Below are 72089 nucleotides of genomic sequence, written 5' to 3' on the forward strand. Positions count from 1 at the left end.
GCCAGATCTCCCCCCACCACCATGTTCAGTTTTTTTTTTCAATTCTTTAGATGATTTACTTATGTCATCTTCTGCCTGCATGAAATACTTTAACATTAACTAATTAATTAGATCAATGTATTTAACGAATAAAGGGTCGATCGTTCAGTGATTCAACAATAATCGGGAAATAAGAGTTACTAGGATACTGACAGTTATAATGGACCATTAACAGGAATACTTGTTGTAGTGATTTGTATGCTAGACTTACATTCGCACCTGCGGAAGTGTGAAAGTACTAATGCACGAGTTAAAGCGCTTGATACCGACAGTATGTTTCTGCTGAACATTCTTTCGAGTCCGAAGAGCATTGTACGACAGTGATTACACAGGCATTCCCCAGTCTGGAACAAAATGCCCCCCCCCCTTCTCTAAAGTTATGCCACTGTAGTGTAGGAGAAGGCTATTGTGGCATATAACTGCCGTAAGATCACCTGTTAACGTTCTATAATTATTTCGTGGTAACCAATTAATTTTCTCGAGAATTATCTAGCTATCTAGTTAATATTCGCGTTACTTTTTTGGTAAGAAAAATATCATAAGACTAAAAACAGGATTGAAAGTGCCCAGAACTGCTACCTTTTACTTTTTTAGCTGTACAACAGGTTATCTAGTTATGGTTTGCGAATTCCACTTAATAAGTAACATACTAACTGGTTAACGTAATAAGATTCGTGTTACCACTTATCTATAAATATATTTATTCAACTGGTTATCTACTTATGATTTGCGAATTTCACTTAGAAAATGGTAACACGAAACTTATTACGTTAACCAGTTAGTATGTTACTTATACTCGATAGTCACCTTCTATTAGTATTTATGCCAAACATAGACAGGTTGTATGCTATGCTGTTGACCTTAACCGACCTTTGACCCAAAAAGTACGCAATATGTTGACAGTGTTGAATATTTCGTTGCTGTCAATGAAAGTTTCAATAAAACCTAAAATGTTTTTTGTTGTTTTTCAAACCAAAGCGTCCTGTGTGGTTTCGAAAAATCTTCATTCTAATATTTCCAATCACTATAACTGTGGACAAGCCATTACGACTGGTTTATACTTCTTTGAAAAATAAAAATACGGACGATTTGCAGTGTTTTTTATATCAGATACTTAACGGTTTATACCTAAAATATTAATCTTTTTAAACAATCTATTTTCATATAGTTATCTTATTTTAACCTATTAAGGGCAGACAAGTCAAGTGAAGCGATACTCATCCCACCGTACCGAATACAGGTAGTTTCCCTTGAACATAACCATTATGCTTTATGCACGCATTATTGTATTATTGAACTCCCTTGCTTCCTGTTTATATATCGTCTTAGAAGGTACGTGTGATCATTCCTCTTCTCCCTATATTTACCACTTACCTTATGATATCTATTTGTTATTGCAGTTCCTTTGGCATACATTGGAGAAAATTATATACCATTGTGATTTGCCATATCTAATTGTGTTGAAAGCCTGGGAACACTTTCAAAACTAGAGCCTTCATTTATATTATGACTTTATTAAGAATAACGTATACATAGTCATAGCAATCATGGCTATTTTCTTGCAACAATAACATCCCTATACAAGAACAAGGCTTAATTACTCGACTTCTTGTCTTCGTCCGTCTCTATGAGAATAACATAGCCGCAAGACTGACTGAAAAAGCTCAATTGTATCCTTACTTTTTTACTATTCTTTACACCTTGTACATAAATTGCTTGATATCCTAAAAGATGTTACCGTTTTTTTTTTTTGTTTTTTTTTGTTTTCGCGCATTTGACCAAATATTCTCATATACCTGTGCCTGATCCGTTCAAGAATGCGCAACTGGAGATCTGTGTTTATACGAAACCGAACAGAGCGAAACCGGCTCATTTGCCGCCTGTATAACTTCAAATGAGGACACGTATGCACATAATAAGATTTATTCAGAAAAGCATGTATACAGTCTAAAATAACCGTTTGAAAATGGATGAAGTCTAATAGATGTCCCCACTTGAAACTTGAAAGGTTCTATATACATTATCTGTGTCACCAGTATACCCCATTCAAAATCACACACACAATTCAACTTATTTTGATATTTGTACTACACTTGTATTGGATCGCTCTAGCATATTTTAGATGTTCTAAGAAAATGAGAACAATGTACAAATGAACATCCCACATTTACGGTGTATTTTAAATTCACATTAAGTGAAAAAGAAGTTATATTGCATAAAGTATTTACCAGAAATTATTGGCTTCTTTTATTTATATGCATCAATGGGGAATTAAAAACATTTAAAATCCAATTCTCTCAAACAAACCAGGGCCGTATTTTGTATTTCGGATAATATGGAGTTATGTAACCTTATTGAGTGTTCGCAGTAAACAATTTTGCGGCGACATCTAATGCATATTGATGAGTTGTGTATGTGACTCATTGTTAATATTACATTATGATATGAAAATATAAGTTTAAGCAGCTGATGTTCAAAATTAGGGATTTCTCCATTTGATTGTCTTAATTTGACAAAAAGGTTTTAATAAAGAGGTAAGATTTTGTAACAAATTTAGTTTCTAAAATGCCAAGGAAGTCATTGTTGTGTACGTTTATCATATGTTCATTTTAGTATTTTACAATCGTGAACACGTATTCATTTGTCACTGCATATATTGTATTATACTGTCACTTTTTTGTTTATGGCTGTGCTTCTTTCTTGATTCAAATTATGTTCTCCCAAAAGTTCGATTGAACAGTCAAAATTCAATGCAGTATTTGACAAGTAAATGAGCAGCAGTACTTGATATTTCTAGTAAATAAATGCGCCAATCGATGAAAAGAAGTGCCGCCAATATCCTATGCCAAATGTTGCCATGCGCTATGACAATGTCCTAGAGTTTTTCTATAAGCACGTAACTGATTTATGAATATACTGATGGCCACTGTTTCAAAAAAATAAATAATGCTTTACGCCCAATAACTTAAGCCAGGACTTGATGGTTAGTAATGAAAGTTTGTGTATTGTTAGCTTGTTAATGAGTAAGCTTGGAATTGCTTTTAAGGGGGGGGGACGTTTTCCGCCAAAAATAACTTAGTAAAAATCGATTGATAGTGATGAAAGTTGGCGTGTACCCAGCTTAAGTGACCAGCTAGCTTAGGATTGTTTTTGAGGTGGCCGGGGTCACGGTCACTGTTACTTAAAATAGAGCAATGGTTTCACCCAATTGCTTTTTGATACTACTTTTTCCCTAGCTTACTCATACAGTATTGTCATGTTGCCAATATTAAAAACCTAGGATCGGATTGCGGCGTTTCAAGTTCAATACTTACATTTGAATTTAGATAACATACTGGTTGGCGGACTTAATAATACTCCTTGTAACATATCTGGACTTGTTTTTGTTTGTTTGTGGAATACTTTTAGAATTTTGTTTCTTATTTTGAATGTACATTAAGTAACATGATGTACTAAACTTTATGACAGACGCTATGAACTATCTCGGATAGAAAATGATGTTTAGCTTTCCATGATATCATATCCCGGCTTACAATGCTGATTTTTTGATAAAAACACAAATCTCTATGTATGCATGTATGACGAGAAACTTAATGCATGCATGCATATAAATAACAGAGACTTTGAACTAACCCGGAATACGGTGATGATGTTTAGCGATCCATGATGTCATATCCGGGAATACAATGCTGGTTTGTGATAAACATATTTATAGAATTGACGTATGCTTCTTAATGACAGAGGCTTTGATAAGTATCGCTTCAAATGATAATAAGACATTCATAACTTCACAAAATGTTACTCTATTTTCTTAAATATAATTTATTCTATAATGTACATATATGTACTTTTAGTTTACATACCAAAACATAAATTTAATGTTACCTCACTTTTAACTGAAAGTAAGCATATTAGATACTCAACAACACTACTTAACGAAAATCCCTCTTGTCTCCTCAAATTAACCAATACTTACTCTATCTCGGTACCTCTACCAAACCCCAAATGTTACCCCTTGATACCCAAAGTTGATACAGATCTTCGGAAGCAGTCGTGATAGTTTGGTAATCGTTAGACCATATTTGTCGGAGCATATTTACACCAAAAAATCACTGTTATAACATACCATATTTGCAGACAATGATTTATAATTTAACTCACAGTTTGGTTTTACTTTATAATGTACCATATTTCGGGACATTACGCACCGTTAAAAATAATGTTAATAACATTATCAATCATGGTCCGTTAAGTTTCTCAAGATGGTCCGTAATGTCCCTACATATGGTCCGTTATGTCCCAAAATCAGGTCCGTTATGTCTGGTCCGTAATGTCCATGGTCCGTAATGTCTGTAATTCGTCAAGAGCTGACGAGTGAGCTGTATTTAAATTACTTCGCATAATTGATAACAATCCCATTAGCATCTTACGTAATACTGCAATTCTCATACACAATTCTAATGAGTTTTAACACTCTTGCTCAAATCATTTCAAATCCTCCTTAAGTTACACATTGTGTTTAATATTTTATTGTTTCATTAAAACTTTTTAAAATAATGTGTAGTGGGTCAGGTGTCACATGCACAACCTGGCTTGATGCATTCTGTTCGTGAAACCTTTTACATTATCATTAGTAATTTACTTTTTTTGCAAAGTTTTATGAAACTAAGTTATTTTTTAAGATGTTCAAAAACGCAGGTATTGAATGTTAACAGCTATTAGATATAACAGGTTTTTGCAGTTTAACAATTATAAGATATAACAGGTTATTGAAGGTTATAAGCTAAATATGCTTTTATATGGATTATGGATATAATGCTAATATGACTTACTTGATGCTGTCTGGGGCCAATAACATGCTACTCCCAGATGCGATGTGCATCATTTTGCAACTGATCTGTAATAATTTTGTATCTGTGTTGAATATGTTCTTTAAGTTATCAAAGACAGTTAAAAATTACTTCATGTATAACTGTTCCAAATAGCATGACTATAGTTACTGATTCCAGGTTAAAACATTTAAACTGTCATGAAGATACTACATGTATGTATTCCCAAATGATATTATGAACTTTCGATTATTGTCTGATAGCGAATAGAAGGACTTGGTCAGAATTAATTTGATTTAATTAATTTATATAGCTTTTAAGACGCATCTTCCTAATGCCTTATTGCAATTTGCATGGTGCTCAGCAAAAAAGTATTTTTCGAGGTACAAAGTGACACAATTGAATGTGTGTTTTATGTAGTTAAACAGCTTGAGACTGATTGAAACTTATAAATACTATTTACAGATTAGTTAAATGCCATTTCCCTTTGATGACAATAACATTCTTACATGCATCAAAAAGAAATCATTTGTTTTCCATTCAAACCTACCTACCCTACCTGTATTTTTTCTTGACAATATGTAATCCAAACCACACAAATACATATTATTATTATTATTATTATTATTATTATTATTATTATTATTTTTATTTTTATTTTTTATTATTATTTTTTTTTTTTTGCGAGGTGGGGATTGACTTTTAGCCTGCAGTTTTCACTGACTCATTTATTTCAAATTCAATATTAATTTTGTTTCAATTCAGTAAATTACATGGATAATGAAAATAGGAGATATTTGATTACAATGTTACTCTGCTAGTTTATGCCGAAGTCAGAGAATAGGTGGAAAGACCACTAGCAGCATGCCACCGACATGTGTTAACCAAATAAAATCTGATGCCTAATGATGTGGTTACGATAATGTGTTGCGTAATTTTATCCTTTATTCATATCCTTCACAATTTCCGCTAGCTTCGAATTCCACATTCCTATTAGACAAACATTAGGAGATACATGGGTGAAACCTAGTGTTAAATAAGTCGGGCTTAACCCTGGTCCCTAATTACATTCTATTTTTTTGCGATAGTAACCAACAGCATTTAATGGATATATTCCACCGAAAACCTGCACAATCCAATCTACAAACCAAGGTTCAACTCCATGGTCAATAGAGATAAATCCTTGAATAAATTACTAGAATGATTGATCTTGATAGGTTCATCCATAGTTACGACCATCATATGAATAGCAACACAAATCAGAAGCATGCAGCCTAAAGGTTTCCCCCTCAGTAAATTTGTGGGAGCTCTTCTAAATAAAAGTGTTTGATTCTTAGAGATGTTTTTGTGTCCATGAACGAAGTTGGTATTAATAAAAAAGGGATAGCACAAAAAAACTGCGAGGGAGCAATATTTTTGACGTCACCACATATGTTTACGACCGCGGCAATCTCGACACAACATAAGGTATGTGTTTTTTTTTATATTTTCTTTACTAAATTGAATCAAATTAAAACAAGACCTAGCCCATGGTACGCCTCATGAATTCCGCTTTTATGTGGTATACTGTCTATCATTCTTGATGTTGTAGTTTTTGAGAACATTCAAAAACAAATTTGGAATCGGCGATGCAGACAGTAAATATATACCATTTACAATACCTTTTCAAGACGAAATGATGTTTTTGAAAGAAATCGTACAATATTAAAGTATGCGAACGACCACACTCGAGAACTTCAGGCGAACGACAACACTTTTTAATCTACTTTTGACAGGAGTGCGAATAAAGCTTTAAATACTTTATTTGTTAATATGTATGGTATATCGTTTAGATGAAAAGTCGCAGCAGGGCAAACTTGGACACATGTTAGTTTATGCGGAATAGTTTATATTAGAAACCTTAAAGTATCGCTTCGTATATGTCAAATCAGCAAACCCTTTATTGTGTTTGTGAGTATGACCAAACCGTTAGCTCGTCTATTTATCGAATAGGTAAGGCCGAAATGTTTTCAAAACCAAGTTATAGTCGTCGGCTTTGTCGTCGTCTTAACGTCATAACCGTGTCTTTAACTTGATTATATTTTACACAAAGCGTTGTACATGTGTTACCAGTGAAAATAAGCCAATGTATAGCGAGGCTGTTTTTGTTCATAGATAGAAAAAAGAAATCAATGTTGGGTCAACGTTGCTTCGTTTAATGTAAAAAGGTCGACTACTTCAAATGTTCCATTTGTGTTGACACATTCCAGGCAAAGACTAAACTTAGTATATTATATGATAGAATTTTTTTTAATAAAATGATATGCATTTACTTTTCAGATGTCATGTGCATAGCGAGGCTAAGCCCTTTGTTTTCATAAATTGCGAGAAGTCGTTTCCAACCAATGCTGATCTTCGAAAGCATATTCGACGTGGAAAAAGCAGGGTTGTAACTGTCACGAATGTGGGATGTCTTTCTCAGGAAGGCACATATGAATATGCACAATGGAGGGTCAAGCCTTAAATGTCCAGAGTGTGAACTAGTGTTTCGGCACCGGAACAGTCTTTCCAGGCATAATAACATTCATAAAAAACAACATGGATTAATTATAATAATGCTTTATTTGACGTTTGATTTTTGTTCGATTAATCTTAATACTACTTTTCCTGTGATAACATGCTTATTAGAATAACATATTGTATTGTCTAACAATATTTTGTTTTTGAAATGTAATCGCCGTAAGTACATAACCAGGAATGCATTTTCAGAACTGTTTTAATAAATTCTTGGTTTCGTTTGAGGCGATCGGTTTTTAGCTCGACTATTCGAAGACTAAGGGTAGCTATCCCTAGCGTCGGCGTCGGCGTCAACCTTTAAGTCATTATCTCAGCAAATATATGTATGAATGAAACATTAGATATGTGTTCTCAACTATACAGCCTACTTAATGAATCAAGCGAGATTACTCTATCTTGCATAAAATGCAAATTATTGCCTCTTCATTATTAGACATTGAAATGCTGGTTAAGGTTTGCATAGAAGCACAGATAGGTTACGATCGCTGCACTACTTGATATATTGTATTGAGACTTTATTCAACGGTACTCAACGATCAAGCGTGCTTTTATGATTAAGTAAGATAACTGTATTTTGCATATAATGAAAATTATGGTCCTTTAAATTTGATTAAGAAATTTTGTTTAGGTTTTGCATGTAACCACATTTAAGTCAATACATCAGCAAATACTCCATGTATTGCATTGAAACTTAGACAGGTGATTCTAACTTTTCAACCGACTTAATTAATCAAGTTATTTTCATTTTGCATATAATATAAATTATGGCCCTTTATTATTTGACTAAAAGATTCTGATTAAGGTTTTGCATGTATTACTAAAACTGCAGTCTAAATTTAAAAGCGACGGAATAGTTGAACGCGCTGTCTCTGTGACAGCTCTTGTTATAAAAGATCATTGTACTGTGATTAATCTCATTTTTGTGATTGTTTTATTTTCAGAACTTTATAAGTAAATTCTTGCATTTTTATGTTAACGTTTTGCATGTAAACATCTTGATCAGTATTACATGTTATATCAATCTTATAAATGCGTTTGTTTAACAAACAAATGCTGACATTTTTCGTTTTATATTGATGTAATTTATACTCTGTGATTCTTTACTGTGATTCGTTTGTATTTTTAAAATTAACTCAATAAACGTTTTTGAATATCAGTTTTATTTGATTAATCTTAACAATCTTTGCCATATAATAACAATTATTGCCATATAAGTGACGTGTCAATACAGAATAATGGCACAACACATATTTAATCAGAAACAACTTTGTAATTGAGTAATGACTACACATGTCATGCGCCGGCTATAAATGAACTACCCAGTAGCATTAGAAGTTCCATATGATCATATCGATAGTCAACATTGAATATTTAGGAGTCCCATTTTGGATGTAAATAACGTTTTGAATCATTTCTCCTCGCCTTTTCCCATCAGACACCCAGTGCCCCTTTTTGTAAGGAATTTCGATCCAAACATACTGTACCACTCTTCTTCTTTTTCGTCGAACGCCTATCGAACATTTGGTCCCTGAAATTGTGTAGATGAGTTAAATGAAATGTATGTTTTTTCATCTTATAATACAAAAATTGGTGTTTTAACAAGTTGAACGATTGACACAGACTAAGAGATATAGGTATGATGGGATTCGTGCGGACTTTACATAATAATATGAGATTTCTTTACGCATGTAAGATTATATGACAAATACTATTTTTGCGCAGTAGTGCTTTACAAGAGCACATAATAAGTGTAATTTGAAACACACTTTAATGTATTCAAATGTGACCGGCTTTTCTCAGCATGAATAGCTCATATAAACTTGCATGTGATGCTCCATGTTGTCGTGGCCACAATACTCAACCAAAACTTGCCTGGGGTTGTGAACATTCCATCTAAAAGTATTATTCAAAAGCAAAATGTTAATTGATGGTGTCTGTCTAGACTTAAACAAAGTTCGTTAGTTAGTTTTAGATGCAATCGTTCAAAAGGTTCCATTATTTTGATGTTAATATTATCAATAGAAAAAAACATTGACATCACGGAGGCTTTATTCGCAACCCCTTCAAATTTAATTTAAAAAGTGTTGTCGTTCGCCTAAAATTTTCGAGTGTGGTCGTTCGAATTGATTCATATTTTAATATTGCCTTCAAAAACATTAATACGCCTTGCAAAGGTACTCTAAATGGTATATATTTGCTTTAATATGTGTTTTTCGTAAAGAAACAAGTGAAACTAGCCGTTTTATCATTGCTTTTTGCAAGATATACAAAATGTGTGGTCGTTTGCATCGCCGATTCGTTATTGAATGTTTACAAAAACTACGACACATAGAATATCAGATAATATTCCACATGAAATCGGAAATTATGTGGCGTACCGTGGGCTAGATATTGTGTTAATTCGAATCAAGATAAAAAAGAAAACATAAAAAAACATACGTTTTGTTATCTCAATTTCCCCGTGGTCGTTCGCATTTGTGGTCACGTGATTTTTTGCTCCCTCACAGTGAAAAATACTTATCGCTAGAGGTATACTCCTTTCATTTACTATTACTTTATTCAATCGCTAATACCTAGTTTATCAAAAAATTAATTATTTTACTATGTACAGTTAAAAACAGGAAATCACAATGTCTTAAAGTGACCTTCTTACTAAATTATGGAATTTATGGAAAATATTTTTATAAGGTACTGATTATAACCGACGTGTATTTAAAAGCTGAAAACACAAACATATGAAATAATTTGTGAGTGCAAAAAGATTTACAGTAATTTATGTCATCTCATAAGGTAGAAATACCGTGTCTTCTGCACCTTTTTTTCAAATTTAACTTGGTATCCTTCATAAGAACCATTGTTTTTGACATTTAATCATCCTTTTTGGTATATTTAACCATTTGTTTTAATTATGGTCAATCTTATTTCGGAGTAAGAGCGCATATATAATAATTAACAAAATAACAATCATATAATATTGCCTACCACTATTTTGTTTACAAGAGGTATCTGACTTACGTTCAAAAATTATGCTCTAGCTTGTCTGTTCCGGATGATGTGAGATTGTTGGTGTCGTTGCCATAGTGTAAAAGCTTATACCTCATATGTTCGATACGGCCAAAACTCAAGTATTGGTAACGACAGTATTATATAAAACAAATGACTTAAAATACATTACATATTAAGTTATTGAAGTATGTATTAGAGAAATGACCATTTTCTATACTCAGTGCCATGTTCTTTTGCAATTATTTTATCGGTATAAAAGTACATATTGTATTATTCTCTAAACATTAAACCTTTTCAAATATGGGGTCACTAGGCATAACCTTTCACATCATTTTTCAAGTGATATCTTAAGTAAAACAAGGTTTTTCAACATTTAACATGTATGTGGTGAATGACAACGAACAATGATTCTTTATGTATGGCACCAAACACCCAAAATAACAACCTGCTATCATTTTTACTAACTAATTCAAATACCTGTGTGCAACAAATTTATGATTCTTGAAGTCAAACAGCAAACAAACCACACACAATCCATCATAGGGCATTGAGGGAAACAAAGCACAAAACAAACAAGGATTCAGGTTTAAATGTTCAATTGTAAAATACAATAAACTAATAATCATATTGGTGACATTCATCCATGTTCACATGTCTTCAAATGAATGTCTTTAATAGAATATATGGTAAGAGTTGCCATTCTTTAAACAATACAACAGGGTGGGTTTTATGTAGTGGATAATATGACAAGACTTTTTCTGACGTCATTGTATGGAGGACTTTTCTGAAGTCATGATACTTTTCTGACGTAGTGATATGGCAGGACTTCTCTGACATCATAATATGAGAAGACCTTTCTGTTGTCATAATATGACAGGACATTTCTGACGTCATAATATGACGGGACTTTTATGACTTCATAATATGACAGGACTTTTCTGACGTCATAATATGATAGGACTTCTCCGACGACATAATATGACAGGACTTTTCTGACTTCATAATATGACAGGACTTTTCTGATGCCATAATATGACAGGACTTTTCTGAAGTCATAATATGACCGGACTTTTCTGATGTCATAATATGAGAGGATTTTTCTGATGTCATAATATGACAGGACTTTTCTGATGCCATTATATGACAGGACTTTTCTGAAGTCATAATATGACCGGACTTTTCTGATGTCATAATATGACAGAACTTTTCTGATGTCATAATATGACAGGACTTTTCTGATGTCATAATATGACAGGACTTTTCTGATGTCATAATATGACAAAACCGTTCTTACGTCAAAATATGACAGGACTTTTCTGACGTCATAATGTGACAGGACTGACCTGACGTCATAATATGACAGGACTTTTCTGACATTATAATATATTATAACAGAAATATTCATGACCTGTTCTTTATTAATTATTAACTTTAACCCTTTGGGGACATTATGCAAAAAATCAGAATGTTTTACCGTCTCTTTTTTCAAACAAATAAGGGTTTGAAATTCCCAACCACCTATTTCAGCCGAGCCTGCAAGTAATGAATTATTCAAAGAAGCTTATTCATTATTACAAATGTATTCAATAACCTTTTACTGAAAATACAATATTAGAAATAGAATATTAACTTCTGTCAAAAAATGTTAGTTACTTTTATGTAAACATAGACGTAAAACAAGAGCTGTCACAGTATGTGACAAATGCCTCCGAATGTGACATTGACCTATGAACAAGGTCAGTACATGAAAAGTTTAAGATCAAACACTGACCTTTTATGTATGCATGTGGATCTTGCAAACGACACACAATCTTTATATGCCAAACACATGCGCCATGTTTTTGTTGTAAATCTGTCATATACATGACAAAATTACAGCCCGGTTATGACATGTGTATACATACAGCATTTCATAATAATATAAAGCAAGGAATGCTTATGATGTAGGGACACAGGTCTTGCACGCGACACGTCGTCTTGGTATGTCGAACACATGTGGCAAGCCAATTTAAAATCTGTCCATACCAGAAAAAGTTACAGCCCAGACACGACAACCTATACTCTATGTCCTTATGTGCAGCATTCCATTGTGAATAGACACCTAGGTGTGACCTTGACCTTAGAGGTATGGACACAGGTCTTGCACGCGACACGTCGTCTTGGTATGTTGAACACATGTGGCAAGTTATTTTAAAATCTGTCCATACAAGAGAAAGTTACAGCCCAGACACGACAACCTTTTCTGTATGTCCTTATATGCAGCATTCCATTGTGAATAGACACCTATGTGTGACCTTGACCTTAGAGGTAGGGACACAGGTCTTGCACGCGACACGTCGTCTTGGTGTGTTGAACACATGTGGCAAGTCATTTTAAAATCTGTCCATACAAGAGAAAGTTACAGCCCGGACAGAACAACCTATACTATATGTCCTTATATGCAGCATTCCATTGTGAATAAACACTAAGTGTGACCTTGACGTTAGAGATAGGGAAACGGGTCTTGTACGCGACACGTTGTCTTGGTATGTCGGACACATGTGGCAAGGCATTTTAAAATCTGTCCATAAAAGAGAAAGTTACAGCCCGGACACGACAACCTATACTCTATGTCCTTATGTGCAGCATTCCATTGTGAATAGACACCTAGGTGTGACCTTGACCTTAGAGGGAGGGACACAGGTCTTGCACGCGACACGTCGTCTTGGTATGTTGAACACATGTGGCAAGTTATTTTAAAATCTGTCCATACAAGAGAAAGTTACAGCCCAGACACGACAACCTTTTCTGTATGTCCTTATATGCAGCATTCCATTGTGAATAAACACCTATGTGTGACCTTGACCTTAGAGGTAGGGACACAGGTCTTGCACGCGACACGTCGTCTTGGTGTGTTGAACACATGTGGCAAGTCATTTTAAAATCTGTCCATACAAGAGAAAGTTACAGCCCGGACAGAACAACCTATACTATATGTCCTTATATGCAGCATTCCATTGTGAATAAACACTAAGTGTGACCTTGACGTTAGAGATATGGAAACGGGTCTTGTACGCGACACGTTGTCTTGGTATGTCGGACACATGTGGCAAGGCATTTTAAAATCTGTCCATAAAAGAGAAAGTTACAGCCCGGACACGACAACCTATGCTCTATGTCCTTATATATACTGCATTCCATTGTGAATAACACTAAGTGTGACCTTGACCTTAGAGGGAGGGACACGGGTCTTGCATCTGACACGTCGTCTTGATATGTCGAATACATGTGGCAAGTATTTTAAAACATGTCCATACAAGAGAAAGTTACAGCCCAGACACGACAATCTATACTCTATGTCCTTATATGCAGCATTCCATAGTGAATAAACACCTAAGTGTGACCTTGACCTAAGAGGGAGGGACACGGGTCTTGCACGCGACACGTCATCTTGGTATGTCGAACACATGTGGCAAGTTATTTTAAAATCTGTCCATACAAGAGAAAGTTACAGCCCGGACACGAGTTGTTGAGCCGGACACACGGACGGACGGACGGTGCGATTTTAATATGCCCACCTTCGGGGGCATAAAAAGAGAAAACATTATATGTGCTTCTGGATGGATTCGAACCTCTACCTCTACCTTGAAACCCTCACAAGATACACAACAGGCCTAAGCAATACAATTGACAAGTTTTAAGTGCAGGTTTTAGTAGGGATGTGCTACCTTAATCACACACTTCCCATTCAGAAAACTACATATATATTTATCTATAGGTAGACTTTCATGGTCATGTGACAATATATTATGACAATGTGAAGGCTTCTCAAGGCCAAGCATGGGTAATTAAACTTGTATTCGTGTAAAGTAGTTTTGCTAACTTGATGGAAAATGTTATCAGACAGCGTGAAAACTATGTCGGGCAGGCATTTAAAGGATTTTCTTGAATGTCCAGTTTGCAGGGCAAGGTATGCTTAGTATTTTTCTTTGATTTTGTAGAAGATATAACATGCCCTTGATTTTCTGAGACTTCTTAATGCTATATGTACTGTCTGTATCTTGTTAGTTGAGATAGTCCATATAAACAGCCGCTTCAGAGTCTTTGAAGATTTTTGTTATGGCGACTCAAAATGAATATCCAAATTTAAAAAAAAAAAATCGCGCATTTTTGTGGCTAGTATCTTCCCAGCCAGCAAAACATATTGGACCCATATGGGTCCAACATGGGTTACCATATGGGTCCCATGTGGGCCCCACATAGGTTTTGTAACAGGGCTCAATTGGGTTCCATATGGGTTGAATGTGGAACAGGACTCGATTTAGGGCCCATATGACCCCACATGGATTTTTGAACAGGGCTTGATATGGGACCCACATGGTATATGTGGGCTGTATATTGGCCCTCCCTTAGCAATACGTTTGGGGTGAACCATTACTTTTGTTATTACATGTTATTATATATGTTATTATATGTTGTTTCCAATTACCTAAAATATTTGATTTGAGTGTTCATCTATTGCATTACTATCCTTTTATTGGTTATCTAGACCAACAGCTATGTTGTGAAGTACAAATGATATAATGTCAACATAATATTTCATAACACAACAAAGATAGCAATAATCTTATTATAAATACAATACAATATATACACGCAAAATTGTCAACAAAAATACACTGCGCAAAAAAGAAAAGCATGGAAACAAGTGACAAGAGAAACATGGGCAGTGAAAGTAGCGTTAGCAGCGTAGGGGAAATAGAAGATGGGAAAACGCAAAACAACGAAACAGACAAAGAAAAAGGGACGTAAAGAAAACACGCATTTAAGTGCTACAATATCAGAAGAAACTAATATAACAGATTCTGAGGATGAAATTGAAAATACAAAAGTTATCAATTCAGACAATTGCAACATGCATGAAATACAGAAGGCTCTTCTTGAAATAAATTCAAAACTAAACAATGCCGAAAAACAGAAAAATGATTTCTTTAAAAATATCGTTCCAGAAATAATCAAAACAGTCAAAGAGGAAATCACAAATGTTTTTGAAGTAAAAATCGACAAACTCGAATCACGCGTGCTCGAAACAGAAAAAGAAAATGATAATCTTCAACGGATATTAAAAAAACAAACAAGGAAAAATGACATTAGCGAAAGAAGATAATGCAAGACAGGCTGCAGTCGATCTTGAAGCAGTAGTTGTAACACAGGGTGGATATATTAATGATATTGACCAGTATGGAAGGAGGAGTAATGTTATTATATCCAGAATTAAAGAAGAAAGTGGACGAAAATATGAAACGGCAGAAGAAACTGCAGAAATTGTGATAAAAACACTCAATGAAAAGATAAAAGATCTGGACATGACAATAGAAGATATTGATATGAGCCATAGACTTGGCCGCCCCGGTAAAGGAGACAGGGCAGTTATTGTTAGATATGTCTCGAGGATGGACAAAAGTACCTTACTCAGGAGAAGAAAAGAATTAAAAGGAAAAAATATCTTCGTTAACGAAGACCTTACTAATCTTAACAGGCTAGTATTTAACGTTGCAAGGAGACAAATCGTAGAGGGGGAACACGTGTGGACGAGAGAAGGCAAACTCTTCTTCAAATCCAGGGACGGCAAAATCAGCAACATCCCATTCAGGGACTACAGAGACTGGACGGGAATGTCGTGGCCCCAATTGATGAGAAGAACACACGAGTAACATTGGCTAACGCTATCTTTATTTGAACAGTATACCTAGCCGAGAAAATCGTGAAAAGCTTGAAACTTATAAAACGTGCTAATCCACACTATCAATCATGTAAACACATAATTGATAGACCATTCATAAGAGGAAATAGTAATAATAATCAAGATTTGTTTAAACATACTGTTTATTTACCTTTAAGTAAAGTTTTTTTAAACACATCAGTCTACCGTTTCCTTTTCATGAATGTAACGTTAATCGACTCTTGTACGTTTATTGTATTGCGTTGTTAAATTAATTATATTTGTAACATTTTTACAAACATAAATTTTATATAAAAGTTAAAATACTATATGTTAAACACTAAGTATCCATTACATATATCTAATTATTATAATAACTAGGATTACTAACTAATGAAATTAAAAACATAGATTTAAGAGTACACTGTTCAAATTATTTCCCATTTTGTTGTAAACTTTTATATATACACCAAATATAGTTAATGTTTATAACCTTTTAAATCTTAACTTTTTTGATATCAAAATAATACTTAAATTAAGACACAAAATGTATATAATATAAAGAGTGATAAAGATATTATAACCAATTTTGTACAGTACTGTAGTATTATCCAGTTAATGAACAATGATTGTAAGTTTAGAAATGGTGCTAGGAACTAGTTCTGGGTATTTATTTTAATGACATATTTATCTTGATTGAATTACGTTTTAAATTTTAAATCAATGGTACTGATTTAAGAAAAAGTGTATAATAAACGGAGGTAAATAATTCATTTTACTATGATTAGAGAAACTATCTCATATTAGCTCCCTTTGATGTTAATATTGTTGTACCTCATCCTTTTTTAATAATTTTAACTACATCATTACACAAATCACAGGTTTTCTTAATAAAATCAGTAAATGTTGCAGACGTTTTGTAATAAATAGATTGGATATAATTTTCAAAAATGCAGAACTGCTTTAAGACTTTCTACGCTGATGCAACGTTTACTATATAATCAATTTAGAAGTAAGTGTGTTTAAACTAGAATTTCATAGATGATTGTTAATTCTCCATGTTACACATACTGCCTTGATATGAATGTACTTTGTGTAACTATAATTCTCGATATACTGCTAAACGAAGACATAATACCCTGTTCAATCCCTTCGACCATCAGGCTGCAGTCTTTAATGTTATATTATCAGTACGATAAGTCTCTCACTAAGGGATTGTACAACACAGGGTTTGGATGATAAAATTGAGGGTTTTTTTTCTTTGAAAGAGTTTTTTTTTTAATTTCGCTGCATTTTCGAAAAATATTCTGATACAAAGAACAAACTAAAATCCATACTAAGCATTTCTTAAATCCGAAGACATATTTTTGGTTTTAACCATTGTATATCAGGTATTGAATTGTAATACAATGCTTTGAAAACGTAAATCTTTTAACAGTTCATACTAAAACTGTTTCTAGTACAAATCACTCTAGCAGGTCTTTTAATATAAAATTGAAACATAAAACGTATCTTATATATATCTTTGGTCTATATATACATTTTCCTTATAATCGACATCGTATGAGCTACAAAGATTTTTAAAAATATTAAATAGAAGAAGCACTTGTAAACATATTTAAATAATAAGATCGATGGCACTTGCCGATACATAAATCGACACTTATATGTCAATCTTTTATATCCACAGTGATTATATATGTGTTTTGTTGTGGCTAAAATGTGTTGTAATATCAAAATTATCTCATAAGTTTGTAAAATGGAAACACAAATAATATCTTTAAATGTTAGAGGTTTAGGCAACATGGGAAAAAGAAAACAAATTTTCGAATGGATTAAAAATAACCATTATGACGTAATATTACTGCAAGAGGTGCACTGCTCGAAACAATTATTTTCAAAATGTAAAGACGAATGGAATGGACCTTGTGTTTTTAGCGGTAACAAATAGTATAGGAGTTGCAATTCTTATCAACCCCTAAAACCAATATAAAATTAGTAAGTCACACCGAAATTAAAGAAGGTAGACTTCTGACACTAGACATCATACTAAACGAAAATGAAATTACCTTAATTAACATATATGGACCCAATAAGGACGAAACCATTATATTTGATATGCTACAAAAAAATTGTTGAAGAATAACGATAAAACATTCATTATTGGTGGAGATTTTAACACTATTCTAAATAGCTCACTAGACAAAAAGAACGGAAAAACGGACATACATAAAAAGTGTAGAGATAAATTACATAACATAATAAACTCTTGTGAAGTAGTTGATATATGGCGACTACTCCATCCCTCTAAAATGCAATATACATGGTATTCAAATTCCAAACCCCATATACACTGTCGTCTTGATTTTTTCCTTATATCAAATAATATTTTAAATTACATAAAGAAGAGTATGATTAAACCAGGTTTTTAAACTGATCATTCAATTGTATTATTAACGATAGATGACTTAAAATGCGAAAAAGGTCCAGGTTACTTCAAATTAAATAATGCTCTTTTACTAGACAATGAATATAAGTCTAAAATAAAGGAATGCATACAAGAAACAAAACATCATAACGAATCTGCTAATCCAAACACATTATGGGAAATAATAAAGGGTGCAATAAGGAACACAACAATAAAATATGCATCTCATAAAAAAAGAGTGCTTAAATCAGAAGAGGAAAATCTAAGAAATTAACACTATTGAATCACAGCTAAATATAGGTAATATCGACAATATAACTCAATCACTCATTCAAAAAAAGCAAAGACTTGAAGAACTTCGCAGTGAACGTATTAATGGTCATATTCTTAGGTCAAAAGCAGTACACGTGGCAAACAACGAAAAGAACACAAAATATTTTGCTAATTTAGAGAAAAAACACTCTGAGAAAAAAAACAGTATATAAACTTAAAGTAAATGATAAAGTTGTATTAGGAGTTAAAAACTCTCTAATTAAAGAAGTAAATTTTTTATAAAAAACTATATAGTAAAGACTTAAATCTGGAAGATAATATTAGAGATGCATTCTTAATTACAAACAACAATAAACTTCCAGATCTCAATAAAAATCTATATACTCTCAATATATGAATGCGGAAATGCTTTAAAGGAAATGAAAAATAATAAAAGCCCTGGGTCAGATGGCCTGACTACAGAATTTTATAAAATATTCTGGAAATATATCCAGTCCGTTCTTATAGACTCATTAAACTTGTCTTTTCAAAATGGAAAACTAACACAACTTCAAAGGCAAGGTATAATATCACTTATTCCAAAACCCGATAAAAATTTAGAAAACCTTTTCAATTGGAGACCGATCAGTCTATTGAATATTGAATATAAAATAGCAACGAAAGCGATAGCTAATAGAATTAAAAAAGTACTACCTAAAATTATTGACTTTGAGCAAACTGGTTTTATCAAAGAAAGATACATCGGCAATATCTTGAAGAAAATAAACAACCTGGTTTCCTATTTTTCGCTGACTTTAAAAATGCATTTGATAGTATTGATCACTCCTATACTTGACAGTTTACGATCTTTCAATTTTGGTACAGAGATAATTAAATGGACTAAACTCTTCTATGCAGATATTCAAAGTATAATAATAAACAATGGTCATTTATCGGAGACCTTTGCAGTTGAAAAAGGAGTACGCCAGGGTTGCCCACTTTCTTCCATTTTATTCATCATTTGTTTACAAATACTCTCTGGCTATATAAAACAAAATTCTGATATCAAGGGAATCAAAATCGGTGATACAGAAATAAAACAATCTCTTTTCGCTGATGATGCAACTTATTTTAATGATGGCTCGGAAAAGTCCTTTACGTCTTTGGTTAATACATTGGAATCTTTTTCAAAATGTTCTGGTCTAAACCGCAACACAAATAAATCCATAATTCTTAGAGTGGGTACTTTAAAAAAACACAAACATAAAGCTCTGCAATACTAAACCATTTATTTGGACTTCAGAATGCTCAACTGCTTTAGGTATTACATTTTATAATGACAAACAAAAGACAATAGACGAACATATAAATAAAAAGGTCGAAGAATTCCATAAAGTATTAAAGCAATTGGAACATAGAAAACTAACGTTAATGGGTAAAATTACCGTTGTCAAAACAAACGCCTTACCAAAAATCATCTACCCATTTACTGTTCTCGCTAATCCAAGCAAAAATATTATTGAACACATTAAACCGTCTATTTTCAAATTCATTTGGGACAAAAAGCCCGACAAAATAAAACGAGATATTATGTACCAAAACTACGAAAACGGTGGACTGAAACTTACAAATGTCGAACTCTTTCTTTACTCCATTAAAGCTGTATGGGTAAAAAGATATTTAGACGACAAAAACAAAATGGAAAATATTTCTTAAAAAGAAGCTTATCAATTATGGAAATGAATTGGTTTTTGAATGTAAATTAAACAATGTCCTTATAAACAAACTTTCAAAAGAAGGTTCATTCATTAATGATGTCCTTAAATCCTGGAGTAAAATTAAACAAATTTATGACTTAAACTCAGTGAAAACAGCTAAAACAGTGATATGGAATAACCATACAATTTGCAATATAGAAAACACTCTGTTTTTTTAAACAATGGTATGAAAAAGGTATTAAGTATCTAGAACATATTTTTGACTACAGAACAAACAATTTTTATGAATTTAATCAAATAGAATACCTATACAACATAAGAAACACAGATTTTATAAAGTACCAAACACTTGTTCGATCAATTCCAATGCATGCTAAGACTCAGCTGGCTGCGGATGGGATCGTTCATACTAGTAGTCAACAATTTAAAGGAAAAGTTGAAACATCAAAACAAACAAATAAACTTATGTATTCACTGTTGTTGCAAAATAGTTTTCAACCGACTTCTGAAACAAAATGGAAAGTAAATCTTGATACAAATGAAAATCTGGAATGGAAAACCATTTATGGTAACATTTACAAATCAACGATAGATACAACATTGCGTAGCTTCAATTACAAATTCCTTATGAGATTAGTACCGACGAACCAATTTCTGTTTAAACTCAAATTAGTCGACTGTAGTCTATGCACATTTTGCAATTCAAATGTAGAATCAATTGAACATTTGTATTGGGAGTGTCAAAAAACACAACAACTATTGAGTAAACTAAACAACTTTATTGCATCGACGTCAATGAATATAACAATTTACAAACAAGAAGCCCTATTAGGCATTGTCAAGAAAAGCAAGTACAGTAATATCTGTAATTTTCTAATTATCTTAATGAAATTTTATATCAACTCAACAAAATGTAATGACAGACAACTGTCCTTCGATGCATTTTTGCATTATCTGAAATTAAGAATAAAAATAGAAGAGCAAATAGCATTTAACAATGATAAGTATGAAACCCACAGAAGAAAATGGAAAGTACTCAATAGTTTAAACAACTTATATACATAGAAAGACACATCTAGCCTAAACAACGCATATTACATCATGGTTTTGAATCCAGAAATAAATAAAGTAATATTTTTGAACACAAAAAGGGACATCACTTTGTGTATGTGTGTGTATATATGTGCGTGTGTCTGTACATGTGTGCGTGTGTGTGTGTGTGTGTGTGTGTGTGTGTGTGTTTTAGCAAAATATTCTAACCAACATAGAAATGTTTAAGTGTATGCATATTCTTGATATATATGATATATGTTGAAAATAAATGAGAAAAAAATCTTATAAAGTTTATTAACATTAGAAATGTAAAACAAGATGTACAAGCTAAAAAAGTCAACAAAAATTAAATACTGACAATGTTAAGATTTTGCGTAATACTGGCAATATAAAAGAGGCACACAAGAAAAATTTGACTGAAATTTTGACACATTTTTTCAGTTTGGTTTGACAATACCAAGCTAAAAAGATCTAGTACATTTATACGGGAATTTGATTAATAACTTAAGTGTAAACTTTGTTTTATTGATTGTATCTGTAACTTAAAGCTGTCAAACTGAAAAAGCATGTCAAAAATTACTCATTTGCATACTCAAAAAGCGGTACATTTAAGTCCGCTGCAAGTATATCGCGTAGTAATTTTATTTAGCAGTTAAACTTTATGACTTAACTCTTAATCTTAATTATATTTGCAATAATATACTTTACTGGCAATCAATTTAAACTTAGATCAATAAATATAACTCTTACACCCTACATTTAATTAATGATTTAATTAAAAACAAATACAAACTACTTCAACTGATGTACGCATGTGTTTAAAAAAAATACACAAATCGAAAGACGCACAATTCTAATTAACAAAGCATGGAGTGCATCTACACATTCAAGTATAACAATATTGCTTAGACAAAAAGCAGCATCTTTAACCAGAAATGAAATAACAGTTAATTGGCACATCATTGGATTCAATCACAAGGCAGTCCAAAGGACGGCTATATCCCCCGGCGTTGTTTTTTAGTATATTTTGTTTTTCTCGCAACCTGACTGGTACGTTGAACCTGACCAAAATTGTACACAACCACTGGTAAAGAGTGGGAATATAGGAAATAGAAATTGTTTGATCGGTAACCTAAATACTCTTGGATACTTTACCATATTATAAAAGGATATTTATTTTTTCATATTGTGTGTAGTGTAGGTAAGATCAATGTCAATGTTATTTTGGCTAAAAATAGGAAGGAAAATGAGTCCTTGATTTATAACATAGATGAAATAGCAAGCCTTAAGAATTTTTGATAAAGTGATCCATATATATTGTGGTGACGTCATAACATTGTTTTACTGCATTTGAAGAGAAAACACATGTTATAAATATATTATCACATTTGTGTCCATTGTTTTTTTAAATATCAAGCTTGCTGCACATAATGATAATCTGTGCAACTTGTTTAACACTTTCATTCAACATTTATATCTTATCCTCTATTTAGCATTGTCATAATATTGAACCAAAACTTAATGATGGATTACTGGCACAAATTGAAATTGGTTCGAGTTCTTGGTAAAAGTACATGTAATGTATAAGGCCAATAAATCCAGTAAGAATTCACATGTCCACACTGCTAAATGTAAAAAGCCCAGACAAAAGCATGTTTACTATGACCTTTAAATGTCATATGTGACCTTGACCATTGAGGTATGGACCCGGGTCAAGGTCACTGCACATCGTCTCAATGAGGATAACATTTGTACCAAGTAATATGGCAATCCATCAATGCATAAGTAAGTTAATGCGCGGACACGAGCATGTTTACTCTGACCTTTAAATGTCTCGTGTGACCTTGACCTTTGAGGTATGGACCCGGGTCAAGGCAATTGCACAGCGTCTCAATGAGGACAACATTTGTACTAAGTATTATGGTAATCCATCAATGCATAAGTAAGTTATAGCGCGGACACGAGCATGTGTACCTGCCCGTTAAATGTCTTGTTCAACTTTGACCTTTGAGGTATGGACTCGGGTCAAGGTCACTACACATCGTCTGAACGAGGAAAACATTTGTACCAAGTAATATGGTAATCCATCAATGCACAAGTAAGTTATAGCGCGGACACGAGCATGTGTACTCTGGCCTTTAAATGTCTTGTGTGACCTTGACCTTTGAGGTATGGACCCGGGTCAAGGTCACTGCACATCGTCTCAATAAGGATGCATAAGTAAGTTTTAGCTGGACACGAAATGTTACAGCCAGACGGACGGACAGACAGAAGTGCATTCCTATAATCCCCTTCCCACTCCGTGGCGCGGGATTAATAATCCCCTCCCCACTCCGTGGCGGGGGATTAAAAATCATACATGTAAAATAAACAAGATATTTAAAAGGAGAAAAAATAATAACAAACCAGAACTATTGACAAACACAATTAATGCACATTGTAATACTGACTAATGAACTGACATGACTGAATGTTAAAACATATATATCCTTATTTCAACTATGTATGAAGAGTTACATGACAAAATACATATGAAACAAAAGTAGAGCAACAGCATACAACAAATATTTACATAATAAAATTTTATCATTTAGACCCATTTCATTGTTGCCTATCAAGAAAGATTAATTAATATATACACACTCACTGACTTCATAGGTTAAAAAAATGTATCTACCATGTGCACATCAGGGATCACCGTTATGGCCAGGGAAATAAACGGTGTTGATATAATTATAATCATCTGGCCCCAATTTCTCGAAAGTTCTTAGGTGTAACACCCTTAAGTAGCTTATTTCATTCAGCCAAAATTCTTACTTCATCTTAAAATATCGTGAGTGTATCAAAGTTTGAAATGGTGTACCCGGGATAAGAAAATATTATAGTAAAATAAAAACCGACATCATTCCGAGATATAATGATAATTATTCAATGCCAATAGGTTTCGCTTACATGGTTTATCAGGGAAACAATAATCGAAGTAAAATATGACATTATTGACACCGTAACTTGGGAACATTATTGTGTTCACATGTTGTAAAATGAAATCTGACATCGTCACTTTTTGTTTAGAATTGGAATAAAAATGTTAATAAAATATATTTCCTTAGATAACCTACCTGAAATATCAGCGTTATGCTGTTTATAAAAGGGAAATATTGAATATTAAGAGTCTTCTTTTGAACAATCATCCACATGTGAACTAAACATATTTGTCTTGTTGATGGGTCTCTTTATAATACTTGTGATCATGGACAGTTTGTCTTATGTTTATACAAAAAAGTAAAATCAACATGGAATTGCCTATAAATATAGATCACAAATGCTCTTCTTGCAACCCTTAAAGATATGAAATTTTAGGGCAAAAGTTGGAGATATCTCATTATTGCATTATTGTGATACATTTGCATAAAAACTAGATAACATGTCACACGACCTTGATATGTATATGATAAAACAATCGATGCATACATATTGTATATAAGCTATATTAAAAACGGTGATAAATATTCTGACAATTTTTGTTGGTTAAATTCTGAGTCATAAATCTGAATTTTTTTGGTAAGTAATTAAGTCAACATTTTACTCAGGAAGCATCAGGGTAACCCTTGCTCGGTCTTTGCGGCCAACCTCACGACCTTGAGACTCGGAAAGCCACTTCTGGATGCCCCCGTCTATTTCCTTTCGGTTACAAGAGCGTGCTGCTGGGTTCAATTGTAGACATCATGTAAATAGTGTTAGTGGATAGATGAATATCCGGGACAATTATTTCATAAGTGATTATCAAATGTTTAGTAATAAATAAGCAGCATTTTTCTGTCAACTATTTATGATAATATTAGCTAGGCAGATAAATTTATATAGGTATCTTAAAAAGTTTGTCATTTTTAATACTAATACTCTATTATATATTTTTTAAAATACATTGATGTATATATATGCCCAGCATAGGTAGTTTCAATTAGCACACCTTAATATAAACAACAACAAAACCACCTACTGAAAAAGATCAAGTGGAGTCCGTCCAGTTTCTTTTTTTGTTTGGTTCCCGTTAGGGCCAGATTTGTTGTCTACATCGTCTTCATTATCCGGGAAACCGTGTCCACTGTGTAACTCCCGACATATTCTGCCAAGTATTTTACCTTGAACAGAAAGTTGTGCATGAAAATACCTGTAAATCCACATATAAATGCAAAACTAAAAAAATGCAATTAAAATTTGAAGCGTGCCCCCTAGTACTGACTCGATTTGTGTTCCCGCCCTTATATCGATCAGAACAAAAATGTGAATGGCTGTTTGATAATGTTTATAATAATCAAAATATGCAAGGTTCAATTATGAAAATCATTTCACATTCCATCAAAATTTCCTATTTACCTTCTTGGATTCTGCTCTGCCGAGCATCGAATAATGAACGGGTAGCTGGAATGTTGGGGTGTTGGTTTTGGCTGTAACAGGGCAATCGACCATCACCATTAGCAGCAGTGGCTTGGTGCACTTTTAAATTGGATAAAGGATTGATGATTGTCAAATCCATTCAGGAGAAAAGAATGTTATAGTCTCTTTTGAGGTCTATATGTAAATAGGTTCCCCACAGCTGCATGAACCATTAATTTGCCGTTGCTTTTTTAGATTTGTTTTGCCATATGCCATCCCGAATGCCTTTACTTATTAATTTATATCGGTATGATCACGAAATTATATGACAAGTTACAAATTCGTGGCACAAACAATACTTCTACATGCAAGTCATCAGTTATTCACTTGTTTAAAATCCAAATACTATAAATATAAATACAACTTGCTTTGAAAGTTAAATAAGAACCTTAACCTTTTCTTTAAAGATGCCTACTATTGTTTTTTCACTCAATCCCGTTCATTATTCGCGCGTCGTTTAAATCTCACGTGACAAACTTTCCGCATTTTTTTTATTTGTGACTAAATTGCCACTAAAAACACAATTTCAAAAGGTTTATATTTAAGAGTTTATAGAAAAATGAAATCACGGAAAATATCTGTTCCTTGTGTATTTATGTATCATCTTCACAACATCGTGCCTTACCATCTAACACTGCCCTACTATGATGCTATTGATAATGCCGAGTATATGGGACCCATATGGGACCTATCTGGGGCTTATCATGGCAAAAGATATGAAGCCGATGCATGAAATAATGAACATTTTTTCACATAGTATCGATGTTTACATATTTTCATATAACAATGATCTTCGTTTCCCTTTGTGTATTATCCAATTAATATAGATGAGCAGCTATATGGGTCCCATCTTAGTCCAAATAATTGTACGTTGACGGATTGGAAGATCCCGTATAACATGTCTATTATTTTAGACTAGGTCTCATCTGGGCATTCTCAACCATATTGGTCCTATATGGGGCTTTTTGCCCAGATTCAGCCCATATGAGACCCATTAATGCCTTGCTTGCTGCATGGGTTGTATTCTTCAATTTGTGATAAAATTCTTAACCTTCAAAATATGTTAGCTGCTTTAGATTTAGTTAAGAGCCATTGATTTAAATTATATTTATGTTTGAGTTATTTCTTTGAGTAACAGGATAATCAAATATTAATTTCAATATTACATTATGACGAAAAATTAGTCCATTAAGTACTCATATATATATATATATATATATATATATATATATATATATATATATATATATATATATATATATATATATATATATATATATATATATATATATGATGTATTGTATTTTCCTATCGTATGATATCTAATCAAAGCAACGAAAAACCCTTAGAAACGATTGAAATGGGGCATGCATTGTAACACTATATACATGGGGATTGGGGATTACGACGATTGAAGTGATATTTACAAAAACAAAATGACACAAGACGCAATAAAGATATAGATATGTTTGTTTCTTCGCCGAGTGTGGGCACAAGCGCTGTCGGCACATTTTTCACTTTTATTTAAGTGCTCTTGACCCATTCCCATAGTTCAAATAAAATTTGCAACTCTCATATATTTGCCCGCAGATAGTCTTTCAGCGCCTTGCGCTTTGATTTACTATGCAATTTTTATCGTCGTTCTTTCTGGTATTCCTTGAGGAAAATCATATAGAATTGCCAAAGTGAGCTATGGCCTTTGCCCTATCTAAGTGTGATGTAAGCCAGAGAACGCTCTCGAACTTAACTTTCATTTCTATTATGACTTTGTAAAGGTACATTTTGGTGAGTGAATCTCTATTTTTAAGCCAGCCTTTAATGGATATTTTACGTAATCTGGAAAAACACATGCTCATTAGTATTCAGTTGGAAGCAGTAAACACTAATATTAATCACAGAGAAAATTAACGGCCTTTTCAACAACGATTATCGTCATCCCATAACATTTTTGAGAGACACAATATTTTTTCAACAATGATAGAAGACGTACGCAGGTTAAAAAAGCCATTTTCGATATTTCGTCATATCATATAACCCATGACATTTTCAAAGTCGGTTTAGTACTTGAGACATTTGGTCGTTAGCAACGCTAACTAGACTATGATGTAGTCGTATCTACAAAGTATGTGTCTTCAATGATCGTCAAAGAGTGACTCGATTGTATGATAAAACTACATACATATAGGTTTAATTAGAATTAAACAACGAGTCCACGAGCTCGTTCAACCAATTGTACTACATATGTATATTTTATTTATAGCGCAAGAAAATCATCGTTATGAATACTGAATAGATCTACATCAGAGATAAGAAATGTTCCTGACATGATTTTGATTGCCGTGTTGTTCATTGATGTTCATTCAATTTATATCCTACAAGAGCAGGACTTAAGAAATAAGTCTATAGTCTCATTGATTGTTCCACTGCACGGAAATCTTTAGTAAAAGGCGAAAGATTTATTCGTGACTGTAGTGAAACCAGAGTTATCTTCGTACTCATTGGCGCTAGTTCATATAGTGACTAACCATTTCAACGTTTCAATTTCGTAAAATCAGTTAGTAACTGAGTATCATGATTACTTAATTAACAGCACAATGTAGCATCGTGATTTTAAAGTGTATTATTCTACATGCATTATTTTACTTTCTGCGATAAAACATTAAAATTAATCTATGAACAAAATGATTGATATTTGAAAGTGTATCATATTTAAGTAATATATGTATAGACCATCAAGTTTCTATTTATAGCCTAGGAAGGAAAGACAAGTCACGTAAGGCGAAACCCACCCTACCGGTCTGAAACAGGTACTTTCTTTTGAACACGTCTGTTAAAATACTGATATGCATGTAAATGCCTTGCTTGCTTCCCTGACAGTGTTGGCATTCCAAATACTAAGTGTTTAGTCATTGTGATTTCAAAAAATTGGATGAAAGAGTCAATAATTAATTTCTGCAATATTCGCAAAGCTATAAATTATCGACGTCTGACGATATTTACGCCTGTAGATAAAACATATGAGTTGGGACTATAACAAAAAAGCCCGTGCTGGTTTGTCTAGTCCACCATAGTTACCACTTGATTACTTCTTCATGTCTGTTTTTTACTATGCATTTTTTATCGTCGTTCTTTCTGGTATTCCTTGAGGAAAATCATATAGAATTGCCAAAGTGAGCTATGGCCTTTGCCCTATCTAAGTGTGATGTAAGCCAGGGAACGCTCTCGAACTAAACTTCCATTTCTATTATGACTTTGTAAAGGTACATTTTGGTGAGTGAATCTCTATTTTTAAGCCAGCCTTTAATGTATATTTTACGTAATCTGGAGAAAACACAAGCTCATTTGTATTCAGTTGGAAGCAGTAAACACTAATATTAATCACAGAGAAAATTAACGGCCTTTTCAACAACGATTGTCGTCATCCCATAACATTTTTGTGAGACACAATATTTTTTCAACAATGATAGAAGACGTACGCAGGTTAAAAAGCCATTTTTGATAATTCGTCATATCATATAACCCATGACATTTTCAAAGTCGGTTTAGTACTTGAGACATTTGGTCGTTAGCAACGCTAACTAGACTATGATGTAGTCGTATCTACAAAGTATGTGTCTTCAATGATCGTCAAAGAGTGACTCGATTGTATGATAAAACTACAAACATATAGGTTTAATTAGAATTAAACAACGAGTCCACGAGCTCGTTTAACCAATTGTACTAGATATGTATATTTTCTTTACAGCGCAAGAAAATCATCGTTATGAATACTGAATAGATCTACATCAGAGATAAGAAAGGTTCCTGACATTATTTTGATTGCCGTGTTGTTCATTGATGTTCATTCAATTTATATCCTACAAGAGCAGGACTTAGGAAATAAGTCTATAGACTCATTGATTGTTCCACTGCACGGAAATCTTTAGTAAAAGGCGAAAGATTTATTCGTGACTGTAGTGAAACCAGAGTTATCTTCGTACTCATTGGCGCTAGTTCATATAGTGACTAACCATTTCAACATTTCAATTTCGTAAAATCAGTTAGTAACTGAGTATCATGATTACTTAATTAACAGCACAATGCAGCATCGTGATTTTAAAGTGTATTATTCTACATGCATTATTTTACTTTCTGCGATAAAACATTAAAATCAATCTATGAACAAAATGATTGATATTTGAAAGTGTATTATATTTAAGTAATATATGTATAGAACATCAAGTTTCTATTTATAGCCTAGGAAGGAAAGACAAGTCACGTAAGGCGAAACCCACCATACCGGTCCTAAACAGGTACTTTCTTTTGAACACGTCTGTTAAAATACTAATATGCATGTAACTGCCTTGCTTGCTTCCCTGACAGTGTTGGCATTCCAAATACTAAGTGTTTAGTCATTGTGATTTCAAAAAATTGGATGAAAGAGTCAATAATTAATTTCTGCAATATTCGCAAAGCTATTAATTATCGACGTCTGACGATATTTACGCCTGTAAATAAAACATATGAGTTGGGACTATAACAAAAAAGCCCGTGCTGGTTTGTCTAGTCCACCATAGTTACCACTTGATTACTTCTTCATGTCTGATTTTTACTATGCATTTTTTATCGTCGTTCTTTCTGGTATTCCTTGAGGAAAATCATATAGAATTGCCAAAGTGAGCTATGGCCTTTGCCCTATCTAAGTGTGATGTAAGCCAGGGAACGCTCTCGAACTAAACTTCCATTTCTATTATGACTTTGTAAAGGTACATTTTGGTGAGTGAATCTCTATTTTTAAGCCAGCCTTTAATGTATATTTTACGTAATCTGGAGAAAACACAAGCTCATTTGTATTCAGTTGGAAGCAGTAAACACTAATATTAATCACAGAGAAAATTAACGGCCTTTTCAACAACGATTGTCGTCATCCCATAACATTTTTGTGAGACACAATATTTTTTTAACAATGATAGAAGACGTACGCAGAATAAAAAAGCCATTTTCGATATTTTGTCATATCATATAACCCATGACATTTTCAAAGTCGGTTTAGTACTTGAGACATTTGGTCGTTAGCAACGCTAACTAGACTATGATGTAGTCGTATCTACAAAGTATGTGTCTTCAATGATTGTCAAAGAGTGACTCGATTGTATGATAAAACTACATACATATAGGTTTAATTAGAATTAAACAACGAGTCCACGAGCTCGTTCAACCAATTGTACTACATATGTATATTTTCTTTATAGCGCAAGAAAATCATCGTTATGAATACTGAATAGATCTACATCCGAGATAAGAAAAGTTCCTGACATTATTTGATTGCCGTGTTGTTCATTGATGTTCATTCTATTTATATCCTACAAGAGCAGGACTTAAGAAATAAGTCTATAGACTCGTTGATTGTTCCACTGCACGGAAATCTTTAGTAAAAGGCGAAAGATTTATTCGTGACTGTAGTGAAACCAGAGTTATCTTCATACACATTAGCGCTAGTTCATATAGCGATTAACCATTTCAACGTTTCAATTTCGTAAAATCAGTTAGTAACTGAGTATCATGATTACTTAATTAACAGCACAATGCAGCATCGTGATTTTAAAGTGTATTATTCTACATGCATTATTTTACTTTTTGCGATAAAACATTAAAATCAATCTATGAACAAAATGATTGATATTTGAAAGTGTATTATATTTAAGTTATATATGTATAGACCATCAAGTTTCTATTTATAGCCTAGGAAGGAAAGACAAGTCACGTAAGGCGAAACCCTCCCTACCGGTCTGAAACAGGTACTTTCTTTTGAACACGTCTGTTAAAATACTGATATGCATGTAAATGCCTTGCTTGCTTCCTTGACAGTGTTGGCATTCCGAATACTAAGTGTTTAGTCATTGTGGTTTCAAAAAATTGGATGAAAGAGTCAATAATTAATTTCTGCAATATTCGCAAAGCTACTAATTATCGACGTCTGACGATATTTACGCCTGTAGATAAAACATATGAGTTGGGACTATAACAAAAAAGCCCGTGCTGGTTTGTCTAGTCCACCATAGTTACCACTTGATTACTTCTTCATGTCTGTTTTTTACTATGCATTTTTTATCGTCGTTCTTTCTGGTATTCCTTGAGGAAAATCATAAAGAATTGCCAAAGTGAGCTATGGCCTTGCCCTATCTAATTGTGATGTAAGCCAGGGAACGCTCTCGAACTAAACTTCCATTTCTATTATGACTTTGTAAAGGTACATTTTGGTGAGTGAATCTCTATTTTTAAGCCAGCCTTTAATGTATATTTTACGTAATCTGGAGAAAACACAAGCTCATTTGTATTCAGTTGGAAGCAGTAAACACTAATATTAATCACAGAGAAAATTAACGGCCTTTTCAACAACGATTGTCGTCATCCCATAACATTTTTGTGAGACACAATATTTTTTCAACAATGATAGAAGACGTACGCAGGTTAAAAAGGCCATTTTCGATATTTTGTCATATCATATAACCCATGACATTTTCAAAGTCGGTTTAGTACTTGAGACATTTGGTCGTTAGCAACGCTAACTAGACTATGATGTAGTCGTATCTACAAAGTATGTGTCTTCAATGATCGTCAAAGAGTGACTCGATTGTATGATAACACTACATACATATAGGTTTAATTAGAATTAAACAACGAGTCCACGAGCTCGTTCAACCAATTTTATTACATAAATTATGTATATTTTCTTTAAAGCGCAAGAAAATCATCGTTATGAATACTGAATAGATCTACATCCGAGATAAGAAAAGTTCCTGACATTATTTTGATTGCCGTGTTGTTCATTTTTGTTCATTCTATTTATATCGTACAAGAGCAGGACTTAAGAAATAAGTCTATAGACTCGTTGATTGTTCCACTGCACGGAAATCTTTAGTAAAAGGCGAAAGATTTATTCGTGACTGTAGTGAAACCATAGTTATCTTCGTACACATTAGCGCTAGTTCATATAGTGACTAACCATTTCAACGTTTCAATTTCGTAAAATCAGTTAGTAACTGAGTATCATGATTACTTAATTAACAGCACAATGCAGCATCGTGATTTTAAAGTGTATTATTCTACATGCATTATTTTACTTTCTGCGATAAAACATTAAAATCAATCTATGAACAAAATAATTGATATTTGAAAGTGTATTATATTTAAGTTATATATGTATAGACCATCAAGTTTCTATTTACAGCCTAGGAAGGAAAGACAAGTCACGTAAGGCGAAACCCACCCTACCGGTCTGAAACAGGTACTTTCTTTTGAACACGTCTGTTAAAATACTGATATGCATGTAACTGCCTTGCTTGCTTCCTTGACAGTGTTGGCATTCCGAATACTAAGTGTTTAGTCATTGTGATTCAAAAAAATTGGATGAAAGAGTCAATAATTAATTTCTGCAATATTCGCAAAGCTATAAATTATCGACGTCTGACAATATTTACGCCTGTAGATAAAACATATGAGTTGGGACTATAACAAAAAAGCCCGTGCTGGTTTGTCTAGTCCACCATAGTTACCACTTGATTACTTCTTCGTCTGTTTTTTACTATGCATTTTTTATCGTCGTTCTTTCTGGTATTCATTGAGGAAAATCATAAAGAATTGCCAAAGTGAGCTATGGCCTTGCCCTATCTAAGTGTGATGTAAGCCAGGGAACAATCTCGAACCAAACTTCCATTTCTATTATGACTTTGTAAAGGTACATTTTGGTGAGTGAATGTCTATTTTTAAGCCAGCTTTTAATGTATATTTTACGTAATCTGGAGAAAACACAAGCTCATTTGTATTCAGTTGGAAGCAGTAAACACTAATATTAATCACAGAGAAAATTAACGGCCTTTTCAACAACGATTGTCGTCATCCCATAACATTTTTGTGAGACACAATATTTTTCAACAATGATAGAAGACGTACGCAGGTTAAAAAAGCCATTTTCGATATTTCGTCATATCATATAACCCATGACATTTTCAAAGTCGGTTTAGTACTTGAGACATGTGGTCGTTAGCAACGCTAACTAGACTATGATGTAGTCGTATCTACAAAGTATGTGTCTTCAATGATCGTCAAAGAGTGACTCGATTGTATGATAAAACTACAAACATATAGGTTTAATTAGAATTAAACAACGAGTCCACGAGCTCGTTTAACCAATTGTACTAGATATGTATATTTTCTTTACAGCGCAAGAAAATCATCGTTATGAATACTGAATAGATCTACATCAGAGATAAGAAAGGTTCCTGACATTATTTTGATTGCCGTGTTGTTCATTGATGTTCATTCAATTTATATCCTACAAGAGCAGGACTTAAGAAATAAGTCTATAGACTCATTGATTGTTCCACTGCACGGAAATCTTTAGTAAAAGGCGAAAGATTTATTCGTGACTGTAGTGAAACCAGAGTTATCTTCGTACTCATTGGCGCTAGTTCATATAGTGACTAACCATTTCAACGTTTCAATTGCGTAAAATCAGTTAGTAACTGAGTATCATGATTACTTAATTAACAGCACAATGTAGCATCGTGATTTTAAAGTGTATTATTCTACATGCATTATTTTACTTTCTGCGATAAAACATTAAAATCAATCTATGAACAAAATGATTGATATTTGAAAGTGTATTATATTTAAGTAATATATGTATAGACCATCAAGTTTCTATTTATAGCCTAGGAAGGAAAGACAAGTCACGTAAGGCGAAACCCACCCTACCGGTCCTAAACAGGTACTTTCTTTTGAACACGTCTGTTAAAATACTGATATGCATGTAAATGCCTTGCTTGCTTCCCTGACAGTGTTGGCATTCCAAATACTAAGTGTTTAGTCATTGTGATTTCGAAAAAATTGGATGAAAGAGTCAATAATTAATTTCTGCAATATTCGCAAAGCTATAAATTATCGACGTCTGACGATATTTACGCCTGTAGATAAAACATATGAGTTGGGACTATAACAAAAAAGCCCGTGCTGGTTTGTCTAGTCCACCATAGTTACCACCTGATTACTTCTTCATGTCTGTTTTTTACTATGCATTTTTTATCGTCGTTCTTTCTGGTATTCCTTGAGGAAAATCATATAGAATTGCCAAAGTGAGCTATGGCCTTTGCCCTATCTAAGTGTGATGTAAGCCAGGGAACGCTCTCGAACTAAACTTCCATTTCTATTATGACTTTGTAAAGGTACATTTTGGTGAGTGAATCTCTATTTTTAAGCCAGCCTTTAATGTATATTTTACGTAATCTGGAGAAAACACAAGCTCATTTGTATTCAGTTGGAAGCAGTAAACACTAATATTAATCACAGAGAAAATTAACGGCCTTTTCAACAACGATTGCCGTCATCCCATAACATTTTTTTGAGACACAATATTTTTTCAACAATGATAGAAGACGTACGCAGGTTAAAAAAGCCATTTTTGATAATTCGTCATATCATATAACCCATGACATTTTCAAAGTCGGTTTAGTACTTGAGACATTTGGTCGTTAGCAACGCTAACTAGACTAGGATGTAGTCGTATCTACAAAGTATGTGTCTTCAATGATCGTCAAAGAGTGACTCGATTGTATGATAACACTACATACATATAGGTTTAATTAGAATTAAACAACGAGTCCACGAGCTCGTTCAACCAATTTTATTACATAAATTATGTATATTTTCTTTATAGCGCAAGAAAATCATCGTTATGAATACTGAATAGATCTACATCCGAGATAAGAAAAGTTCCTGACATTATTTTAATTGCCGTCTTGTTCATTTTTGTTCATTCAATTTGTATCTTACAAAAGCAGGACTTAAGAAATAAGTCTACAGACTCATTGATTGTTCCACTGCACGGAAATCTTTAGTAAAAGGCGAAAGATTTATTCGTGACTGTAGTGAAACCAGAGTTATCTTCGTACACATTGGCGCTAGTTCATATAGCGATAAACCATTTCAATGTTTCAATCTCGTAAAATAAATTAGTAACTGAATTTCATGATTACTTAATTAACTGCAGAATGTAACATCTTGATTATAAATTATTTATTTTTTGATACTATTTCGGATATCGGCCGAAATAAACCATAATCCTAGCAAACGTGCAGCACGGTATGGGGAAACGCGTTCTAAATTCAGCGCGAGCGTCTGTTTAACCACTTTGAATAATGGTATTATTTTGTCTATGCATATGCGGCCTTCTATTAATATCCAAATCTATGCGCCCGACTTACGCATTTTAGAGTCGACGTTTTTTAAGCAATATCTTATATCACATACAATCATGAGTCATTAGTTTTACGACTAACAATTTTTAATGCATTTATTCGAACGTCCAGGAAAATCTTTTCTTTGGGAAAACACTCCTTGAAATAACGTACAATCTTTGCAGTTAACTTGGATGATATGATGCCAACATATTGCATCTTTATTACCACCAAATTTGGATGATACAGATAGAACACCTATGCATGTGTCACTTCTTTCATAAATGAAAAGTAGCCTACCTAATTCATAAGCAAGTTTCCCGATTTTACGGTGGTTAAATAAGCATTTCATTTGAAGCATTTTTGTGCCGCTTAAGAAAACAATCTTTTAAACTTTTTCTAAAAACAATGTAAGTCAACATTAATACACTTTTAATCTGGTGTTTCCTTCCATGTTATTGTCATACATAAATGCTAATATTTTGTTTGTAAACTCTACTGAAAACCTTAATAAAAATAATTGTTCATACCATTCAACACATATCAATCTTTTTGGAGAACTGACCTCGAGACTCCCTTTAATCAATTAATCGGCGATGCCCTTTTATGTAAACAACATTTTTACAACTTCTTATTTCCGCTAAATCCTCAATTGATTTTCGCTGCCGGCAATAAATACTATATATAACTATACCTGTGCGAACATTTTTTGCCGGAATATGTCTGAATAATGGTGGCGAGAATACTGAGACTCCAACATTTACTAAATATCATCGTTTATCGTAAATCGTAATATTTAGTATGTACCTTTTCACCGTTTCTGTTTCGTGAACTTGAGGCCACCGGTCCGGGTGTTACATCAGGCCGGCGACCGGTTGTTCCATCCGGTCGGGGACCGGGTGTTACATCAGGCCGGGGACCAGTTCTTCCATCGTGCCGGTCGTTCCATCAGTCCGGGTGTTGCATCTGGCCGAGGACCGGGTGTTCCATCGGGTCGTGGATCGGGTGTTCCATCCTGCCGATCGTTCCATCGAGTCGGGTGTTCCATCAGTCCAGGTGTTCCATTTTGCCGGTCGTTCCATCAGTCCGAGTGTGCTATTTGGCCGGGGAACGGGTGTTCCATTGTACCGGACGTTCCATCGGGCCGGGTGTTCCATCTGGCCGCGGAATGGGTGTTCCATCGTGCCGGTGTTCCATCTTGCCGGTCGTTCCATCAGTCCGGGTGTGCCATCTAGCCGGGGACCGGGTGTTCCATAGTACCGGTCGTTCCATCAATCCGGGTGTTCCATAGGGCCGGTCGTTCCATCAGGCCGGTTGTGCCATCTAGCCGGGGAACGGGTGATCCATCGTACCGGACGTTCCATCGAGCCGGGTGGTTCATTTGGCTGGACGTTATATCGGGCCGAGTGCTCAATTGGGCCAGTCGTTCAATAGGGTCGGCTGTTCAATCGGGCCGGATGTGCCATCGTTCCGGTCGTTCTATCGGGCCGGGTTTTCCATCAGGCCGAATGTTCCATTGGACCAATCGTTCTTTCGGGCTGGGTGTTCCATCGGGCTGGTCGTTCCATTAATTGATTATTATTTTTTTCTGCAAATTACTTATGGACTATTTATTATGCGGAGGATAAAAAGAACGCCCAGCTAAAACACCAAGGGCTAGAAGTGCTCTTACCATTTACATTCGCTCTAGACGTTTTGTTCCCCTTTGTTGTAATAAAAGACTTGTTCTCAAACACTATTAGGTCGAACAAAATAAACAAATGGGAAAATGTAAATATAAGTATTATGTTTTGTGCGTACACGCAGTATGAACGCGCGGCTGCGATTTTAAATATTTTCGTAGAAACGCTACCGCGGTTCATGGCTATGCAAATTTCTCGGCCGAGCGTTCATACTGCATGAACGCACAAATATAAGACTCAATCCTTAAATATATGGTAAGTATAATCCTATAAAATGTCTTAATGTTTCTATGTTTGCAATGGTGTTGATACAAATGTAAATGTGTATTTTATTTCATAGGTCATTCATTAACAATATCGAATTATAATATAATTAATTACATTAACATATGCAAATCGGTTTAACCAAAAAACAAAATTGATCCCTTACATAAATGTAAATCGATTAAGACGAATGTACCAAACAAAAACGTTAACGACTGATTTGGAGATCTACAGAAAATAGAACGAGCTACGGGGCTCTGCACCACATTAGACTACATTGTCCAAGTCTTTCCTGTAAAAGCACCCGTTGCCACCTTAGTGCCGACAGAACAACCAGACTGGCTGAATGATGGGATTGTCCCTTCCGACGTTGTATTCCGCCGCGTAGGAGGATATCGCGATGGATAATCAAATGTCGTGCCAAGTGGGAAATCCGTCCCTAGCCAGTCGGTCATCCACATATAAAGCCGCAGGAAATCGAAGTTGTATACGAGTGTTGATATTTATTGAGGTACCTTTTCAAAAGTGCCCAACAACGTTTACGGGCTGCCCGGACCCCCTCATTATAGTCCCTATCTACTACGATAGCTGGTCTTGCAAGTCGCTTTCGATAACGCATTATCGTATGACCTCATGTTTGAACCGAGAAGTAATAAGAATAGCTATTTTTTTAAATTATAGTCATAATGTGCAAGACGGGCTCCAGTCCCTTAGCATTTTCAATGAACATACAATCAATATCCAATACCTCCGACATAAAATCAGTAAATATTGGATCTAACCGCTGCAGACCATAAATAATCATTATACATTAGACATTCATTTTGTATTCTTTAATTTAAACATATTTAATTTACAGCGATTGTTAAACAAGATGTTACAACTTAATCTTAATCACTCTCGTTGGCACGATTTTACGCGAGAGTGTGGTCTTGTGTTGTGGGGGAAACCAGAGAACCCGAAGAAAACCCCCTTGTCCGGCTTGGTGACCACATACCAAACTCACATGCGCCCAAGCCGGGAATCGAAACCGGGTTGTCTAGGTGAGAAGCGACTGCGCTAACCACTGCGCTTACCGAATTTTGTATCCTTTATCAACCACTTGCGATTTTATATGTTCGGAGTTGTCACTGGAGCCAGAGATTGCTGCCAGCGTTCAATACTATTTTAGGAAAACACATTTAATTTGCCGCCCATAATTAGTGTTTTAAAGTTCCACGCTACCTGTTTTGCGCCTTGCTCACCTGCGTTACCTATACTGTCCGTCAATTATCATCTGAACACTGGTAATCACACAAACTAATCCACATTTTTCACATATTCCGAACGATTTAATTCCTGAGAAAAAGACCCATCGTCACTAGTTGCCATTTTATTTCAAAGACGATTTCAATAATTATAATATGTATTGACGAATAAATAGAAAATACTTGGTTAGTGCCGTGAAGTAAGTTTATCTGGAAATGCGGCGAAATTCATCGGTTGAGCTGAAAGTATCGGGTGAGACATTGTTTATCAAAACACGACCAATTACATTAAAATAATCAAGTATCCTTTAAAAAAAACTGGGACAACTGTGTTTTCCCTGTTGACATCGGCATACTAGGTACCCATGTTTAAATGTACCCAAACAATTGCCCTCAAAACGGTTCAATTATTCAATATGTTTATAGTCAAAGTAATTGCATTTTAATATTAATTTTATTCAATATTATTTTAAAACATAAAAGCTTTTAAACGTGTATAAGCATGGATCAGTCACCAAACATTATTCAATCATGTAACAATTATTCCACGAGTCTGAGACTACACAGTTCAAGATAACGAGTGTTTTGTTTCATTCACCTAAGAAATGAAATTAACTGTCGTTGAATGCAGCACATTTTCAGCATTTGCGGATGGGGTAAGTGCACATAAGGATTTTCTGGCCGATTTTCATTGCCAGTCTCAATATTATCCAGAGTGATTGTTGACACACGTGACACGTATTGACCTAAGATTTTGAATATTTCAGAGCCGTTCCTCTGACATTTTACATACGGAAAGAAGTCCGAATTCGCGGCCACATGACCAACTGACTGCAGATAAACATGATGTGGTCAACTACCCTAATGAGTTAAAATTTACACGGCACCTTAACCGATGTTTGACCGATTTGTATGCGAGTGACCGGATAAATAGCCATACATCTAATCTTCACTGACCGCCATGTATCTAATAGACATGTACTGGTTATGGAATATTGGTCAATTCAAAGAAGTAAATCACAAATATGAAATAAGTATGCACTAATGTTTGTTTATGTATCTTCTCTTTAGGCATTGAACAGTTTTATTTTCATATAGACTGGCTACTCTTTGTCAGATTTTAAATGAAAAGTAAATATTGAATACACGTATATACTGTATGTTACTGGTATCGAAGTATGGATACACTTCTGTCTCAAAATTTAGTATATTAAGAATGAATGTTTTTATGAAACGAAACAACAGCATCGAACCTTGCATACTAGAACTACTACACTTCACACGATTCAGCATGCAGAAGCGCTCGTTATAAAGAAAACCACTACAACAATTTATTGTGTTAATGGTCTGTTTTGTTCTTTCAATTTAAGAAATGTTTATATTAATCCCTTTATGAAGCATAACTCGTTTCGTTCGAATATGGTTGAAATCATTGAATTGTCTTCCTTTCGTTAGTTGTGACCAAATGGTTAATTGTACGTTATTGAATGCTCATCCCATAAGTAATGTTCATTAAGAGAATATTCCATGCAGAAATTAGGTTGCAGTTATAATCATAATATAACATAAAGGGATCAAGTACTTAAACAACTAGGTTTGAATGATTTTAGGACATTTCCGTTTGTAAAAGAGGTCAAATTTTACATTGAAGCGGATATACAATACTATTACTGACGATAATAATAATGGAAATAAAAATAATAATAAAAATGGTTGGAAAACCCGGCCTGATGGAACACGCGGCCTGATGGACCACCCGGCTTGATGGAACAGTCGGCCCTGATTGATCATCCGGCCCAATGGAACAACCGGCCCGATGGAACTCCTGGCCCGTTGGAACACCTACCCTTAATGGAACAACTGGCCCGATGGAACGACCGGCCCGATAAAACATTCGGCCCGATATAACGACTGGCACTTTGGAACACCCGGCCCGATGGAACACCCGGCACGATGGAACACCCGGCACGATATAACGACCGGGCCGATGGAACACCCGACCCGATGGAACAACTGGCCCGATGGAACGACCGGGCCGATAAAACATCCGGCCCGATATAACGACCGGCACGTTGGAACACCCGGCCAGATATAACGACCGGCACGTTGGAACATCCGGCCAGATATAACGACCGGCACGATGGAACACCCGACCCGAAGGAACACCCGGCACGATGGAACGACCGACACAATGAAGTGTTGTGATCAAAATGTCTTCTTGAAATGTCAATATTTAGACGTTTGTTCGAATATGCGAAAAAAACATGACACTATGACATTCTCGAATCATTTCATGTATTTAAATGTAGAAAAAAAAGGACGAAGATTTCGCCTAGTTCTATCGGAGGAAGATATTCATTGTCTGGATCCGATAATGGATCATACATTTGTCCTAAAAAGAAATCGCCGAACTCAGAATCATCAGCCATGTTTATTTTGACATTTGTTGCAGACGAACCGTAGTAAAAACCGCGTAAGTCAATTATAACTTGTTTTTATTATTTGTCCAATGCGTGTTCTTTTGTTATCAAATGCAAAATCATTGAATTTTTCAAATGATATTAATAGAAAATAATGTCTTTCATTTCAATTCTTCGCAAAACATCAAAAGAAACATGTAAACAAGTCGGCAATCAACATCTAACTTGTGCCCTGCTTTATTTAGCAATAAAGTAGATCGTAGTAAGATTACTACGCGCGGTGAATCACATGCGCCCAATCAAAGCGTTGCTTTCTTGCCAAACTCCGCCTACAAAGATCACAAAATGTCGACCGGTTCATGCAAAATGAACTCAATTTTTATCGTTCAGAAAATCAAGAACAAATGTAAATATTTTTGCCAAAAAATGCTCAAATTCTATTTCATTTCCAGTATTCATACAGTTATATTAATATTGAAACTGTATGAGCGATCGATGTATATATTTATATATACTATTCAATTCGTCGATGATGAAAGTTCAGTCTTGACTTATAGAATTGTGTCAATTGTGAAAAAGATATAAACACTGTTTCTTTCTGTTTCGTGTACAATGTATACGACTGTATCTTGAGAAATCATTAAAGTGCAAGTACACCACCGTCAAATAAACATTATTTTAAGTATATAAATTGCAATACACCAGTCTTATTGTCTTACCTAATTAACACATTTGATGAGTACATAATTAACGTTGTAAGCAAAAATACACATGCACATGACTTACTGATAAAATAGATGTATACGTGCATGATCGTATTAATTAAATAAAGAGCCATGTAAACAAAGTATACACAATACTTCCGCATAGCACATCAAACCAATCACATGCCATAATACAATCATTGCACATTTATTTCAATGTAATCAAAGCGATTGTGAATGTACTATATTAATGAAACTATTCAAGATATGATACGTTCATGTAAAAATAGGGGGTTCCCCTTAACCTTCCTTTTCTTCATTTCCTTCCGTAGTTTTGAATGAATTATTGAAGCAAGTAAAGCCCTAGAATCTTTAAAAGTATTATAAAAGTTACTCCGTTGGTGCCAACATAACTTGCGATATTCTGTAAAAAAACCCACCAGTGTTGATGTGTACTTGTGTTATTGCAACATTGTTGTAAGATCATAGGTAAAAGGAATATGTGATCTCACCTTTGCCCCTGACTTGATATTCAAAGTAACTGAAAACTAAACCACCTCAAAAACAAAACATATGGTTTGGAAATCCATAAAAATGTTTAGAAAAACCTTCGCCGAACAAAAAGGCGTGGCTACAAATCATTCTGGGCGTTGAATCAGTATGATTGTGTATTGCTTACTTTGCATATATTTGAATCGATAGCCAACTGAAAACCCCATGAGATTTATGCTATGTCACAATGACTTTTATTTACCAACCCTTGATAAAACATTGATTACTTATTAATAATAGTATTTCATAATTCATCCTAATTGGTATGATAACAATTCATCATCAGTATTAAATTACAACTGACAAACCAGAACTTGTTAACATTAGAAATTTGGATTGAAATTATTGTTATCATTTGCCAACATGGCAGAGGGAGATACCGGGGAATTACCGGAAAGACACTTTTCTATAAGTTCAGATGAGGAAATAGATCCGGACAAGATTTTCAGATGTGGGAATCACCAGCCTTCGCATCCAATCGAGTATTATTGCATTGACCACGAAAAAATGTTCTGTGTAAAGGAAGCTTTCGACGGTCACAGGTCTTGCAAAATGACGGCAATCGACGAGTTACATAAACTTGAGCCAGAACTTGTCGATTTGCCGATAGCGATAACGAGGATGGAAGGAATTGTTTCCCTAGCAGGTACATTAAATGCCAATGACAAAACAGCTAGTGCAAATTTGGAATGTCAACTTCATGCAAAAATCCAAGAAATTGATCATTTGAAGAAGAAAATAATGGAACAACTAGATGCGGCCAAGGAAGAGTTTCAAGCCGATGCAGTCAGCGCAATGAAAGAAAACACACCACTGAAATCCTTATCTCAAGTGAAGAACATAAGCAAGCTTCTTGACTTGTCATACGATATTTCACAGGGTAGCGATGTCCGTAAGAAAGCAATTCTGAGCCTACATTTAAGAGATAACACACAAGAAGAAAAACAAAATATGTTCGTAAACTGTGAAATGGAACACATGAGACAAATCGACTTGGTTGTCAATCGTTGGTTAAACAGGGCATTGACTGAAACTAAGTTATTAACATTTAAACCAATTGCAATGCCTGTTTCTAGTGTTCAGTTGAAATTGTCAGTCAGTAAGTTACTACAATCCGATGGTAGATGGCTAATCGATGAGCCACTGATATCTGGATTAGACTTCATTTCGCAAAACCGGATATTAGCTGTTGACAACAAACACTCAAAGGTTATTCTTCTGGATGCTGACTTGGCAATTGTCAATGTTCATACATTTGACAGGGCTCCATTTGATGTCGTAGTTATCGGAAGCTCAGTTGTAGTTTCTAATCCGAAGAACAACAGCCTAGAGGTATTCGATGTTACCAAGGACAATCACATACTTCTGAAAGCCCACTTACCAACAATATCGCAGTATTCATCTCTCTGTAAGTTTGATGATACTTCCATAATTGGATGTGTGTTGAATGACAAAAACTTCATTCGCAAAGTAACTTTTGGCAAGGACTTGACAGAGATAAACGAGAATATTTTGAGAACGCCATTACCAGCAAGAAAAATCAAAATTGGCGAAATGTATTGTGGATATGACCAGGTGATAAGCCGATTGATCGTTGCTGATAAGAATATGGATAAGGTTTACATCCATGATAGAGCAGACAACAGTTTTCAGACACTTTTCGAGAAGGGAAAATTGGCGACACCACAGGGCGTTGCCATCGGTCCGTTCTGGAACACATTCGTTTGTAGCGAGGAAACTCATTCTGTTCTGCAGTTTTCGCCTTCTGGGAACCTTATTAAAGTTCATCCTTTGCAACTCAAGTCACCACACGTACTGAGAATATCGGAAGACAGAGGGAAAATGCTTATTTCAAATCGGCGCGATGGGCAACGCTTTTTGCAAGTGTATGACATAGTTCATTGGCCACTTTTTGACCCAAAAATTGAGTAAGGTGGAACCGGGAAGAAGTGTCTTATCATAATCAGCCGTTTATATGACAATTAGGTTTGTTCAGTGTTGTCTGGGTCCCTTCCTTAACAGGGTATATATTTGAATTTATAAATACTCGGTTTGTCCCTGTTATTATCATTAAACAATGTACCATGTAGTCGAGTCGGATGAAACCGGATATAAGTCCAAGATCATGTAATTTGGATTTATATTACTGTTACTGCCTTTGGCCAGTGACGCTGTAAATAGATGGATGTGCCGTCTGGAAGATAACTTGTTTCGGGACGCTTATGGAAATAGTCATATACAAATATTAGCAAATATAGCATACCCTAAACAAATTGCCACATTACGGTTTGGTAATTGATACGGTCATTGCTTAAGAATATGATTATTTCTATTTTTTGCATCAAAATCATAGGGACGGGGGTTATAGATTTAAAGCGGTCGTACATGAGTTTTATGTATGAAGATTAGAAATCGTAGCATAACTTGAAAAAAGCATCTCAATGTTACATGATTGGATATTTAAAACTACATGCAATCCAGTGCTCTGTTTTATTTTTTAAAAGACAGTATCTTGCATTATTTTGTCAAGCATTTCTTGTTTTCGTTCTTCTTGAATGCGTTGCCTCACATATATATATATATATTATTATAGTTTCCATTTTGTTTTACCTCCTAGTATATACAATGATACGTTTATTTTTAGACTAAATAAAGACCTAATTACAAACCTTATTTCAGGCGAGCTTTGTCTGCTAGTTGTCTTTGAGTGACTTTATCGTACCTCTTGAGAGATAGCAGTGTTGCTCATGCTAAATTTCTTCGAAAACAGGTGCTGTTAGTATCCGGTCGTTGACTACTATAAAATAGTTTATCTGTTTATATGTTAAATTTTGCGATATTTTGCATTGTTTTCAAGTTCAATGTTGCGTGCTCTAATGAGGCGTATATATTTTATTTAGTAACTATTGATAAATAATGGGACAAGTGTGACATTATGGCCATGCTAACTAGTTTAAGCCCCCCAGTAGACTCGAGATCCAGTGAACTTTTGTTTCACTGTCCGTTCCTATGCGGTAATTCCATCATTTAAAGGTAAAGCAATTTTGATAAGGGTATGCTTTATTTGTAGTGGTTGTATTTGTGTATGTGGTATTAGTTTGTTTTAGGTGTTTGTATTTGCCTATGTGATGCTAATATGTTTATGTCTGGGCCCTTTTTCTTGTGCTGCTAAACAGGGTTATGTTTGAATTGACTACTGGAATTGTCCCTGTATTTTGCATTGTATTATTATTATTATGTTTGTAGATACTTAATACTGATCTCGACCGATCGGAAAACTGTATATATTGTAAAATAAAACGATATAACTCATCTTTCATAACCACATTTTATGCATATAATATGTATATACATTGCTGCATAGCCTTTTTTGAGACATGGTTGAACCGCCGGATTTAAATCTAAGTGTTTATCTTATACATAATGAGCTAAGGCCTATTATAAAAGACTTGCCGACATGCCTGTCATTTGATTTCTTAATTAGCAAGTTTGGCATAGACTTTGAGATATGTAAACCATTACCTTTGGTTAACAAGTGGAAAATCTTGTTAATTTTGTCAAAAAATAAATATATACGTTTGTTTACTATCAATGGGTTTCTTTTAAGCAAATGTTTTGTAAAGAAATATGTAAACATTGAACAGTAGCTGGTTTCTGCTTGCATGAAATCTTTGAAATTCAGAACATTGTTAGAACGGTACTAGAAGTATACATGTATCGTTATTACCTGTACCATATTTACATTGTTTTTGTTAACAGAAAAGCTGTAGGCTATTAAATATATCAATTTCAGTACTATGTCTATGTGTTAAAACTTTGGACGAAATTATTCTATATTTTTTCTAAATCTACTATATCTAGGTGAGATTGTAATTCCGCAAACAATTGGTACACTCACTCATTCGAATGTCAGGCAAAAATATATAGATGTGATGTGTGTGTTGAATAATTAAAGAATGATGTCGTAAAAAGCTAACTCGACAATGTCGTTTTGACTGACAAAGATCAACTCTTTAAAAAAAGAAATCTTCCATAGGTAAAAATATAAAAAAAACACCTTCAAACAAATATTTTACAATTACTGCAAAGCATGAGTAAAACATCTTGTGTCCCATGATGGTGCAACATTTTAATAAACACACCGTCAGGAAATATGGAAGAGTAGCAGAACATTAGCTTACCAATATCCTTGAAGGCTCGTTTGAGGAACGCATAACTGCTTAATGAAAATTACTTTTCTGTAGAGTTTTAAATTGGTGTATGTACGCATTTTATTGTGATTTTCAAAGTACATTGCTGCATCCGGATCAGTTAACCTCGCAATGTTTTCGCACTGTCCTTAAGAGATCGGTGTTTTTGTCTTGGCTTTAATAAAATCTTTTGACATGCTCAACTCTATATTTCGATTCACCATGCGACGAATTGATCAGTTTATAAAATCAGTTAATATCAGTATTATACAATATATATGTTTACGTTTAACTAAATACTAGAACGTAGGCCATGAGGTATAGATTGACTCGTACGGTGTGTCAAGGTGATGCAAATACAGGGATAAAACTACAAATTACATTACGTTATAGTGGTGATTTGAAAAGCATCTTTAACTTCTTGAATTGACCAATACTTCATGGCCAGGAAATCACTTGAAAGGTTTGTATGATTTTATTATAAAATTGTACAACTCAAAAAGGTACTCCACCTTGTCCATAAACAATATTTGAAATATATAAATTACAATACGTTAGGTAACATGAACTATAACTACATTGCATTACAGAAAACAGAATAAACACCACAAATTGTAAGGAAAAATCGCATATTCAAAATTTATTGACACAACGCTTAATGGTTCGTTTATGGTCGATTTTAACAAGTACAGATTCATGTTAGCAAATTACACACGTAACCTATGTCTTACAATTCATACCACACAAATGACAGTTTTATCTTTCAATTTTATCATAGCGATAATAAGTTTGTCATATCAATAAACTTAGTAAGATTGATTTGTTCGTGCCAAAAAAGAGGGTTGCCTCAAAGCTTTATCAGTACCAATGATGTAGGCATAATTGTTTAAAATTACTGAAGCAAGTGAAACACTTCTAACTTTAAAGATCATTACCAGTAAAAAGGATGTATTGTTGTCGAAATTATTTCGATATTCTGTCAAAACACGCAAAGTGTATATGTATTTTTATTGTCTGCACTATGATATTCATGCATGAAAAGATCTGAAAAAGACCAATAGAAGGAGTATAATATGTAAATAGTGATACCACATGGGATATACATGTACATATGTTTTACTACGCGATCGAATTCTAACAGGGCATCTGACCCAGTTAGAGAATCAGTCGTTTTAGAATGTACGGCATAATGCATCAACTAAATATAATCCTGGTAAGAGCTACCTCAATTATTCTTATTGCACCACTGTAAAGCATTGGCACAGTGTTGTCTTGACGCGGAGAATTGAACCCGTGACTTGTAGGTTGACACTCAATTGTCTTACCACCAGACCACGGATCTGCTACATAGCAAACTGTTTGGGAAAACAATTTAGGTACCTTAAAAATTGGACAAACAAACCTTCGAAAACATAACAGGCGTGGTTTATAACCATTCAAAACGTTGTCATTTTTATAAGTTTAAGTGTGATTGTATTTTACTTACTTTAACTGTATCTGGTTACTTAAAATATTTAAATTCGTCACCAACTTAAAACCGCCTGAGCTATGAAACAGGTTATTATTTTACCAGCCCTTGATAAAACATTGATATTAAAATTATAATTGTGGTTCAAAGTTTTACCAAATGTTTTGATAACAGTATATTAGAAGTATTCATTTATGACTGACATAAAAAACAAAAGCTTACATCAGAATTTGTGAAATAAATTATTATTTTGTAACATGGCAGAAGGAGATAGCGTACCGGGACGACATCTTTCCTTAAGTTCAGATGAGGAATTAGATCCGGACAATATTTATAGATGTAGAAGTCACCAGCATACGCATCCCATCGAGTATTATTGCAATGACCACAAAGAAATGTGCTGTGTAAAAGAAGCCTTCGATGGTCACAGGCCTTGCAAAACGACAAAAATCGGCGAGCTACATCAACTTGAACCAGAACTTGTCGATTTGCCGCAAGCGATTTCTAGGACAGAACGAATTTGTTTCCAATCAGTCACAATGAAGGCCAATGAAAAGCTTGCTCGTGAAAACTTAAATCGACAACTTCAAGAAAAAATCCAAAATATTGAACGTTTGAAGAAGACAATAATGGAACAACTGGATGCGGCCAAGGAAGATTTTCAAGCAGTTGCAGCTAGAGAAACAAAGGAAGGCACACTGAATAAATTAGATCACATGGAAAATATAAGCACATTTCTTGACTTGTCACACAGTGTCTCGCAAGGTAGCGATGTTACCAAGAAAGCAATTATAAGCTTGTATTTAAGAGATAAAGCACAGGAAGCAAAACAGAACATGTTCGTAAACTTTGAAATGGAACACACGAGACAAATCAACATGACTGTCAATCGTTGGTTGAACAGGGCATTGACTGAAACTACGTTATTAACATTTAATTCGAAACCAATGCCTGTGTCTAGTGTTCAGTTTAAATTGTCAGTTAGTATTTTACTACGAGCAGACGGAAGATGGCTTAACAATGAGCCCCTTATTTCTGGATTAGACTTTATTTCACAACAACGAATCTTAGCTGTTGACAACAGAAACTACAAGCTTATTCTTCTGAATGCTGACTTGACAATTGTCAATGTTCATACATTTGACAGGGCACCAGTTGATGTCGTAGTAATCGGGAACTCAGCCGTAGTTTCGATTCCAGGATATCAGATCCTCGAAGTATTCGATATAACCAGGGACAATCGCATAGTTCTGAAAGCGCACTTACCAACAATATCGCAGTATTCATCTCTCTGTAAGTTTGATGATACTTCCATAATTGGATGCGTGTTACATGACAAAAACTTCATTCGCAAAGTAACCTTTTGCCAGCATATGACAGAGATAAAAGAGAATATTTTGAGAACGCCATTTCCAGCAAAAAAGTTCAAAATTAGCGAAATGTATTGTGGATATGATCAGGAAATAAACCGATTAATAGTAACTGACAAACAAAATGCTAAGGTTTACATCCATGACAGATCAGACGACAGTTTGCAGACACTTATCGAAAAGCGAAAACTAGTTTCTCCACAGGGCGTTGCCATCGGTCCATTCTGGAACACATATGTTTGTAGCGAACAAACCAACTCTCTACTTCAGTTTTTACCGTCTGGAGAACTGCTAGATGTCCATCCTCTGAACGTTAAGTTTCCACACGTCTTGAGAATATCGGATGACAGAGGGAAAATGCTTATTTCAAATCGTCGGGATGGGCAACGCTTTTTGCAAGTGTATGACATTGTTCATTGGCCGGACTGTATTTCTAGTAATAGTGAAACCGGAAAGAAAGCCATTACAAATACTGGATTCCATATCATTCCGTTAATGTGAGAACTCCGGTCGATTTATACTATATGCTTTTGTTGTAACGAATTAAGTTTGTATATAAGATAATATAGTCCTAGTATATGTACGCGATATTTATATATGATGTTGATGCGAATGTAGCTTTGTGACAATTTGTTTTGAGCTATTACTCAGGTAGAAATATATCTATGTTATAATAAGTAGATTGCTTTTGACTTTTGGCTTTATAACTGGCGAAATTAAAACACTACATGGATAGTAAAGTGCGCACGTTTTAAAGATAATTTGTTTCGCAAGTGTTTTAAGGCCATAATTAAACGCACATTTCTGAATCAAAGTTAATAAACAATAAGCTAATTTCTACATATTGCTTTCAACGTATTATGGCTCGTTAATTCCATGAACATACCATAATTGCCTTTATTGTGTAGACAAATGGTATATATATATATATATATGGTATTGAATCTGACCTGTGTGTATGTTATGTATGAACGTTATATATAGTATCCTTCCTAGATATACACATCTCAGCCTTACTGGTTTGGTAACTAAATTAAATCTTTTAAACTACATGCAATGCAGTGATATTTGTTCTGTTTTCCTTTACAATAGCTTGTATTACTAGTCACGCTTTTCATGTATTCATTCTACTTGCTTAGCTTTAAATCGTAGATACTTAATACTAAACTCAAAAATCAAGTAACTTCGAATAACATGTAAACGGTAAAATAAAACGAAAAATAAACCAGCTTCCGCCTCACATCTTATGAATATGATCGTTAAATATATGTGAATAAACTGATGCAAAGGTTCTCATCAGACAGTTACAACCTAGTTACGTGTCCTTATTTGTAACAAATAGTTTTCTCGAAAGCGTTATTCTATGTTATTTATGCTTATTTGAACTAGCAAGTTAAGATATTAATAATCTTATCAGATACTAGCCAATTGTTGAACGGAACGATATTTACTCTTACGATTGTTGATAAGATGATCCTGTTAGTTCGTATCCACTCAAAATGAGCGCTGAATTATTAAAAATGCATGTGTACCTGAATGTCAGTTGGTTTCTTAACCATGAGTAATACCAATAATCAAAATATTTTCGTGCTCAATAAGTATTACATAAAGCGAATTTGAATATCGCTATTAAAAGCAGGTGCTATGACATAGGGTGCTGATTCTGTTGCACATAGCATTACGCCAAAAAAAAAAAATTGAGGTTAAGATCTGGTAAACTGATATAACTCCGGTCAACTGCCCGTTCTAAGGTCTGACTCACCTGTTACCTTTCAAGTAACTCATTATTGCATTGTAACTGTTAGGCTCGTCCCGGTAGTTTACATTTAAATTACAATTAAACCGCAGCCACTATTTCATGTATTCCCTGTCCATGAAGATTACTCTAACAAAGTGTTTCTTTATACACGGGACCCTATGCTGGACTTGCGAAACTTTAATAGTAACAAAATGCGTTTTTAATTCACCTGGTGAACAACCCCCCCCCCCCTCTCCATTGGATCCGCTCCATAATCGATTGGATAAGCTCACATTCCAATCTCCCCACACAGCATGGAAACATGATACATTCCAATCTCCCCACACAGCATGGAGACATGATACATTAAATCCGTATATAACAAACAAGTCAGAAAATGCATAAGAAACACGATAAAGCCATACTGCAAAAGTGAAAGTAAACACATGGAAATGAATGTCTGTTATTAATCGATCATTAATGTGTTTCAATGTATGATAATCGCTTGCTTATGATCCAGTAAAGTATGGACGAAGTACTTACACTAGTGTACATGCTCTTCCGGCGCTGAGAGATGTTATTTTGCGAAACGCTTTACAGTTCTCAGTTGTGTGCGTGTGTAATAAACAAACGGGCAATTAGCTCAGTGGATAGAGTGCAGTGGATAGAGTGCTACGCTATAGTGATATTTTGAATGTAGCCTTTGGCAAAAAACACTCTCAAGTTGGAAATGAGGTGTCATTTCTCAACATAGTGAGAAGAATACACTTAAAAACAAACAGTTTTAATTATAGCATATGCACTCATCGCCGGAAACCTACTTTTAATAAACAACAAAGACAACTACAATTTAGATATAATTTCAAATAAAAATGCCTGTGATATTTCAAAAATATCTGAATATAAAACGCTCACTTGAAGTTTATTATTAAATTATAACAAGTCGTTTTGATAACGACATTTCTGTAAATACACCCATCCTCTTTCGATCTCAGCTCATAACACTGCTGCAATTATGTTGGTTATATTATTACTCCAGATTAAAATAATATATATATATATATATATTAAATATAGAAAAAATAAACTGAGGAAACTATTCAATAAAGGTCCTAAAAACCGAATATTATTTAATATTTGTTTTTATACATGTACAATTGAACTGAATGACGCTTTTATGAAATACTGTTCTAATTGAAGCAAAAGAGATTATGTTGGACGGAATACCTTGATGCCCTCATTGAAGAAAGAAGCAACATTGATGGAAAAGAAAAAAAAGGACTGTTATTATAACAATCCTTCGGCACTCCCTCAAAAATCTATTTCAATTACATGTACCACTTAATTAAATGCATATATCAAATCTGTAGACAAACTGTTCATGCACATAGCGTTGTTATTGTCTGGTAACATATCTAATTCATGAATAACAATCTGCTCGTACTTACATTACTAGCCAACTTCATGAAACTAGTATATTAAAAAACTAATTGAATCCAATGCTTAATTCCAAGCGGTGTTAAATAAAAATCATACAAAGCCAAACAATATACTTGAGCCCTAAACTCCACAAAACGCCATACAAATCGCGGACAATAGTGAATTCAATATCTTGTTCAACTAAACAAGTTTCTGTGCTACTTTCATCCTGTTTGGCTTCGATTAAAACGCATGTTTAAAATATCTATAAATAATTATTTAGTTGTTGTTAGTAGTATCGGAAGTAAACGGTCTGTCACCACCACGATAACTACTAGATGAGAAAAATGCGCCCCAAAATACTACATCGATAGCTGTAAATGATAAAAAACAACAACATTTTTTATGCTCAATTTGTTATTATATATCTTAATGACCAAAATATCGATTTTGATTTTTTTACATTATTTGTATAGGTCTGATTATAACAATAAATATATATATATATTTTTTTTGATATTTGTAAACATTTTGAGATTTTCCACTTTAAGTGACGCAGGGGTAAACGTCGGTTTTCTGAAAACGCCTGTCGTTATGACGTGTGAAATACCAACAACTGACGTAAACTCTTTGTGATAATGAAGCGAACACCTGTCTTCACAAGTAAATATTCATACGACTATAACTGACATAAACCGTTTTAATTGTTATAATTTCAATTTTAATTTCGTTGCTTAGCAACAAAAACATTTAAGAATAACATCAAACATACCATCAGAATGCAAAAAAAACGGCATTTTAAAAACAAATCAACAACTCAATTTCATTTCATAATCGATTAATTAGAGTTATTGACTTAAATTTATACTTTATTTATACACTCGATTGCCGTTAACGTTTAACTTTATTAATTTACAAGTACAAATAAATCGTGTTCCACAATAACATTGTTATCATAATATGAAACCGTTATTTGAAATACATTCGTTGTACTGTGCCTTGGCTGTTAGATAATAGTTTTACTTGTCAACTAATTTATCATTTATATGGTGCATACATTACTATGTTTAACGTGCAATACTGATATGTTGCTCAGCAACGAGCATTGTAAGTTTTGTATCTACAAAAGATATCGTGAATGTACATTAACAATAGAACAATCACCGGCGACAAGGCAAACATACCTATAAAGTAATTGATTCGGGGCATAAAATGTCCTGGTACGCAGGCCGAACGTGTAGTCGGACGCATTTATATAAGGAATCTTGTCGGGGATGGCTTAATCCTGCAGCTTGAACAACATCCGGTCGGGCTTGGGTCTCGAACCGGAAGGCAGGATCCTTGAGAACGTTCAGCGTGTCCTCCTCTGCATCTCGCGACGTCCTAACTTAAACGACACCAGGCTCTGTGGACAAAAATCGAAAGTACTGATACTTCCTGAATTTTAATCATGCACGACATTTGATTAACGAGCGATTTACAATAATTAATAAACGGAAGTTGGCTACTTATTACATACTGTAAAATATAACTAAAGTAATTAATCATACATGGGTTTTTAGTCAATCGTAAAACCATAGTCATTTTATAGAAGGTATGGGACTATTAGAAGTTGTAATTGAACGTGACGTTACCTTATTTCATTGAGTGCTTTGAAATGATCGCCAAGGAAGCCTTTCGATTTTCTCCAAGACCATGCTGGATAACGAACCGCTGTGTTAGAATATGAGGATTTGTTCACAACGTCCTCAAGCTGATCCAGGAGTTCACAGACCGTTCTGCTGTACAGTGCTTCACATTTCCAAACCCACTTTCCACGAGGCACTTTGCATGTCCTGAAGAGTTTGATAAACGGATTTATTAATTAAGAGCATGTGTATTTTGCATGATGTTAAAGTTGAAGGAACAATATGACGATGTTGTAATAGCAGCAGGAGAATAAAATCTCAATATGAGCAAATGTGAATATCATCTATATATGCGTATTCAACGAAATCGTTATATGTTTATGTACAAAAATATGCATATGTATTTATTATAATAACTTAGAAAGACGAACCTGGTATTTGCATCAGATACTCAATGGTACTGTGCTGTCCGGTCATGACTCTCCACATGAAGTAGCCTACGAGAAACCTAGTCATATTGGCGCCGCTCTGGAGTGCGCGCCTATAATGGAATGGGAATTTATTTTAGTTAGTGGTAGGAGCGGTTTTTAAGTTGAATGACAGTTGGGTTTTACTGTTATTTTATTATGATTAAAAAATGCAAATGGATGGCGACTGCATGGGTGTTAAAATGCTATTTGTGGTTGAATAGATTGTCTTCAATTTATCGTCAAAACATTATATTTGAAGAACGACAAATAAGTTTAATAACTGTTCCCGTTTCGTTTACGTTTTCCGATTGGTTAACTGTAATATCATGTGTCGGAAATGTAAATATTCGGAGAAGTTCCGAATGAAATGTAAAATGTGTGGACCGGTAATTATGTGAATGGGAATAATTATGTTTTATGTTGTTTTGTTATGTTACTGCATTAATAAACAATGAGGTAAGCTGTTTTCTTTAATTTAATCGATATTGGATTAAATGTTCACCTAACTTTATTTTTTTAATGTGTTGAAGGTGACATTAGTAAAATTGTATTACGATTGCCCCCGAGTTGTTTTATTTTTAGAACACTACACATATCCGGATGTTGCTATTTTAGAACCAGAAGGTATTTCCCCGCTATTCATAGGTCAATAATGGAATTTCAACATCGTCGATTAATAGTTGGAAACTCGGTTTTGTCATGAATATACGTTTAAAATAAGTAAACACTAAAAGTGCACACTGACAGTTGATCACGATACATCTAATAATTTGAGTCATTACAGTAAAACATGGATTATAAGTGAATTATACGCGTAAGAGAAGATTTTCTGTCAAAAAAACTAATGTCAACAATCAGCATGGAATTGGGATATTCGTATCAAAGGGCTATTCATATAAGTATCCTTGAGTAGTTGTGTAAGTTTATGTGTTCAAAAATGTTTTTTTTTTTAATTTCTTTGGAATTCTTAAATCATTTTTATTTGCTAAACGTTAAGACAGCGTTTTAATATTTCTACATGTACTATAAATATACATGTTACATACTTTACATCTACTTATAATGCACCAGTCAATTGTAACCAAAGCCCCACCAGGTCCGAGGAATAGCTGGGACTTTGACTTTCTGTCCAGCCAACCCCGGGTAAAATCCTCATCCTGCGGGGACGAACTGATGGTCAAATCCTCGCCATATGCCCCGTACCCCAGGGAGCTTAGGTAAGGCATATTCCCTGCTATATCTGGCTCAAAGACAAAACCACCGTATTCACCCGGCACTGCGAGGCCACCTGAAAGTTAAAAACACAGCCCATTTCCCCGGCATATCCCCGGCATATCCCCAGACCTGGAGAGCCGTGGTTACAATTGACTGGTGCATTATGTACATGTTACATATTTTTAAATGTACTTATGTACATCATTTATGTATATGATATGAGTATGTAATCTTTTATTTGATTGTTTTATCTTAGAAAAATATTAGACTTAAAAATACCCATTATTTGTTTACAAACTGCATATTTTCAAAATAAACCTGTATTAAAAGATGTACATGGTTTCGGGCTGGAAGCCACAACAGCTTGGACACAAGCGACATTCATTTGCTTGGTGTAGGTCTCGTTGAACGCCATACTGTTGTGAATCATTATCAACCATATGCACAACATCTACACATTTGTGCCTACCAACCCTTACTCTTGGCTAAAACGGATATTAGTGCAGAATGTATAATTAATACATGTGCATTTGTATTTTACAGTTGTAGTTTCTGTTGGTTGATAATCAGAAGTCTAATTTCTTTCAGGCAGGAAAAGGACTGAATATTACTATTATATTAAGAATTCCAGCCTGCATTAAATACTTTGTTGGATCATTGAGACAGATTTGACATCCATGTCTATCCACATCTGATAGAGATGATGTGAGTATTTCATATAAAACATATTTGAGTTGGTGTTTGTTGTTTTATAAACTCACTGTTTTCAATAATCCAGTGGTTGTGGTGGTGGTGATGGTGGTGGTGATGATGAATTTTAGTGATAAATTTAGTAATTTTCTTTATATTATATTCGTACATGTATGTATCAGCTTATTGTTGTTGTTTTTAAATAATGTTGAGAAATATTAAACTGTTTATATTTTATTTTGTATATGTATGGCAGTATTATTATCTATACAAATTAGTTAGAAAGTACTTTTTTTTCCTTTATAGCACTAAACATTCTAGATGGGTAAAGACCTGTTAAATCAGCATTGACTCAGCATTGAGTAATTTTCATCTGTGCAGACACTACAAGTACAAACGCATGGGAACAAACCAAACTTCAAATGTTGAAGAGTGAAGAATTATTGTGAAAAGTTCTAAATGTTAGAATACCATTGACTAAATAAAACAAATAGACATCGATTACCAACAGAGACTGTTTACATGTTATAATATTAAAAAGACATTAGTTGAGAACTTTCACTCTGACATTTTTGGAGGGGCATTACCGCCTACTTAGTGTTCGTGTTTCTTTACATATTTTAATTTAAAAGTACATTCATTGTTTTTAAATCTGAATTCTGAGTTAGTATCATAAGTAAAATTCATTTATTTGAATGATTACATTTTATGAATAAGTCCAATTGAGCTTTTTACAAGAAAAAGGTTGATTTTTAAGCATTTTATTAGTTATAAAAATGTATAGTTACATGACATTATGTATATTTTCTTCAAAACTGAACGGTAAACTATCATAAATTGTCTTTTGAATTGTTCATTAGACATCATAGAAAATATCTAAATGATTTCAGCAGGTTGTCTTATTATTAACTATTTTTTATGAATTTATAAAACTGCTATATATTTTCAAACATCGAAATTCTGCTCTGTTCCGAAGACTCACAAGATCAATCAAAATGATTATTTTCCATGTGTATCAATAATATGTTCGGTTGAACGTAATTTTTCTGTTAACTGAAGTTTATTTTACCAGAAATTGTTGTGTTCCATGATAATAACTATGTTGTCCGTAAAAGCTTTATAAAAGTGTGTATTACTTATATCTTAATTCAGTTCAAATATTTATGGCCTTTAAGGATTTGTGTTTTCATAATATAGATTTCCTGTTATATTGAGCTTTGTCAATTTGTGTTGATGTTTTGTTTTATGTACAATTACTACTTCTATTTCCTAACTTTTGTCTCATTTGTCAAATTGAATTGTTACATATTTAAGTGAAAAAACACACACACTATTTTTAAAGATGCACTCTTACTCCCCAATAAGACTTATGATAATTAATATTATTGTTTTCATTTTTCAAAATGGGTTGATAGATGTCAACAACAATGTTTCTAATGAAGGATCTTGAGTTCAATTTGCTAATAAGAATGAACTTAAAACATGGTATTTCTGCCTTGTGATACTATAGTAGACCACAGTAAATCTTTTAGCAATCACCAATTGATCATTTAATATTTGTCATGCATTCTGCTATTATAAACAGGGTGACAAGCTTGTTATCAGTAAACGATATTTCAGTAAATGCATTATTTAGTAAGTAGTTATTGTTTTTTCATTCAATTTGATGTGTGTTGTATATACAATTATATGTATTGATTTCAAATAAGAGTTTCACTTTAAAGATGCTCATTTAAAGATAATGAACAGACACACAACAACTAGACACATTTGATACTAATTATACGAATAATTATTGTTTTATATATAGGTGACCTCTGATTTGTTTTGGAGATATTCATAAATGGGTGTTATTCTTTATTGTCATCAGTTTCTTATACATTTAAGGATTTTTATAATTGCTTTTCTGGTATATATTACAATGTAATTTAATGCAAATGAAAACACACTTTAAACTGGACACATTTGATACTAATGATATAAATGATTATTGTTTACATGTACTCTTTTTTGTTATGAAGATATTCATAAAGGGGTGTTCTTTATGTTATTATACATTTTGGACTTAATTTAGTATTGCTTTTCTGGTATATATTCATTTAATGCACAAAGAAATTATTTTAAGTGTTCAGTATCACTTTCACACATTGTTTACTATTATTGTTTTGCATATTTGGCCTATTTATGCTTATATGTGCATTGTTGTATTACAAAACCTTTGTGAAAAATAGAATCAGTATTATTTCCTTCATACATAGTCTGATACATATTCAGTTTGAATGCGTTATTTTTATCATATTTAAAAAAAATGCCATTGTCCAATAAGACACATGCTGTTTTTGTGTTAATATCAACTAAAACATCCATTTTCTACTCTTCTTTACTATGTAAATGAAGAAGTTAACATTAGTATTATTAAACAGCTAAAAACAAGGCATGTTATGTTATAAATGCATTTCATTTAGTAAACAATGTTCACTTTTTATATAACAGTTCAATAATTATGTTCTATTTATGTTTGCAACTTTACAGTTCAATAATTATGTTCTATTTATGTTTGCAACTTTCGGACGAAATGATAATGTTTATTAAAGTACTACACAAATTGTTAAATTGTTATTTCATATCACTTATTCATGATGAATGAGGTAACTTATTCTTCCCTACAAGTTGTCATTCCAGCATGTTGACGTTGCCCCCTCCCCCTATATGATTAGAACTGCAGTGTACATGAACAATAACTCTATTTCAGCGTATTGCAAGAGTTATTCCCTTTATATCTTTTCCTGTCTGAGCATAACTAGAAAACTACTTTTTTGGAATTTCATTAAACATCATTCAATGGTATTTAGAACAACGAAAGGAGGTGCAGTGCACAATGACTATAGCTGTTTTTAAGCTAATTACATAATTATTGCCCTTTGCCGCTTTTTCTTGACCAGAGCATTACTTTAAAACTACTTATGGTATTGAAATAAAACTTGGCATATGGGTATGTGGCAATGACAAAAAGTACAGTGCACAAGCACCCTAATTCTGTCGTGTTCATTAATGTACCCCACCCCTAATGAAATGTTCAACTTCAATTTCAATTTCAATGCTTTTGCCTATGTTGTCATGCAGAACACTACAAACATTTTGAGAATTTCATAGATGCGGTTCAATGCACCATAATATGCTTGTTGGCCTTGACATTCCTTGTTTTTCAACATATAACAAGTGCATAAACTATTAAACGGCGCCCTTTGATGCTTTGCATCAATGGTCTTTCTTGTTCTGACCTGTAATACGAAGATATACATGAATACGTGTAATTAATTTCCTGTACAGAATGTATCGCCAACTTACGCACAAATTAAAGCAGAATCACACTTAAACGCACACACGCACAAAACTGCAAATGTGCGAAGTTTGTGAAGTGCTTTGTTTTGTACTTGATAATTCATTCATTTAATTAGGAAATAAGTTATATTGGCAAATAGTAGGTTTTCCCTTTCGTGCTTAATGTGCACCTTTATTTGCGGACCTGTTTATATTGTTACGATGGAAATAAATGCTCAACATCTATAACTCTGCATATCTTGTGCATTCTGAGAAATTAAACAATACTTTTACATGCATTAATGACATTTTAAGTATGGATAATCCCTCGTTTTACAACAATATCAACATAATTTACGATTCAGAATTTAAACGTAATAAATCAAACAGGTCCGAGCAAAATGCTTCGTTTTTAGATCTTCGACTTGAAGTTACAGATGACAAAGTGCCCATCAAATTATATGACAAGCGGGATGATCTTAACTTTAAAATGCACATTATCCGTCTGTGAACGGCGACGGCCCAATGTCTCCGTCTTATGGTGAATTCATTTTGCAAATGGTAAGATTCGCTATTTTTGGACGATGATGATTTCCGTTAAAACAAAGGTTTGGATAACAGAAATTCTGGAAAAAATAATGTTGATCGCAACTCCTTGCGACGTTATTAATTGACTAACATTTATAAATATTACAACATTCTTCCCTAGTGCTGCTCTTACTTTCTTACTCTGAAGCAATATTAAAGTTTGACTTTAGCTTTAATTGACCTTAGCTTTATTAATGTTTTTCGGAGGAAGTTGTCATGGAGCTGGTTTGAAATATGTTAGTTATTCTAAGATAAATGTTTCCACTAACACCGAACACATTCTGAAGAAGGCACAGTTCATTTCAAGAACTAGCATACTATACCTAAACTTGACTACGAAGTGTTTTGACCAGGAACAGTTGTTTTTCAAAGCTTTCATCAGTTTAAATATTACTTATGCAATTTTTTTCCAAATGGCAAACGCTATCAAAAAGAATAGATACTCCAACCAATACTTGTATTTGCTTTATATCATGGATGAGATTGATTAGGTCTAGTCAACGTTTATTATTTCCGAATTACTTGATCTTGATCTTACAAAATCTGTCTACAAAAAGGATGGCCATGTTATTATGTTACGTCAACCTTAAATGTCATACATAATCATTCAAATGTTGACAAATTGTGTTACAAAGTGGCTCTATAAACAACTTGAATACAAGTTAATTTTCATGCCATATTTATGGAATCCCTGTGTCATTTAAGTTTTGAGTATAAGTAGTAGGAATGAATAATATAGCGGAGTGGGCTAGCAGGTGGCGATGCAAGATTTATAGGTTAGAAGTTGGCTAGAAAGATACAAAGGGGGAGAAGAAGTGACGATTTGGAATGCACCAGTTCATGAGGGTGATGGATATAAAGGGACGATTTATAATAGGGTCGGGCTAGCTTATAGAGATGGATAGGTAAAGATGATTTGGAGTCGGCTTGGTAGTGGCGGTGGTGTATAAGTAGGGATGATTAGTAGTGGTCCACATAAAGGGGGTGGGAAGGTGTTATTTATGTAGGAACGATTAAGATTGACTAGATTTTTGCGATAATGATTTTGTAGATACCCATAAGAGGGGGTAGATTATGGCGATGGTGGTTTTGTAGAAGCGATTACGAGTGGGCTTGGTAGTGACAATGGTGTATATAGAGAGACTACTGGGAGTGGGCTACATATATTGGTGTTGGTTGCTTTGTAGGGACTATTTGTCAAGGTAGGATATAAACAGGAGATTATGACTTGGCTTGATAATGGCGATTGTTGATTTGTTTCAATGTAAGGTCGATTTTTGAGTATAATTATGCAAGAACGATTAGAAGTGGGTAAGATACTGCCGGTGATGGATTTGTAGGGACGATTTGGATTAAGTTAAATTTTGGCATTATTGAGGCGGGAGGGGTGGGGGAGACTGCTAGAACGTAATGACATGATTACAGGTTTCATTAAAGTAGATATTATTGTAGTCATAGTAGGTAATGGCAGTGGTAGTATGGAGCATATTAGCAAACGTTTATTCCGAGAGAAAAATATACCGTTGATTTGACTTAATGTAGACAGTTTTGGTAGTGTTTTTGTGGACTCATGGGGTAGTGGAAGGTATAAGTAAAGCTGATTTTCTGGAAGTGTTTCTGATGAGGCAATATAGAATGTTCACGACTACACGAATATTTAGTACAAACAATCTCCCTTTTTCATTTACGAACCCATCAATCACCACACCGAGGCATTTAAAACATTGGCGATTTTGTTGTAATGATGGATGTTGGTGCGCGCCGTGCCTAACAAAGTGGTATTTTGTGAATATAAATATTTGTGCCAGTTTTAAAGATAATAATTGTGATGTTCTATTTTTAGTTAATTAAAACAGCTCAATTAAACATTCTTACGTTCTTTTAATAAGGGCAATGATCATTTTGGACAATTATTGTATGTTGTTGCAGACTATACGCTGTAGGCTATACGAGTTCTATGAAAATGTGCTTAAAGTTCAATTACAATTTGAGATACTAGTAATATAAACATGAACAATTATAAGGAAGTCTAATGTATGTTTATGCAACACGTCGCCGAGAAGACAATGTACCATATCAGGTTTACATACTTGATGTAATTGTTGTATCCATTAGCCAAGTTTACCCCACTTTGCTTATGATTCGTCCAGGTTTACTAGAGAATTGCTGCTTATATTGTAGATGTGACATTAAGAAAATTCTCTATTAAGTTTCTTTAAGCACTATGATGTTGCGAAAATGAACAATAAACTGACAGTCTAATTCGTATTTAGCTGCAGAGACGTGATACCCAACAGAGTTAAAATTATAAAATAAGAATCAACTTTGACTGATTCTTTCTCTAAACGAAAATCAAAGATAATTTTATTTCTGTCAATTCTGATGCACATTTAAGCTCCTTTTTGAATATGTGTTCATGTTTATTAGGATAAGCTAGATATATTATGGTATAAACACAGATTTTTTTTATATATATGGGTGCGCAAATGAGAGTTGAGTAAAACGTTTCTGCGCTCTATTTGGTATGTTTCAACAATAAATTATTCCTCTTTAAATCATTAGCTGTCGTTGACGTAAAACATTCAATCAACCTGCGACATGCCTTTTTGTCTAGTAAACCCCGTGTTGGTGAAATCGTTATTATCATTCAAACTCCTGTAACATTGATCTTTGGAAAATATCTGCATCATTGTGGCAAAGACGATGTTAATGTGATCGGTCAATATTTACAACGACTGAAGTAGCAAGTATAAATTGCATCGGATCATGTAATGTTTTGAAAAAATATGGTCAGAAATATAAGATTGATCATGTTTGAACTGCAGTTTTGTAGCAAAATGAAGAAATGGACATTTTTCGTGATTTGTACATAATGTTAAAAGGTTTGCAATTTTGTCCGCAATGACTACATTCAACAAGCCAGCGAATTTGTTTTGATAAATTGGTTGTCCTAGTTTCAATTCTATAGCGCGGTAAAACGTGAATGAGAGTGAACAAAAGTTTACTTTACATCATGGGAATGAACAAAAGTTAAGTGTTGGCTCAAACTGTTACAAGTCTGGTGCATTTGACACAAATATATCGACGTAGTGAAGTTGCCAGATGAACCTTTTTACGCATCTTGTTTGTGAAAAAGTGGAAGTGGCATCACACAAAAGCTGAACATTTCTCAAAATCTGAACAAAACATTTATTACTTCAGGATATTGGCAGTCATTTATAAGAACGCACACACAATACATAGAAATGTCGGTGCCCTTGAAAATCGTTTGTCAATTTGAGGTTTAGCATTGCAGTCTTGATTTTCATTTTGTATTATATACTGCTGATAAAATTCTATATATATTTATCAAGTAATGCGAAAGTATAATAAACATTATTCCGTCATTAAATCTCCTCTTCCATTCAAAATACTAATCATAGAAAAAGAGTAAAGAGCGAAATAAATATAATAACGTTGTGTAGAAATCACCATAGCACACACCTCAAGCACTAGCCCAGAACATTTTACATTTATATTTAACCCAACATGCTAATTGAATTTCATTACTACGAATCATGATTACAATACAATTATCAAACCAAAAATTCCTCCACGAAAACAAAAAATGACAAAAATGTTTTCACAGCTCAGAAGATATACAAATAAGGTATACATTGTAGAACTCAACGTTAGGTATCCTATTATGAAAGGTGAGCTATTGTTGAACATATAAAAGGTTTTAGCACAGTTTCATTTTATAAGTTTAGAAATAACATTAATTCATGAGCTTTGAAATTGCTATTTAAAACAAAATACCCCTTATATGTTTCAATTCTTAAAGTTATAAATGTGTCCCTTTCCAAAAGCATTACCTAATAAGCGATACATACAACTTTTTATCGTCAACCTTCTTCTACCATCTCCTTCGAAGCGTTAACATATATGTCAGATAAACGTGTTTTTGGCAACCATTACTGTAACCGTTTCATATAATTATGACCAGTTTAAAATAAATTTAAAAATCATCGTCATGAATAAACCTCCATTAATATGATTTGTTTAATCAAGATTTAAACAACATTTATTTTAATAAATTGTATAAGCAAGAATATACAAAAATTATGCATGAACAAAGAAATACACCGAAGAACTATATAAACAAATGCGACACAATAAAAAGTCATGCAGCGTAGGTATTTCTGACAATATTTCGAAGAAATCTTTAAGCTTATACAATTTATAACATTGTAAGAATGCGATATATTGTGCCAGAAAGGGTCTGCTGTTAGTAGAGAAAAGAGAGAAAAGTTGATAAAGTGAAAGTAGAGGATAAAGGAGAGAAGTGAAACAGGTGAACTCTATGAGTAAGAAATAGGAGGTCTGTTACTATTTAGTTTCTAAAGTTCAGAATATTTTGGACCGATTGACAAGTTTAAAGACAATTGGTGCCTTTCGAACCAAACAAGAGGAGTTGCGGGTATAAATAATGATAGCTTACCAAGTTGCTGAAGTGTCGTATGTCACTTTTAAGTGAACATTGGACGAAGTAGTGGTAGGTGTCTTCTTACTTGCGAAAGAGACTTTCCAATATGTGTTTGGAACGAATTTTCGTTTAGGATGATGCAATGCGTAGGTAGCTTTACATGATATACAATAGACGTCCAATTTTCGTCGTAAAAATCTGTACAAAAGCTTTGTTGGTCTTGTTAAGTTTGTGTTTGAAGGCTGGCAAAGAAGAAGCAGACGGAAAGTCTACTAGGAGTGATTTACATAAGGTTATTGTAAAAGGTAGAAAATGAAGTAGCTAGGTGAGGCGACTTGCATGAAATGTTGCAGCAATTTCGAGAGTTCCGAAGATGACACGGAGCGAAATTGCCATTACGTGTCTTTTATTCTTAAACGATTTTGATAATGACTGTAACCATATTATTTTGATGTATTTTTTTCTAAATGTCAAAGGGATAAGGTGCAAAACGTAACAGAGTAATATTAATTCATATATGTATGTTTATCTTATATTGGTAGTTTAAAACATATTTTATTGCACGACGATACATTTACACATTATATGATGATGATGATAACAACGAAGAAACAGAAACAGTGCAATTTAACAAAGATTACGTTCATATAAAAAGGACATGCAAAGGGATTGGGCCACGAGTTTTTCCAACATCAGTTACGGCCCTTTTCCAAATTGTCACATGAAAAGCAAAAATGATTACGTTGTCACATAAACTATGAAACCAAATGTAATATTTCATGCATTTATGTAATGTTCATATACATAGGAATAACAATAATATGTCAAATAACTACAATACAATATATTTCTAATTAATAAATCGTGTAATGCAATAAATAATAACAAATAAAGTAGAAGTTTAGCTAAATGTAAGAAATAAGATTGAAGAGAGAGAGCTAGAGATATCAAGAGAGAAAAAGTGAAAGATGGGAGAGAGAGGTGGAGTGCTCCTTGTGCTTACTGTGGAGTGTCTAAGAAGCGATTACTGTACGTTATATAGTGGTGCACTTCCGTACATATTACAACATTATCATCATTAAAGAGGTTAGAAGATCCGAAAAGTTGTTTGTTAGTGCTCAGAGGATGAGTTGTCTATGCTACGAAAAAGTCGTTGCCTTTCGACTATAAATAGTGAGCAGTTAAAGAAGTAATGTTCGGCATTTTCTTCAGTATTACCTGACCACATAACGGAGAGTCTCTAAAGTGAGTATTAAACAAGTCTGAATTGAGATCACTGCAGTTATTTCTTATGCGTGCATGATAAACCGACCAGCGGCGTTCTCCACAGACAAATAACGATGGGACATCAGGCCCTTTAAACCTTTGTTGTAAATTGCGCTTTAAAGACGAGAGTGAAGGCGAGTGTCTTGTGTCTACATCGAGTTTATTCCACAATGAAATGGCAGAAGGAATTGTCGAACGACTGTAGATTTCTAATCTCCTATTAAGTGTTACTAAATTTTCACTTTTTCGTAGATTATAAGGGTTAAAATCATTTACTGTGTCACTGGGCATTATATTGGTAGAGGTCCATATACCTAACATGATTAAAATCTTACTTCGATATTGCAGGCTCCGTCGTAAATGCACTTGTATTAAAGAATCGTCTTCCCCGCAATATATAACTGCATTTGCAGCATTTTTCTTATTTTAGTTTTAGTAAAATTTGCTGTAAATCCTGTCTAAAAAACAACACTACATTTACATGGAAAAATCGAAATTCATTTTAGATAGAAATGTGCTGTATAATTTATATTCAAATAAGGGATCAATGACAGTCTGAATAGGTCTCAAATTGGCAAACCGCATAAGAGTGACAGTGCTCTGGTTGAAAGAGGTTCATGGGCACCGGGGAATAGTATGAGTTGAAATACGAAGACCCAATCTGAGACAGAATTATTGATATAGGAATCTAGTAGACTATTTTAGTTGTTGAATAATAAAGGTTATGAAAGAATAGATTTTGTGTGCTAGTTTCTTTATCTGAAGTTCTAACATATTTTAAGCAACTATTTTATCCGCAGATAAGTGAGTACAATACAAACATTAAATCATTTTAATTATACGTTTTGGATATTCAAATGTGTGAGGTCATGTTGGACAACTTATTTTTAAACTTTGTCCTGACTAACAACGCACCCGATCTACAAATGATGCGATAATACGACATGTTTGTGTCAAAATGCAACCTTAACGTAGAAGCTCCAGGTGCCATCTTTTTAACATTATTCAATAATTGAAAAAAGATAATAGGTTTTATGTACTGAACGAAGCAAGTTTTCATTAACAAAATACATTCACGCACTAGGAAATATGTTATTTAACAAACTATTTGCTACCTTCATAAGGTACAATAACCCACTTTGAGTGTATTTTTGCAACTCACTGCCATGCTGTCTTGATTTTGCGTGTGGCAAATTGCCTGATATCGATCTTGGTTAAACTATACCAACGGCAACGTTTTTCTTATTTGATTTTACAAATGGTTAACGTTCGACAGAAACTAGGAGAGGACACACCTGAAAATACTTTTTATATCCAATATGTATTGGAAGCAATGATAAATGTGAACGCAGTATTATTTAAATGCTCGTGTCATAGTACGTTCGCGTGTTCCAATTCAATTGACAACTCACTCTAGCACATTGACTAAATTTGTTTCACTTATATGTTTTATTTTCTCTTCTACACTTGTCAGTCTGTAATGACCTGCTATAGTAAATATGCTTTCATTGTAAATACAGTGTTTGTTTGTTTTTGAATTCAATGTCTTTGGCGTTAACCCTGTGCCATAAACGGAGTTTATGTTTCAACTTTCGACTGCTGTACTTGTTTCTGTAGAAATACGTAGAACACAAAATCAAAAAATCACAAACAAGAATGAAGTCCAAGTGTACACTCAGACTCAAAATGATTTTTATGAAGAAACACATACTCATATTTATTTCATTTCTTTTACAAACATATGCTTTTCTATTACAAACAAGAATGTTAATAATAGTAAAACATTTATATAGCGATATATTTCAGCAAATTTCATCATCAAGTTCTGCTAAAAGGGAATTTACAATGAAATGAAGTTTTGCCATATTGTGTCTTGATTCTGAACTTGACTTGAGACTGTTCGTCATCATGGCTCCTGCAAATTTGAGTATTGAGTCTGTATCTCAGACACAAGGCGTGAGTGAAAATGGACCCTGGTGGCAGGTGAAACCTTCTAACTTATTTCGGGTTGACTGCATGTACAAAAATCTGACGAATCTTGAATATACGTGTACGCACACTATTAGTATAGTTTTTAACAGAAGCTGCACAAGAATCTTATTTAAACATCAAATGGTAAATGCTGGAGATGCTGAGACTGTATTACATTATCATAGATTTGTGTTATAGCTAACGAGTTTGTTTTTAATTAATACAGGAATCTCTGGAGACTTTAATACAACGTTCCACAAATCAGCAGAAGACTTAATGATGTTTAATGGTCTTCTATGGACATGTCTTCATCCGCATCAATCAAGATATTAGGTTTCCCAGAATACAGTTCTTGATGAACGATGCTTTCGTTTTCACTTCATAAAAATCTTTGCGCATGCTAAACTCGATTTTGAGAAATGTATCTGTATCTATGATACCATTTGAAACCGGTATTAAACAATACATATTCACTGGTCACGCGATAAAGGAAAGGCAATAGAATGTAATTAGACACGCAGAACAATACAAGGTAAGGGGAGAGAAAACGAAACACAGACGGCTTTCATAAAGAAATAGTAAGCCATAGTTTGTTACAGCTGTAAGCAGTACAGTGGTGCAGTTGTAAGCAATAGTGCGTTACAGTTGTAAATAATACTGTGTTACAGTTGTAAGTAATCGTGTGTTACAGTTGTTAGAATTAGTGTGTTACAGTTTTTGCAATAGTTTGTAACAGTTGTGAGCAATAGTGTGCTAGAATTGTTTGCAATAGTATGTTACAGTTGTAAGCAATCGCGTGTTAGAGTTATTTGCAAAAGTGTGCTCTAGTTGAAAGCGGTGTTGTGTTTATGACAAGAAACAGCTATGATTTTTATCAACGACAGAGCAGATGACAGTTTTTAGACACAGTTCAAAAGGCGACAATTAGTTTCACCACAATGCATTGATGGCTAGTTTTCGAACATAATTTGTAGCGAAGAAAAAAAACACTGGTAGTAGTCATCTTCTCCATGTTAAAATTCTGCATCTGCTGAGAATATCGGATAACTGAGGGAAAATGCTTGTTTTTACGCTTTTGTAAATGTTTACAATTGTTTCCATATGTCGGATTGTTGCTCTTGTGACGAGACGGCGTAAACGGCGCTATGTTTCATTGAAAATGGTGAAGAAATTGAAGTTATCTTTGTTTAAAGTCCTGATTTAGAGCAAAATATGGCCTTCCGACATAGCTGTTAAGAAGCAATTTATCACGTGATATACACACACTGATATCTAACAGTGCAAGAAAATTGAAGAAAGACAGCTGTACGAGTATACATCTACGGTGAATACTGGTAAGCAATCGTTTGCATTAAAGTTGCAACTGACTTTAAATAGCAACGTAGTACTTATGTCGAATCTAAAGTATTTTACAGTTTTTCATACGCATAAAATGATAAAAATAATATCCAAAATTTATTGTATTCATGTGTCCAAATGATGTTTTGGATACTATATTTCTATAGTGTAATGTTGTACCAAGTTGTCTGTGTCAGTTGCTGTTTAATGACTTTATAATATAGCTACGTTGTCATTTGCAAATTTATACAAATCTGAAAATGTTATTCTTCTCTTGAAGAATAGGTTGATGTCAGAAAAGTTAAAATGGCGATAGAGTTTTACTGACAGCAATGGGCTGTGATGTAATCTCAAAACTATTTTTGAATTCATTAAACGATAAATTGTCTGTGGTTGCAGAGTTTAACTAAGTTACACTAAATGCACCATAGCGTATATCGCAGACGGTGCTTAGGTTGATTTGGAAGATATCATGAACAATAAAGAGACCTGCATTCTGTGTGATGTACGTGCAGAAGGACAAAAAGCATATTAGCTATATTCTTATTCTTCAAATATTTTTTTATGTTACAGTGAGTGGTGGACTAGAATATCATATTAAATGGCAAATATTCCTTTAAAATGTTTGTTTTGAACTACAAGATTATCATAAAAATAAGAATGCAATTCACGAAGTAGTTTTTAGGCACAGACATCTGTGAATTTGACAATCTGTGAAAATCATGAGTGTTTATGGAGAACTTATATAAGTGAGGATTGCGATCCTCTTGATTTAAGTTTTAGTGTTTTGCACTTCAGTACTAGTCATTCATTAAAAATAATTGTTAGTTTGAAATATAAATAAGAAATATGATTTTCTTGCTTTCAGTTTCAGTGTTCCAGACTTGAGAACTATGTATTGACTTTTGTGGAGGAACATCATGGCCCTCTTGTTTTCAACGTTTCTAGTCATGACTTAATTACTAGAGACTGATAAGTAACGTATCTATGATGAACATAGATGCAGGTTCATGTCAAAATGAGCAAAATATCAGGGTAATATGTTTTTTGTGTGATAAAAACACATACTTTGTATTATTTTTGTTATTTGTATTTAAATTAAACATAACTTAAGACGCATAAGTGTACACTTTTATTACAAAATATTTGCCATCACAAAGCACAAAGAAGGCTCTAGAGTTTTCATTTAAAATCTGATAATTGATTTCGGTTCGTTACATACTTCATCTGGCTTTTTAGCCACAGATGATTACAAAATTGCTGAAAAGAATATCAACATTTATGTCTTCCGTCGACCTTGCGCATCATAGGGATTAAACCAGTATCATGTGGACACTGAACATGTACATCATTGTTTAAAATGTCTTCAAAGATGGCATGTTCCATACTACAAATGTTGTGCAAAACACATGCATCTACAACAGTATTGCAAGCTTCTTCAACATATAATCCACGTCTGCGGAAATGGGTCCTATGGAGGAAAACTAATATATTCAGCTTTTGCATATATCGAATGTGCTTTATTTCAGAAATACAGTGCGTTTAGCTTATATTTTAAATATTGATTGATTATGTATATCTAATGGTTTAATAACGGAAGGGGAAATGTAAGGTAAATACAATTATCTATTTTACGATTCTGTATTCCATTAGAATTGAATACAATGGTATTATGTGTATGGAAGTATAATCATAACCTCGAGAACATCAATTATATTTCGTATAATATTTCACCACATGTACATTTCATAACATGATTGCCATGTCAACAATTAATATTTTAGACTTTAAAGAAAGATATGAAGATATTTACAGCAATTTCCGTTCATATAACCTATAACAATGCTTTC

The 72089-nt window shown here is 33.8% G+C and overlaps 1 protein-coding gene, 6 non-coding genes and 1 pseudogene across 7 annotated transcripts; 1 reads left to right on the top strand and 7 right to left on the bottom strand.

The window, feature by feature from the left end:
* Positions 1 to 28388: 28388 nt before the first annotated feature.
* Positions 28389 to 28505, bottom strand: LOC128215611 (U5 spliceosomal RNA). The gene has a single exon (XR_008258050.1). It is a non-coding gene; the product is annotated as a U5 spliceosomal RNA (small nuclear RNA).
* Positions 28506 to 29873: 1368 nt separating this feature from the next.
* On the bottom strand, positions 29874 to 29990 carry LOC128215609 (U5 spliceosomal RNA). Its single transcript, XR_008258049.1, has one exon. It is a non-coding gene; the product is annotated as a U5 spliceosomal RNA (small nuclear RNA).
* Positions 29991 to 31358: 1368 nt separating this feature from the next.
* On the bottom strand, positions 31359 to 31475 carry LOC128215608 (U5 spliceosomal RNA). Its single transcript, XR_008258048.1, has one exon. It is a non-coding gene; the product is annotated as a U5 spliceosomal RNA (small nuclear RNA).
* A 1373-nt stretch (positions 31476 to 32848) lies between these two features.
* On the bottom strand, positions 32849 to 32965 carry LOC128215613 (U5 spliceosomal RNA). Its single transcript, XR_008258052.1, has one exon. It is a non-coding gene; the product is annotated as a U5 spliceosomal RNA (small nuclear RNA).
* A 1365-nt stretch (positions 32966 to 34330) lies between these two features.
* On the bottom strand, positions 34331 to 34447 carry LOC128215620 (U5 spliceosomal RNA). The gene has a single exon (XR_008258058.1). It is a non-coding gene; the product is annotated as a U5 spliceosomal RNA (small nuclear RNA).
* Positions 34448 to 35822: 1375 nt separating this feature from the next.
* On the bottom strand, positions 35823 to 35939 carry LOC128215612 (U5 spliceosomal RNA). The gene has a single exon (XR_008258051.1). It is a non-coding gene; the product is annotated as a U5 spliceosomal RNA (small nuclear RNA).
* A 13078-nt stretch (positions 35940 to 49017) lies between these two features.
* Positions 49018 to 50631, top strand: LOC128215053 (uncharacterized). Its single transcript, XM_052921782.1, has one exon. It carries the CDS (start codon positions 49018 to 49020, stop codon positions 50629 to 50631), a length of 1614 nt encoding a protein of 537 aa, XP_052777742.1.
* Positions 50632 to 54471: 3840 nt separating this feature from the next.
* On the bottom strand, positions 54472 to 55431 carry LOC128215054 (uncharacterized; annotated as a pseudogene).
* Positions 55432 to 72089: the final 16658 nt, after the last annotated feature.

The sequence above is a fragment of the Mya arenaria genome, chromosome 13 (genome assembly GCF_026914265.1).
Source record: "Mya arenaria isolate MELC-2E11 chromosome 13, ASM2691426v1".
NCBI classification, from domain to species: Eukaryota; Metazoa; Mollusca; class Bivalvia; order Myida; family Myidae; genus Mya; species Mya arenaria.

Coding starts and splice junctions, on each gene's coding strand:
- LOC128215053 (XM_052921782.1), top strand. CDS start 49,018: ATGGCAGAAGGAGATAGCGTACCGGGACGACATCTTTCCTTAAGTTCA.